This window comes from Lactuca serriola, chromosome 3 (genome assembly GCF_051521515.1).
Source record: "Lactuca serriola cultivar US96UC23 chromosome 3, Lser_US96UC23_V15, whole genome shotgun sequence".
Taxonomy (NCBI): Eukaryota; Viridiplantae; Streptophyta; class Magnoliopsida; order Asterales; family Asteraceae; genus Lactuca; species Lactuca serriola.
This window is the reverse complement of record NC_136410.1, coordinates 301,005,331-301,066,278: the sequence shown is the minus strand read 5'-3', so window position 1 is coordinate 301,066,278 and position 60,948 is coordinate 301,005,331. Positions and strand designations below refer to the sequence as shown.

Sequence of the window (60,948 nt, the reverse complement as noted above, 5' to 3'; positions counted from 1 at the left end):
TTCCGTTCCTTCAGGTAGAGATAGTACAGGAGCGCTACAGAGAGCCTGCTTCAAGGTTCGAAACGCAATCTCTTGTCGGTCTGTCCACTTGAATGGCACGCCCTTTTGCGTAAGCAAGGTAAGCGGCTTGGCGATCTTAGAGAAGTTTTGGATGAATCTCCTATAGTAGCCTGCTAGGCCTAAGAACTGACGAATCTCTGTGGGCGTAGTCGGAGTTGCCCATCCTTCCACAGCTTTGACCTTAGAGGGATCCACATGAATTCCGTATTGGCTAACTACGTGGCCTAGGAAATTCACACTCCGGAACCAGAACTCGCACTCGGAAAGTTTGGCGTAAAGCTTTTCCGATCGCAGAGTTTCTAGGACTCGTCGGAGATGTTGGCCATGCTCCTCTTTGCTTCGAGAATAGACGAGGATGTCATCGATAAACACAATGACGAAGTTGTCAAGGAACGGTCGACAGATTCGGTTCATTAGGTCCATAAATGCGGCAGGTGCATTTGTTAGACCGAAGGGCATTACGACGAATTCATAATGTCCGTAGCGGGTTCGGAAAGCGGTTTTAGGAATATCCTCTTCTCGGACTTTGAGTTGGTGGTATCCGGACCGTAGATCTATTTTAGAAAAATAACTAGCTCCTTGGAGCTGGTCGAATAGATCATCGATTCGTGGGAGTGGGTAGCGGTTTTTAACAGTGAGTTTATTTAACTCTCTGTAATCGATGCACATTCGGAAAGATTCGTCCTTCTTTTTGACAAAGAGCACCGGAGCTCCCCATGACGAGTAGCTAGGTCGGATAAATCCCTTATCCAGAAGCTCACTGAGTTGGCTGGACAGTTCCTGCATTTCAGCAGGAGCCAACCGATAGGGTGATTTAGCGAGAGGAGTTGCTCCTGGAACGAGGTCGATTCGGAACTCAACCTGTCTCTCTGGGGGTACTCCTGGAAGATCTTCAGGAAACACGTCTGGAAATTCACACGCTACCGGAATATCTTGGATGTTAGTTTCTTCTTTGGTCTTGTCCACTATGTGAGCCAAGAACGCCAAACTGTTCTTTCGCAGATGTTTTTGTGCTTTGATGCACGATATGAGACGAAGATTCGTACCGGGTTTGTCTCCGTAAATTACTAGGGTTTCGTGATTTGGGAGACGAAGGCGAACGACCTTCTCGTGGCACATAATCTCAGCATGGTGGGGGCTTAACCAATCCATGCCGATAATCACATCGAAACTCCTAATTGATACTGACATTAGGTCTATTCGAAAGACGTGTTGGTTAAGGGTTAGGGTACATCCGATGTAGATCTCCCCAGTGGATTCGGTTTTCCCATTGGCCATTTCCACCGTATAGGTTTCATTTAGCTTCTGGGGTTGTTGTTTTAATAAATGTTTGAACTTCTCGCTTACGAAACTTCGCTCCGCTCCGGTGTCAAATAAGATGCATGCATAAGTGTGGTTTAGGAGGAACGTACCGGTCACAACTACGGGGTCCTGAACTGCATCACTCTGACCCATAGTCAACATCCTTCCTGCTCCTCTGTTTCCTGAATTGTTGTTGTTAGGGCAATCTCGGCGGAAATGCCCCGTCCTTCCACACCCGAAGCAGGTGTGGCTAGGCCCTGCATTGTTGTCGCCGGCATTGGTGTTGTTGTTATTGCGGTGGTTGTTGTTGTTGTTCAGGTTGTTTCCCTGACTCTGGTTCTGAGGAGGGTAAGCCCTGCAGAACCTTGCGGTGTGTCCCCTTCGGTTGCAACTGGTGCAATGGAATTCCATGCATTCGCCAAGATGGTGAAACCCGCACTTATTGCATTTGGGAAGATTACCGGAATAGGGTCTTGAAGCATTTGAAGCAGCTGAGGCTGGAGTATGTGGTGTGGCTGGAACCGGTGCGGTGACAGCGTTAACTGCCACTGTTTGCTGCTTTTTAGAGGTCTCGGGGCCCTGACGCCCCTTTCTCTTGTTGTTCTTCCCTTTCCTGCCATCACCCTCCTTTTTCTTCTCAGTCTCCACTGGCTTCTCGCCCTTCTTGTTATTATGATCATATAACCTCTTCGCCAATCTCTTCGCACTGTCAAACGTTTCAGGGTTCGCAGCTATCACATTCCCTTGAATGGGGGATGTCAGTCCCCAGATGAATCGTTCAATCTTCTTTCCTTCTGATGTGATCATACCCGGGCACAACAGAGATAGTTCGCTAAATCTCGATATGTAGGCATCGATGTTCCCATTCTACACAGTGAGATTCCATAGCTCCTGCTCCATCTTCTGTATTTCGCCTCGGGGGCAGTACTCAGCCATTAACATTTCTCTCATCTCTGTCCATGGTATAGAGTTGGCTACAGGGAGCGTCATAGCTTCTACGTGTCCGTTCCACCAAGTGAGTGCTTGGTCCACAAAAGTACAGGCCGCGAACTTCACCTTCATCTGCTCGGGGCAATCGCATATCTCGAATACCGACTCTACCTTCTCGATCGATCGCTTCAGAGTGATCACCCCTCCAGTGTCGTTGAAAGTTCGTGGTTTAGCGTTTGTGAAGTCCTTGTAGGTGCACGTTTTAGTGGGTCCTTGATTCGTCCCGTTGTTCGAACTTCCGGATCCTTGCCCGTTGCCTCCTCCGTTGTTCCCTCGGTGAAGTTGTGCCATAGCTGCTGTGACCGCAGCAGACACGACTGCCTGGAAAACAGTGGTGTCGACTTCGGGCGGGGTTGGTTCGGGATTTCTGCGAGTAGCTCGGCGAGGCATCTTTCTGTCATGAAACGGAAAGATGTTGAGTGTATGTGGTTTCTGTGAGGTTGTGATCCTACTAACTAGGTGTATGGTACGAACTTAGACATTGCTACCATCGGACATACAATCATAACGTCTCAACACATAACAACTTGTAATATCATAGCAAAGCACACAAAAGTTCATTAATATTATCCGCATTTATTACAAGAAAATTTTGCTCGTAAGAGCATACATAAGTGACACTAATTCGACAGCATAACGACTCTATGAGTAGTGTAGTCACTTAAACATAGAGTCGGAGTACATAGCATAGTTCCTAATGACCTACTATGATAAGTCTATCCCTAACCGTGATGGGCTGCGTCTGGAGGTGGTGTCGGGGTCATATGCCGAAATGTTGCGCCAATAACTGCGCCATCTCTACCATGTCTCCAATAACCTCATCCCTCTCATGCTCTGCTCGCACTGCCCGAGCTTCCATAGCATACAACTGTTGTCGCAGTGCGGCGATCTCAGCTTCGAGGGAACGGTTCTCTCTTGGGGGGTTCACTGGTGGAGCGGGGTAATCTGGTTGTGCCTCGTTCTCGCATGGCGGGACGGGGTCCTGATCCCCGACCTGACCTTCCTCGTCGTCGTCGTCGATCTCTCCAAATTCGTAGTCAGTGTCTACGTATTCGTCGGGTCCGACGTGGTGTGCTTCCCCTGGATTCTCTCCCGGTTCGTCCTCAAGCATCCCGTGAGCTACTAGGACCTGATGAAACTGGATACCCTGCTGCTCTTCCTCAGGCTCCTCCTCCTTTAGCCACCCGTTGTTTCCCTGATTAGGGAAATAGGGGTCTCCAGGGTGATGAAAACCAGCCATGCTGTCTGCGCGAGTATGTAAATATGCTAACATTATTCCTAGGGTGCTATGACTATTATACAGACTAAGCGAACATTCTCTTTTTGGTGATAAAGGTATAGTTTTAGGTTCCCTAACTATCCCGATCTCATCAAGACGTGTGTTAGTTTTACTTTGGAGAGAATGTAGTTGATCAGGCTACATTCACTCCTTGGTATCACTAAGAACAGTCCCAAATTAACCGAGATACCAGCATTATTGTGTTTGATTCGACGTTATGTTCTTATTCCTAATGCAAGCAAGCGTGTTTTATTTACTTGTTTTGTTCAGAGTTATGTTAGTCCCTCTTTTTGGTTTATAGTTGCATATCAATGTGTGGCTCGACATGCTAGTTCACTATAAACAAAGCTCTGATACCAACCTGTCACACCCCCGAACCAGGTGGCGGAAACGTTCGGGGGCTGCTGTGACTCAATTGAATACCATAACATTAAATATATATGAAACGTAACAACATTCGTCACCATGCATTAATATAGTACAACCAGTAGAGTTTACATGAAGTACATTGTTTAAACATTACATTCCCAAAAATAAATTGTTCGATTCGTACATAAATAAACTGCAAGCCATCACTGAATATGATTTCCTTTGTTTCACTGGTTCCCTGAGAATACAAGTATTTTGAAAAAACGTCAACATACGAAATGTTGGTGAGTTCATAAGCGGTATTTGAAGAAAAACAATGTTTCGTATCGTTTGAAAACCACCAGAAAATCCGATATTTTCTGAAAAGAAATGCTTTTGAAAACGTTTGTGAAGATCCATAGGTATGCTTGTTTGTTTCTATACTTGTAAAAATTGTTCATTGAAGTTGTATGCATTTCAAATCTGTATGTATTGAAAACCCTAGGAAAACCCGATGTTTTCCTAATTCCTTGAATTCCATGAAGTCACATTGAAACCATTGCATAGCGCGTAGTGTCAGTCCCAGGCGACGTTGGATTATTTTTGAGCATGATTATTTGCTACAAACACGCATTACACAAACGACCAGTTTATAGCTATACTAACGATCCCGTAGGCGTCGTCCGTATTAATCACGTTATCCAATCGCCCTGACTATGTGTAGTCCCACATCCGAAGAGAAAGAGGACACGAAGACCTCGATGACTCCATTAACCGGTTGGGGATAAAAATGTACGAGGGGTCCCAGACCCGCCTCGCATGAAATGTAGACTTTACTAGCAATACCAAAGGACCCTTGGGGACCAGTAGTATACAAGCCATTGAAAGTCCTTTTACGTTGTGTCAGATCGGTAAAACCCAACACTTCGTAAGATAGAGGTCTTCGGGCCTTAAGATCAGGTCATTGGGCTAGCTAGGCCCAACAAACAAGATTTTACACTTTTGGGGCCCAAAGATGGTGCGTAGACGTCTGTGCACACTCGCATGTATATTGAATTCCCAAACGTTACTTGTATGAATCGTAGTGTCGTAGTATCGTCGTGTTAGTATTTTCGGATTTCATTGGTTCGAGACCGAACCAATTCGTTTAACAACGACTTTTGATATTGTAGTGTATTGTATTTCGTCGATAGTCGCGGTGCCATCATTTGATCAAATTGCGTGTATTGAATTAGCCTTGGAAGTTTTCTGTTTTCAGCCCCTCATTGTTTGTAAAATTTACTTTTTCAACCCTTTAATTAAATACTTTCCGGTTTGGTCCTTAAATCAATTTTCTTGACATTTTAACACCAAAAATTATTGAAATTAATATTTTTCAGCATATTTTTCATAGAAAACAGTTTTAGTCCCTGAAATTGCAGTTTTCTCGGTAATAGCCCTTCTTTTTCGCAACTTCGACAATTTTGGCCCAAATTGTAAAATTTTTGCAACTTTGGTCCTTTTTAAATTTAAAAAAACATTTTAAACCTTTGAAAAGGACTTGAAACACTTATAGTCCACTGTTTTACAGAAAAACACAGTTTTGGCCCTCCAAAACAGAAAATCTCGCATAATGGGCCTCATTGGGCCGAAAATGTCATTTTTAGCCCATTAAGCTTGAAATTTATGTTTTTAATCCTCCAAATGAGTATATTTCCAGAAATTGTTTTATTGAAACTATTTTGACACACCTCATCCATCAGAATTCGTGAAATGTCAATTTGGGCCCTTAACTTTGTATTTTTCACATTTTAGGTCCAAAAATTGTGTTTTTAGCCCAAAGAAAATGTTACTAAGCCATTTAGCTATTTTTCTAGGAACACTTTGTATGTAGAAATATATTTGATGCTAGAATCATTTAACATAAAGTATGTCTCGGTTTTGAGGGGTTTTGTGGCTAGATCCAACATTATAACACACAAAAGCACACATATAAGCATGGAAATCATACAAAGCATACAAAACACATATAGATCTACACTTTCACTTGTATTCCCCCCCCCCCCCCACAAAACTCATAAAAACAGAAAATAGGGGGTATGAAGCTCACCTTAGTGTGGTTTCGGTTTTGAAGAGAAAATGGAAGGAAAAATGAAGTGATTTTCGGCCTTAGCACCTTTCCTTGGTAGGTCTCGAGTTTGGTGACTTCTAAGATGCATGATCACAAGTTGGAATAGATTTAGGAGAGATTTTTGATGGAATGAAATAGCTAGATCATGGATATAAGTAAATACTTACCTAAGATGATGATTAGCTTGAAAGATCCTCTTGAAAGCTTCTTAGAATCTCGAAATTATGGAGAGGAAAGGAGAGAGTTTCTTTGAGAGAAGAATGAGTAAATTTTTGTGTGTGTGTTTGAATGTGGCCGAGAGTGAGAGAGAGGAGAGAAGAGAAGTGATCTTTGAAGTGATATGTGCTTGGAAGTATGAGTTCCATGCATAGATACCCTTTGGTTAATAATGAGGTGGCATGCATTAAGTCAACTCTTCCATTTCCTCTTGGGCTTGGGCATTGGGCCGAGAATTTGGAAGGGAAAAGGAAAAATTTGGGCCTTTGTCCCTAAGCCCAATATTAGAGTTAATCTTGGGTATGTTTTAAGTCTAAAAGAATGTGGTAGGATTTTTATATTTTTATTGGACTAGTTTAGGTTATTCATGTGTCAAGGCTTTTAATTCATTTCATTCTAAGCCCAACATGGCCCAAAATGTTGAAATAAATTAGTGTGGGTCCAATTAGAGCCCAATTAGGGTTCTAAGCCCATGATAGTCTAATTGGAAGCTTATTGGTCCATTTGGATCCAATAGGGAAGTCCTAGTCCAAAATGGACTTAAACAAGGACTTCTAAGGTCTCCAATTGTTTGATGACTATTTGTAGTACTTTGTATGATGTATTTGATTGAAGTTTTTGATGTCATAATCATAGGTGTTACACATGTTCTTAAGCTTTTGATTCACATTAGCTTGAGTGTATAGATTACATGACACAAAATTTCCAGTTGTGACAAACTGTATGTTGCAGTTCTTTACTCGGTGATGCATAAAGTTGTTTTATTACAGGATTAGAAGATGAGAATGTTTATCCAACAAGCAAGCTAATCTCATGAAACAAAACCATTCGAAAACATCTACTACCAGAAAAAACTTTAACCCACGGCTTTTAGTAGGAGAGACCAATATCGAAAGCTATAGACAAATGGGATTTAACACACAAATAGGATTTGGTTAGGTCGCTCCAACATTTTGTAATATATACATGAGGTTAAGAACTAATTTGAAGAAAGAATAAACATAGCAAAAGTGAGTAACTGCAGGTAACTATAATATCAAATGAAAACACAATTAGTCCCAAAATCTTGTAATCCATGTTTACTAACTAACAGATGAATGTTATTATTATTATTATTTGGTAGTTGCAGTTTGCCTGCCATCTGGAATAGCAAAGAGAACAATGGGGTTTAAAGGTGTTATGAAAGGAACATCGCATCTGAAGTAGCCTTTCCTCTCCAATTGCAATATGTCTCCACCTTTCAGTCTTCTCATATTCGAATCCCCAACACCCCCAATCTCTTTCTTTGTATCCCTGTTCAACACTGGAATAAAATCCTCTCCTTTTTTCATCTGCATCAAAAACACACAATTAATTAATTAATTATAAGTAAGTTCCACATTTTTAGTCATGATAATGATAAGGGGCATTTATGTCTTTTCACACACACATACACACAAGATATGGATATGGTACAATTTATCACTTATCATACCTTCTTTTTCGTGATTAGGTATCCGAACTCCACAAGAGTTAATGGAACAAGCTCGTTAGTGTCAGGCAACCATGTGAGTTTCAGTTTCGTGGTCTTAAACGATCCCTCAAGATGCAAAACCCCGGTTAACTCGGTCACATTTCCGTTTTTGTCCTTGTTGATTTCTCTAACAATCGCATTTCCCCAGTCCATCAACGTAATTTCCTCGTTAGGGGATATGGCCTTAGCATCAGCTTGTTCTATCCAAATATTTTTGGTAAAAGTGGTGGTTTTATCCCCTGCAGCAGCGTATTTCTTGTGCTTTGGTATGACACGCACAAATGGCCTGTGGGGCCCATCTAATAATGTCAACAAGACCCGGTTCTCTTCAAGGATTGCAGTGTGTCTGGGGCAAATAGGGTCGATCATTTTTTTGTTAATGTTCCAGAGTTTGTCCCATTCCATGAGATTCAGATTCATTGATGCTCCCTGTGAAAAAAGAATATTAAGATGTTGTTATTTTTAGAAAATGAAAACGTAAGTTAACTGAAATCATCAAATTTTGTTAAAAAAAATTGTATTGCAAATTTCCATTCCATTCAATGATTAAGGGGTGAAAAATTAACAAAACAAAAGGAAACTTTGTTTAGGATTGGTCCATTCCATTCCAACACGAAACAAACATTCCATTCCATTCCTTCTCAATTTCATCATTAAAAAAAAAAAAAAAAAAAAAAAAAAACCTACCGAAACTAAGTTGGTAATTTAGATTGTTATCGGTTATGTCCAATTTTCCTCTTAAACAACATTGAACTCCCTTTTCTGTCCCAATAATCATCTCATTCCATAGTTTGAGGTTTTCATCGACACTCTGATTCCGACACTTTGATTCTATTTTCTTGTCTCGCTCGTATTTCATCTGTTCTTTGGGGGTGTCGTCGACGTATGCTTTCCCTTCTTTAATCAACTTTTCAGCCATTTCCATGAGATTCGGAAAGTAATCTGAAGTATACGTGATTTTTTCATAGTTGATTCCCAATGTCGCGATATCTATTAAAATATTATCAACAAATTCGTTGCTTTCTTTTGCAGGATTTGTGTCATCAAACCGTAGGAATATTTCTGAGTAAAATATTGGTTCAATAAAGCCGCTTTTGCATGGCCTATGTGGAGATAGCCACTTGGTTCAGGTGCAAATCTCAAACAAACTTTTCCCATTTCAGCATATGGAAGATCCACTTCAGGGCGATTGGAATTAACAAGCTCCATCATTACCTTGTTCACCGAGATAAAAGAAAACAGAAGAACAGGAGTGTAGAAGAAGGGACGAACACAGAGGAATAACAGAAAACAGAGGAGAGAATTTTTTTTTTATTTGCGAAATCTTATTAAAACTTGATTCGATCAATGAATTAAAAAGACAACGATTACATCTTATATATACTAATTAGAAGGAAACTTAGGCAACAAGATTTCTTAGACAACAAGGCAATAAGTTGGATTTCCTTATATAGGTTTTAGTATTCTAGTCTAATATAGTAATTTCTAAACTGCCCTTAATATAAAAAATCGTTGACTCATTAAAATATCCAACCATAATTAAATTCAAATCCCTTTAAAATCGGCCTCTAATATCAATATTTTTTGTTAATTTTTCAAAATTTCAACTTACTCTAATACAATTATACGAATTTAGGGATTACACAGATGTTTATACCATTTAATTTTTGAATTTCTTAATCATTACTGTTGTATTTTTTTTTATATATTTCTGTTAATGTTTTTGAATTTCTTAATCATTACTGTTGTATTTTTTTTTTATATATTTCTGTTAATGTTTTTAAACATTGACCAGTTATTGCTATCCTTTTATATAAAGGGCCTTTCTTAAATCTTTTTAAACACGCACCAGTTATGTTATTTTTGTTCAAACAATGTCCATTATATATTTATATCAGTTTTATAAACTGTTTCCAGACTTCTTTTAATCCTTTTAAACACTGACCATTTATTTATATGTTTTATTTAAAGGACCATTTTTTGCTATTTCTCTAATATATAGGGACCACTTATGTTAATATTTTTAAACACTTACCGTTTATTGCTCTTTTTATATTTAAAGGATCATTTTGGTAAATCTATTTATACAGGTACCAGTTATGTTATTTTTGTTCAAACATGGACTATTATATCAGTTTATAAACTGTTTCTATTTCTGTTAATCTTGGATAAACACCGACTATTTATTGCTATTTTTTATTTAAAGGACCATTATTTTTAATGTTTTTATATAGGCACCAAGTTTGTTAATTTTGGTCATAACAGGGATCATAAAATCATTTTTCTATACTGTTTCTATTTATATTAATCTTTTTAAACACTGGCAATTTATTGATCTTTTTATATTTAAAGAACAATTTTTGTAATCTTTTTATACAAGGACCAATTATGTTAATTTTGTTCAACCGAGGATCATTATACCAGATTAAATTTAAAAGCTGTTTATATTTCTGTTAATCATTTTGAACCAGGAACCTTTTTTCTATAACAATATACTTCCTTTTTTCAACAGTTATAACATCATTGTTTTCATTTTTTTTTCCTATTTTTGATTTTTTTTTTATTTTTTATTTCTAACTTATTTCTTAGGGACCTTATATGTAAAATTTTACGTTATAATGACCTTATATTTCAAATCTTTAAGTTATAACACCCCACTTTCATTTTAACATGTAATGCCAATGTACTTTTATTTGTCTCCCACTTAAACAAAAAAAAAAAAAAAAAAAAAAAAAAAAAAAAAAAAAAAAGACAAAATGAAATTCTTCTCATGATTAACAAACGTCAAAGATTCTGTACTGCTATTGTTTGTTCCTGTTGTGATGATTCCAATCAATGTTTATATTTGAAAACTAAAAACTCTGCTTATAAATATTTCTTTACATATGAGTAACTCCTTACGCTATTTCCCATTCATATGGTCCAAAAAGTTGCATAATCTTTAACTACATATTCATAAACAGAGCATAAGTATTTAAACCTAATCAACTTCAAAACCTAAAAACCTTAATCAACTAGGTGTGAGACCCATATATTACATGAGTTTATTTAAAAAAATTATATATAAAATTTTAATAATTTGAAAATTTTGAATTTATAAGAAAAATAGGAAATCTTTTGAATTATTAAAATTAATGAGACTTTAATGTATTGAATACATTACATATATAAACATTTTCTAATAAATACCTTACATATATATTACCTTACATATTAAATGTGAAATTTTAATTTAATAAAATGAAAAATACAATAAAATGACAAGTATAAAATAGAAAATTTAAAAATGTTAGAAAATGTCATGTGTCCAAATGAAGGAAAAGAGGACATGTGACAAAAAAAAACCTTCATTTATTATAGTAGACTAGGTGTGAGACCCGTGTATTACACGAGTTGATTTAAAAAAAAAATAAACATTAAATTAAAATGTAAATAGAAAATATTTTTAATGTACAACTTTAAAATAAGAAATGAATAAACGTATTTATTGCAATTTAATATCATATATATGATATTTAATACGTTACATGTATAGTATATAACTTTAATTTTAAAAATTGAAACAAATTAAAAATTGACAAGTAAATAATATTTATTTCAAAAATACCACAAAATGACAAGTCTCAAAAACATTGACATATAAGGAGGATTTAATTCATCAAATTCAACATATCAATCATGCCAACACAAATTCAAACATACAGGGGATTACCCATGAAATGTATAACACAAAATTTCTTGAACATATTTTGAATTTGAATATGGATGCCGATGATTTAGAAGCTAATGTGATTAACATAAAAAATTGTTTCATATTATATATAACAACAAAAAACTACTAAAATAGAAGTAAAAGTGCAAAACCCAAGAAATCAAAACTTACACAAACTCTCTGGGTCAACAGAAGATATCCCGTATCCGCCTTCCCCAACCTCCGTCCTCCGCCCACCGCCGGTAATTCCACATGCGTCGCAGCCGACTCCGTCGATTTCCACTCATCCTTTATGGTCATCAGTTAGTTCAATGGTTGTGTACCCATCTCCAATGGTTCCAATCTCATTTATGCCGACTGCCATCTTTTCAATTTCTCCGGTGTCTAGTAATTTTTTCTCTAATTTCTCCGTTGGACGATTTTTGATTTCTAGGGTATATGAAGGGCGAACAGTAACATTTTTTTTGGACACATGTAGAGTTGTAAAAATCTGAATAAAAAATATAAATTTTATTTCTATTTCCAACAACAAAATCATGTACGACATAAGGCTTCATCTTCATTTTGGCATCGGGTTGAGCTTCTTATAAATAAGGCATCCATATCATTTTAAAAAGAAAATTACTTGAAAGCAAAGTACTTCAATGTCGAATTCACTTATTGTTGTCCATTAGAGAGTCAAGAACGAAGACAAATCGAGCGTTAAAACTAAGTCTAGGGGTTGTTTGGATTAGCTTTTTAGCTTATTGCTTATAGCTTATTTGTGGTGGAAATAAGCAATAAGCAATAAGCATGGGGAGAGATGCTTATTAAAATTAGCTTATTTAGCCTAATAAGCTGGATTTTATCCAAACACTTAAATTAGCTTATTGTGGGAATAAGCAATAAACATCTTTTTTTTCCTATCCAAACACCCCCTAAGTATAAGTCAGAGGTAAAAGTTGGTCAAGGACATAGTCAAGAATATACTAGTAGTGATCTAAAAAACCCGTAGTAATGTTTGTACTAATATAAAACTTCTTAAACTTAAAGAAATATCTTTTTCCATAAGTTGTTTATATTACACCACCAAAACAAAATTGTTTACAACATACTTAAAACCAACACACCGAAATATAAATCACCGGTGTCTATCCATGACCAATTATCAACCCACCACAAAGCACTTTGCTCATGGTCCATCGGTTGTAAGGTCTTGATTGGGGGATTCTGCATAAAATAATAAATAAAGGTTAATGATATCATATTCCCGTATTTCATGTTAAAGAAAAAGAAAATTGGTAATTAAAACGCCTACCACACTAAAATTAAGTGCGTGTACACATTTGGCCGACTCTAAACGCCTAAAGTACGCGCACACATTTGACATGAAACCACTCGCAGGATCACACCCCCTATGGTTAAGATGTTAACTAATTAGCAAACATAATTATCTTCATATAATAGTTTTGCCTAAAACTATAATATTTTCACCTTAAAGGGATGCATAAATCCATGCATGGTATGGAAGGTCTGACTGGTTCTTGGGCAGGTAGGTTCAGATGCTCCTTGATTTTATAATAGACAATGAACAATTGTATGTATGTGTAATCCCAACTTACTTGTATCCAATGATATCTGTTTCACCAATTTCCATTTTATAAATATTATATCAAATGTGAAATCATAATTTTAATGTTAGTTAATTGTTACCTGGGCCAGAATCTGATACGAGTGTAAGGTATTCGTCTTATACCGATTGCCAATGGTATCTACAACAAAATCACCGCTCTAACATATACACCATGGACACTCAGATATCGTCTTCATTGGATAAGTCATTACATGAGTTATTGAAGAAATGTTGTAATTCGGTAACTTGCAAAAGGAAACACGTGATGCCTGAACTGTGCAGACGACAAATGAGCAGGAAAATACTCCCCGAACTACAAGTCGGTAACAATACAGAAAACTCTAAAAAAGAGTTGATAGTCGTCTATTGAAGTAGAAACTTGTTAACATTAGGTCTAGATAGGTCACTACCTCCTTGCATAACAAGTAATGACATAGTAATGGGTGACATTTTACACCCATCGACACATCGAACTACCGTTTAAAATAGGACGCCCTGAAAAGCGTCACCCTTATTGGTGTAGGGTTAAACCTAGCCTTTATTTCCCGACCCAATTCAGGTTTGTAGTTTGTAGTGCCAACCGCTTCATATGTACCGCAATGTTGCAAAAATATTAAATTAGCATATTGTTGTGGACTTGTTCTACGAACTTCAGATTAGTTCTACGTATTCCGAAATGTTCCAAAATTGGTTTTCTAGGTTTTTACTTATACCAATTGTTCCTAATACATATATTAATCACACAAAAAACCTAAATACCACCTACATCTACTTTAAACGAAATATTTCCTCTAAAAGAGTACTAACAACACTTTCTCTGGCTCTTCACTATCAGAAGACATCCTTCATAAAATCGTAATTCCGAAATATGGTTTCGTATAACTCTGTAACATCCGATGAAGAATCATGTTTGTCCGAAATGAAACATCCGATGAAGAATCATGTTAGTCCGAAATGCGGTTATGGAGTGATTATATGTAACAAATATAGCTGGAAGTTAATTTCCCACAAAAAACGAACCATTGCAACTTTTGGAAACAATTGCTTTTTCCCTCCAAAAATAACAAAATATAATTTTTTGGTGCCTTTATAAGATAGATATTTTTGGTGATTGCATATGTTATTCTTTTATAACATTACGCTGCAAAAATATGGTCTCAAAGAACAAAAAACGAAAGCAAGGTGTTTCTGTAGTTTGATCTTGGATTTTGCATGAAATCCATTTTTTTTTCTCGGATTATCCAAAGATGTGTGTAACCCCATGCAACATGACCGAACTATATATTTCGGAAAGTGGTTATAACGCGATCCTAAATTATCCAAGTTGTGTATTGATATTATGTCCAAAAATCGAACACATCGGTGCATAAGTGTCCGAAAAAAATGATTTTCTTTAAATATAAAATATGATTTTCACCGACTATTGAAAACATGGAAATTGGAATATTTTAATATCCATAGATGTAATATTCATAGCTTGGAAACGATATATATAACATGTCCAAATCAGAGTTAAATAAGTGGGAAAACAAACTTTTAGTGGATTTATATATTAAGGAGTTCCGAACCATCTAGTTGAATGATAGGAATCCAATACGCACACCCATGGACACAGTTCACAAGTGGGACACGTGTAAACGGATTAATTAGCCATTTAATTTCCAATTATTTTGTTGTGGTTTCAAGTTGAAATTCCACTACTATTAATTGAGAGCATGCAAGGTTAATCAGATACGTTAGTTGAGTAGTTGTTGTACCCTGGAAAACATTCCCAGATGCATAGATGCATGTAAACAAATTTGTTTCAAGGGAAGCATGTCAAACACGAGTCTCAACTACCTTTCATTCTAACCAGTTAAATGATGCATGTTACATGTTTTATATATTTGAAAATATAATTACCTGATTCTTTATTATACATTTAATTAAATATCTATAATAAAATAGGCTGCAGGAGATGATATAATAATAATACTTATTATACTTATACATCTCTCCTTTAGAAGAATAGCCCAACTCCAAAATGCCTTATTTCTCATGAACTAAAGGACTGTAAATGGGATACCACATGTTGCTTGTTACATATTCAACAGTCTCTTCCTGCATTCATAAATAGCAATGTACTTATATTAATTTACCGATAACAACAAATTATTTTATTTTATTTTTTACACGTAATAAAATGTACTTATATATATATATTTTTAATTTGATACCAATATGGGCAATGTATTTTATTTGTTACATATTGTTATTTTTTTTTTGTTGCAAGGAAATGTAAAAAAAAAAAAAGAGGTTAAAAAATGATACCTTTGACATGTGTGCAAGCTCTCTGGGTCCCACCTCACCATGCCCTTCCGCCAGTTCCTCAGCAACAGCTGCCCGAACCACGGCTGCCCCAACTTCAGCAGTAATATGTCGAATACTGCAAATATAAACCACTAATATGTCTAAAATACCCTTCCTTCCTTCCTTCAGTCAACTCAAAAACAAAGAAATCTCTACCCTTTAGAAAAATGTTTTGACTATTTATTAAATGTCTACAATACCCTTCAGCAAAGACAAAGTAGAGAAATTATACTTGTAACAACCTTTAACTAACAAAAAAATCATGTCTACCCTTCAATAAAGACAAAATATATATATAGAACCCATGTGTTACCCTTCAAAAAATTCGTTAAATGTCTAAAATACCCTTCCTTACAAAAATAGAGAGAGACATCATGATTGTACCTATCGATAGATGGATAAAGTCTGCCCATCTGAATTTCTTCTTCTGTCATATAAGAAGCAAGACTGTAAAGAAAGAAGAAAATTATATTATAATATAACAAATATTATGCTACCATTACTTTTAATTCCAGAAAATTCATAAAAGATGAAATATAAACCTATATTATTTATTTTTAATTTTTAAATTACCATTCAGAAGCGGCTTGTAACATTCCATCGGATATAATATGAGCACCGGATAACAGAGATCCCAAACCAACCCTGTATGTATAGGCAAAAGATATTGAACAAATATAATATAATAAATTAAATATAGAACATATTTTTATAACAACATTATTAAAATAACTAAATGAGCACTCACCCGGGGAAGAGGTACATGTTATTTGCTTGATTCACATGACCTATTTTCCCATTTCCTGCAAGTGTTATAATTTATAATAATAATGCTGTAAGAAACAATTAAGCAAAAAAAAAGGTGGAATACTTTCAAATTATATTGATAGATAAAATATGAAAATAATGAAAGTTTAAGAAATAATAATACCAAGATCAACATGCTCAAAAGGGCTTCCACTTCCAAAAACTATATTTTCACCCGCATACTTGAAAGCATCGACAGCAGTGCATTCAGCTGTTTCATGAGTTATAAATCATTATTAGAAAATCTGTTGGTTGATTAGAGGATGAATCTAAGGGACCTGTTTGGTTCATGGAATTTAACGCAACTGGAATTAGAGATTCCATTCCATGGTTGCCAAATCCTTCAAATTCAGGGTTTTAACGGTCTCCACCATTCGTAGAGGAATTTGAACTCTTCCTTTATTTTTATTTTTTTTGTTAAAAGACCGAAATAGCCTCGCAGTATATGTTGAAATTTTATTAAAAATAGAAAATTCACTAAGGGCGTGTTTGCTTCACAGATTCAAAGGGAATCTGACAGAATTGGAATTCATGATTCCTTTCCATGGTTTGTTTGGTTGACAAAAGGAAAGAATTCAGTTCCATCAAATTCCTTCAATGTTTGATGGATTTCACCATTCCTAGGCTGGGTGGAAGGAATTCAATTTCATTCTTAATTTTTATTTTTCCAAATGACCAAAATACCCTCATTGTCCTTCAAAAACATTATGCGAAAAATGGATTCAGAAAGACAAACCATTCAAAGTTGGATTCGACATGGCGAAAATAGCAGGTTTAGTGGAATCCGAGTCTCGCATGGCTCTAAGCACCTTTTTTTATATACAACAACAAAAAGATAAAAGGCTCATGAGTGAATGCAACCAAAAAAAAAAACTAATTTGCAATAAAATTATCTCATATTCTGGTAATTAGATATCTCAGGACAATGTGTAGAAATATTTTATAAAGTTAAGGGCAAATCACAGAAAAACAATTATATTTTAAGCAATTTTGAGGTTTAATCACTTAATACTTTATTTTTTCCAATGAAACCATAAAAGCTTAAGATATTTTTCAAATTAATTATTTTAACCTGATATAACATAACATGCTAAAATGGTTAATTTGGAAAACTACCAGTGAAATCTGATATATGTCAAAATGGTTAATATGGAAAAATGTCTTTTTATTTATGGTTTGATTGGAAAAAAATACCGGATACTAGTTGTTAAACCGCAAAAATTTACCAAAATATGATAAGTATTTTGTGTAATCTAGCCTACAATTAATGAAAAATTATACTTATTAAACCAAAAGAAGAATACATACATGCTCATTGAAAACACCTCCAACTCCAGATAAACCAAGAAGAACATGAGGTTTGACCTTTTTGACCTGCAAAACACCATAAAATTGGCATCCCCATTTGCAAAGTATATAACTTTTTTTTTTCTTTTCAAAAAAGTTTTTCATATAATTAACTAAAAAAAACACAATTATTCCAAAAATAGATGTAACGTACCACTTCAAGAAGATCAGATCCCTCATGGAGACCTAAACTTTCAACCTCTCCAATATCTTTGGCAAATGGTGCAGCTGCTGAGTCAATACAACCTCTCTCCTTTGTGATCAAACCCTGCATCCAAAAAAAATTTAAAACTTTATATTCATAATAGCAACGCACTTACGTTTCCCCTTTTTATTTTCTATTCAAACTATTAGTTCACTGAAAAATAATAGAAACAGAATAAGATGGTAAGTTGGACGAGGGCATTTTCGTAAAATCATACGTCTTTATCAAGTAGGAAAAATTGAGGTTTTGCTTCTGATCCTGCCATCCTTGCAGCCGCCTGATAGGCCACTTTAAGAACACCAAGCCCTGCACTGAAAACCATACAGAATGTAAGTTAAAGTTCATAATATATATATATATATATATATATATATATATATATATATATATATATATATATATATATATATAAGGAGAAATGAGGGTGTGAAGTACCTTCCAGCACCAACAACGACAATTTTTTGGTTTGCAAAGTCTGATAAAGGGCGACCTTGTGCCCTAACAGTTCCAAGTAATCCAGCCAATGCAACACCAGCAGTTCCCTGCAAAGAAGAACAAGTGGAGGAATCACCCATTCCATTCCATCATTCCATCAGGCAAAACAAACATGAATTTTTTTTTTCGTTCCGGTGGAATGAACCATTCCATTCCTTCCTTGACTCCATCATACCAAACAATAACTTGATGTTTCAAATCAAGGAGCATAAGCATTAGACAGATTCTAACCTGTATGTCATCATTGAACATGCAGATCTTCTTCCGGTATCTTTCAAGAGTTTCAAAAGCCCACTTGAATTGAAAGTCTTCAAACTAATTTAACATGGACAATCATAAAAGATTTCATATAAATTCAACATACATAAATAACCAAACACTTGAAAGTTTTTTTTTTTTTTTTTTTTTTTTTTTTTTTTTAAATAAACCTGGACAATAGCCTTTGGCCAACGTGCATGAAGAGCTTCCATTAATTCATCCACTACTGATATATATTCATCCCCTTCTAATCTAGGTTGTCGTAGTCCTATATCTGTCAAAGTAAATATAGTTAAAAAAGAAATCATTTAATTAAAATAATATTAACTTGTGGGTAAAGTTAAAGATGCTATACAATGAGTTTGTGTACACTTATCCACTTACAAAGGGGATTATCTAGTAGCTGTTGATTGTTAGTTCCAACATCAAGCATGATAGGAAGGATCTGCAATGCAGACCAAATGTATTAGTGAGAATGTACACCACGTTTTCGTTTGGTTCATAGAATATTATTTGAGGGGATGAATCCATTAAAAGGAATTGTAATTTGTCACATGTTTAGTTGACAAAAACTGGAATGGAATGGAATTCAATTTCATTCTTTTGCTTGGTTCATATATAAATGAAACTTTTTTTTTTTAATGTTTACTTACTGAAATATATATCAAATGAAAGAAATGGGATTGAATTCCATCCATTTGGCAACCAAAAAGGTCTCATAATGGAATCTTATATTCCTATTCTGTCCAATTTCATTCACAAACCAAACACTCCATTAAACATCTTATAATTTCTTTTCACACGGGAGTGTCGAAGGGAATGTGTTTGATCAAGTAGTATAGCATATAAATTGAAGTTGTGATTTAAAAAAAAAAAAAAAAGAAGCATACTCTTTGAGGATTGATACCAGCAGCAGCAACATACATATCGAGCTTTCCAATAGGTATGGCCATTCCCTGAACCCCAAGATCACCAAGCCCAAGAATACGGCTGCCATCTGTAAGAACTACCATGTCTACCTGAAATTTTTACAATAATTTACTTATATCTAAATTGGTTTATGAATAAAAATAATTAGAATGAAAATGCTTGATGTAACAAGTTATGACAGTTTAGCACATTCTTTGTATACGGAGAGCATATTGTGAAAAAACTTTATGTTTTAATTAATAACATAATAAGAGCCAATACCTACAAAATTCACACAAAAGGTTTTTGATTAATTCACAGAATTTGTTACAAGTTTGAATTATACAGTATACACCAACTCATTAAATAAACATAAACTTAATTAGAGTAGTTGGGTAGGAATGGAAAATAAAAGATCAAAGGAAGTGGTTGAATGCAAGAAAGAGTAACGTACTTTTGTTAATTTGTTAATTATAGCATCCTATTTTCACTTCTTCCTATTACAACATTAATTTTGAAAAATCTACCTAATTCTAGCAATGTCATCCAAATACAAAGCAAAGTTGAATGCTATAAATGGGTAGATTTTGCAAAGTAGAATGTCTTCATAAGAAGAAATTTAAAAGTACCATGCTATAACTAGGTATATTTGTTAAAGTAAAATGACTTAATACGAAAAAACAGAAATTACAATGTTGTAATAGAAAGAAATGAAAGTACATTGCTATTTATTTCTTTTAAAAAAATTGGGAATATTATGAAACCTGCTTAGATGGCCAGTTATAGATCATGGACATCATCTCTCCCTTATCTTTTGCACTGAAGTACATGCCACGTGGGCGTCTAAACAATCCTGAATAGTTTTGACACACCAAACCAACTGTTGGAGTGTATATTATAGGAGCAAAATCTTTGATGTTATCAATAAGTACCTGTAAAGTACACAATTAGATTACTTTAAATTATTATGATGTTCAATAGCGTAAGTTATTTATTAAAATACTTACTCGGTAATATAATGTCTCGTTTCTGTCATGTAGTCTATTTAAGATTCTCCATTTTGCCAATGATACAACACTCTGAGGTTGACCTTTTGTATTATGCTCCAATGAATGATATGATTCCACTAACAACAAAATTTGGGAAAAAGAATGAGTTAATAGCTTTAGTAACATTTCCATAACTGATAGATTTTGGAAAAACTGACACCACAAAATAGGAAAAAAGAAGTCATAAAATCCTGTGTATAAACAATAGAAGTGTAGAACTCACTAAAACGATCATATTGCTGATCAAATGATATGACGCGAGGTGGGAGAAGACCACGGAGTCCAAGTCTATCTCTTTCTGTCATGGGAAATCCAGTATCCTGCTCTTGGAGAATAAGAATGAGTAAAACACAATTGAAACTAATCAGTTATCATGTTTGAACACTTAATTTTGAAAAACTTCAGATGGAATGATCAATTGGTGATAAACAGATGTCAGTTCAATGTCATAAGTTCACCACATTCAGAACTAAAATACTTCAAAACGTAGAGCTCTCATAAATTACAGACTACTGTAACTTAAGCCTACTAGGATTGAAAATAGCATGGTTTTTGAGCAAGTTTAACGAATCTAAATCAACTATAAAGTTAAAATCACTTTTAACTTAAGAAACAAGCTAGAAAAACACGATCCTCCAAACATATGTTCAGTTCAATATCACAAGTTCACCACATTTAGAACTAAAATACTTCATTAAAGCTCTAATATATTACAAACTACTTGCGATTTAAACCTACTAGTACTTTGAATCAAAAACAAAAATATGTTTTTTTCACTTTCAATCCGTTTATAACAGCAACTAACCTTGTTAAACCACGGATCATGGAGAATATCGGATCCACGCTTGTGAACAATACTAGGAGCAGGGATCGGAGTTGACGACGCGCAAATCGATAACCTCCGTGATTGCCGGATATTCAACGCCGCCGCAGCAGCAGATCGAGCCACCGTTCTCCTCCACATTTCCCTGAATTTAACAATACCACTTCTCACAGAGTATAGCGTGGTTTGTATGCATATAGATACAGATAATCTGTATGTATTGTAATAGGTTGATCGTCTGAAACAAGAGTTGCAGTTGAAAGTTAAAAGTTGAAACTGTGCAAGAGTTGAGAACGGAGGGAGTGAGACTGACCGAGATTTACGGGCAGGGGAATAAGAGGACGTTTGTGCAAGAATTTCTGAATTCAGATTCGGGCAAGATGTATTATTGATTTAAACTGCCCGAAGAATGATGACGTGGTGTTTTGGCGGCCAAGGGCTTTCTTGGGATTTCACGTTCTCGATTTGTTTCGCCACATTAAGCTTTTTCTTTACAAGTCAACTTTGGTTTTTAGAGAAAATTTAGTTGTAAAGGATAATGAAAATTGATGTTTTGATTGATTTATTTTATTTTTGGACAAGTTTTATTATGTATGTGATAAATATATTCTAAATCAATTTTTATTCTAAGGACTTGGGGCATATTTTAACAATAATCTTTTAAGAGTTTACATTATAACTTTTTTTTTTTCAAATAAAAAGATCCAATTAATAAATAAGATATTCATTACTGATTGATTGAAAATAAAGTTATAACATATCTATATCGAATTTATGGTTCATTCTATGAATTATGAATCAATCTTCCCACCATGAAAGCACCTCCAAGAGGGTATTGGTCTAAAGAAAATAGGTAACATATTTATAATACAAAGACTTGTCAACAACTCATCATTTTTATGCTAATAGTTATATAAGATAAAAGGAATATATATTTTCTAATATGAACTTTTAAGTTATCATCAATAGTCAAAGGGGCAGATTATCATCAATAGTCAAAAGGGCAAATTACATGTAAATTTAATGTATTTTAGTTCATTTTATTCAAATTATAGATATTTTCAAAGTTAATATTTAAAACACATTATCTACTGACAATAGAATAAGAAGGCTAATAATATAAAATGATGTTTTTACAATGAAATGTAATTAGAATGTTAGAAAATTGGGTAGAAGAACAAAAATTGATAAACAAGATTTTGGATTGTAGGAAACATAATATTAATAAACAAGAATTGGTATCGTCCTTCATACGAATATGAGAAAAAAGGTAGGAAATTTGGTGGGGATAATATTTTCTACAAGGATGTGTGGGTAAGGAATGTTCCTCATAAGACAATGTTTCATAGATTGTATAATTTGAAAAAAAAAAAATCGTTATATTCCAGATTGGTGGCATAATAATGTGTGGGTATGGAAGTGGATGAGAAATGAGAACGGTGAGGCTGAAAACAATCAATGTATAGAACTTGAATTGGTAGTTCATCAAAGTTCAACTTTCGGTTAAGAAGGGAGAGCATAGTTGGGAGATGGACAATACAAGTTTTTTGTGAGGGTGACATTATTATTATTATTATTATTATTATTATTATTATTATTCTAACCCGTGAGAACCATGATTATAAAATTAATTAAATTTTCATATTAAAAAATCAAAATTATTAATCAATTTTTTTAAATAAATTATTACTTAAGAGATTTTTTTTAGTTATATAAAATTATAATCCTTGATTTAAATAAATACTTGAAATTATATCGCATTCTAATATGTATTAATTTTATTCTATTATTTAATCTAATGTTATTAAATTAATATAATTAGAGTGAGAAAATTTAAAATGGAGAATCAATCATTAATTTAATGTAATTAGAATGAGAAATTTAAAATTTGAAATTTGAAATGGATAATTAATAGATTGATATGTGACATGATAAATGAGATATAATATTAATAAGGAGTTCTAATAGTATAACATTTGTCAATAGGATAATAGCAATATTCTTTTATTAGAATATGGATGGAGTTGGAGAAGTTTATAACCCGTGAGAATTACGGTTATAAAATTAATTAAACTTTCATAGTAAAAACTCAAAATTATTAATATGTTATTTCAAATAAATTATTGATTAAGAGATATTTTTAAGTTATATAAAATTATAATCGTTGATTTAAATAAACACGTGAAATTATATCACCTTATGATATATATATATATATATATATATATATATATATTACTTTTATTTTATTTTTTATCTTTTATTTTAATGTTATTAATTTAATGTAATTAGAATTTGACTTTTAAATTTTGAAATTTGAGATGAAGAATCAATTATTAATTTAATGTAATTAGAGTGAGAATTTTAAATTTTAAATTTTAAATTTTAAATAGAGAATTAATAGGTTGACATGTGCATGATAGGTGACATATAATATTAATGAAAATTTCTAATATTATGACACTTGTCAATAGGAAAATAAACTTATTCATTTATTAGAATAGGAAGATGATGATGATTATTATTATTATTATTATTATTATTATTATTATTATTATTATTATTATTATTAAACAGATAGAAACGCAACTCAGAAAGGTTGTTCGTAATATAAGGAGCGATAATGGCCTGGAATTCAAAAACAAAGGTTTTGAATGTTTTCTTGCTGAAAAGGGGACGACTCACAATTTCTCAGCCCCCTATACTCCACAACAAAACGGTATTGTTGAAAGGAGAAATCGATCCCTGTGTGAAGCTTCTCGCACTATGTTATGCTTCGCATCCTTGCCATTATACTTCTGGGCTGATGCAATTGCAGCTGCTTGTTATACTTAGAATCATTCTTTCTTGAATAAACGGTTCTCCATTACTCCTTACGAGATCCTGAACAATCGAAAACCAAACGTGAAATTCTTTCATGTATTCGGTTCTAGATGCTTCATTTTTAACTCCAAAGAGAATCGAAACAAGTTTGATGCTAAGGCGGATGAAGGAATTTTCTTAGGCTACTCCCTGAACTCCAAGGCATATAGAGTTCTCAATAAACGCTCGAAGAAAATTGAAGAAACATACTATGTCACTTTTGACGATAGTTATGTTAAGAAGTTAAAAACAACCGAAGCTGCATCACAAGACATATTTCCAAAGAATGGTCAGGTTATGATCTCCATCTCGAATCTTTTCGACCAATTCATGCTCTTGTTTGATGAGCCTCAAAAGGAAATTGACTCAGAATCAACCGCAAAAGACAACAAAGTTGATAATATGAAACAAGTTATAGATGATGCTGCTAGAAAAATGGCAGATGATCAATCCAAAGGAACCGAAAGTGAAGACGCAAGCGAACCTTCTGGTAACCGTCCTACTGTCGAGGGGGAGAGTTCTTCTCCTCATCATAATCAAGGTTCTTCTTTCCAGGGGGAGAACTCATCGCCAAATACAACAAGCTCTACTGAAATTCCGACCAATGCAGGAGGTACAAATGCTGATCCTGAACAGGAATCATTCTTCGAGGGGGAGAAAACAGTTAGTGAAGATGACAATTTGTCTGAACTAGAAGAAGAAATCAACGCTGAATTAGATCCTATATATGATCCAAAGTTTCCTCCACTTGTCAAATGGACCAAAGATCATCCCCAGACTCAAATTATTGGGGAATCCTCAGAAAAGGTGTTGACTCGCTCTCAAATCAAAGCGAAAACAGGCTGCTCTATTTTCAAAAGGCGAGTTTTGTATGTTCAATTCATTCGTGTCCAAAATTGAGCCAAAGACTGTTAATTCAGCTCTTGATCATTCAGACTGGGTTCAAGCCATGCAGGATGAGCTAAATGAGTTTGAACGAAACAAGGTATGGCGTCTTATTCCAACACCAAAGAATGATTCGGTTGTCGGTCTCAAATGGGTATTCAGAAACAAGATGGACAAAGAAGGAAATGTCATTCCTAATAAAGCAAGGCTGGTGGTCAAAGAATATTGTCAGGAAGAGGGAATTGATTATGAAGAAACCTTCGCTCCAGTAGCTAGATTGGAATCTGTTCATATCTTTCTTGCGTACGCTGCTCACAAGAACTTTGAAGTCTATCAGATGGACGTCAAATGTGCCTTCCTCAACGGTGAACTTGAAGAAACCGTATATGTTGAGCAACCGCCAGGATTCGTGAACGAGAAGTATCTGGATCATTGCTATATCCTCGACAAAGCTGTCTATGGCCTGAAACAAGCTCCCAGAGCATGGTATGAAACTCTCACTCGTTTCTTAAAAATGTCTAAATTCAAACAAGGTTCGGTTGAACCAAACTTCTTTCGTAAGCGAGAAGGTAACCACCTTATGATAGTCCAAATTTATGTTGATGACATCATCTTTGGCTCCACGAATCCTAGCTTAACAGCTGAATTCCGGAAGTTGATGGAAACTAAATTTGAGATGAGCTCAATGGGTCAAATTAATTTCTTTCTTGGATTGAACATTAGACAGGGACCCGAAGGCATTTTTATTAACCAGGAAGCATATACCAAGGCTTTGCTCACCAAGTTTGGAATGACGGGAGACTCCAAAGTAAAAGTGCTGATGGCTTTTGGAACGAAACTCACACCATCATTGGAGAAACCAGCTGCTGATACAATGCTTTATCAACAGATGATCGGGTCTCTGATGTATCTTACCGCCAGTAGACCTGATATCATGTTCTCTGTCTGTTACTGTGCTCGCTTTCAAGCCAACCCACGAGAACCTCATCTTCAAGCAGTGAAGAACATCTTTCGCTATCTAAAGCGAACCTCCTCTCTCGGTCTATGGTATCCAGCCAACTCTGGATTCTTCGTGCAAGCGTTTTCAGATGCCGATCTGGGTGGCTGTGGATTGGATCGTAAAAGCACCACAGGAGGATGTCAATTTCTGGATAGAAAATTAGTCAGTTGGCAATCCAAAAACAAACATGTGTTTCGTTATCCACTGCAGAAGCCGAATATATTGTTGCAGCATCCTGTACATCTCAAGTCGTATGGATACAGAGTCAACTCCGGGATTATGGGTTAAATATGAAGAAAATCCCATTATATTGTGACTCTGAAAGCGCAATCAGAATTTGTCACAACCCAGTGCAACACTCGAAGACAAAGCATATCGCACTGAGGTACCATTTCATCAAGGATCACGTCGAAGACGGCAACGTCGAAATTCACTTCGTCAGAACAACTGATCAACTGGCAGACATATTCACAAAAAGCCTTACCTGAAGCAAGCTTCAATAAGATTTTACAAGGCCTAGGAATGATGCAAGCCGAGTCAGTACCGAAATCGTCTTCACTTCCATAAAGGTAACAAGCGAAATAGAGCGAACCTACATGAACCGAAATGAACCAAGCATTCGGTCTATTTCGGGTTCGGTCTATTTCGGGTGCAGTTCGACCATGAACCGAAATGAATCGAGCGTTCGGTCTATTTCGGGTTCGGTCCCTCTGAGCTTATTGTTTTTTTAAAGGCATTTCAGATGTATTCTTTTGTATGTTTTTTCCCTTCTTTTCTACTTATAAAATCCCAAAAATATTTTTTGTTTTTAGTTCAAATTGGTAAATTCTCACAAAAAAAAATTCAATTTTTTTTTATCTATATATATATATATATCCATATTTTTAACGTTTTTTTGTTTGTCTAAGTGTGATTCTCAATGGCACAACTAAGTGATGAGTTTTGGTCTTAAGAACATCCTATGTGCTCATACAAACCCTAATGCTTGGATCTAGGTTTCTCTATTGTACATGCAAGTTATCCAAGACTATAAACCCTAATTCTAGCATACAAGTAATCATATTAACATGAGAATAGGTTTAAGATGTTACCTTGATTGTTATGTAGCAATAACAATCCCAAATCTCCTTGTATTGACTTTAGAAAGCATAGAGTCACAATTTTCACTCCTCTAATGGTTCACAAACACCATAAGCAAGATGATGAAGAGGAGAGAGGATGGAGGCTGTCCAAAAACATCTACAAACCCTAGAGGAGTCTTAGCCCCGTTTTTGGTCATAAGGGATCTCTTTATATAGGAGGCAATTAGGGTTATCTAACAAGGAAACCCTAATTTGGATGCTTAAGCCCTAAGCAACCCATGGAGCCCTTTCCTCAAGGCCTTGGACGATTTCATATGGGCTTCCCCCACAAAATTCGTCCACCTTATAATATAAGGCAATCCATGGCCCAAATTGCAATTATCTTATAATTACAATTCCAGTCCCTTAAGTTTAATTAATCTCTTTTAGTCACAAAACTAATTACCAATTAATTATCGACTAATATTAATTAAACAATATGATTTCTCCTTTAATATATTATTCCCATAATATATTAATAAATCATATTTAATCATTTCTCTCCATAATTCATCCTATCAAGTTGCTTTGGTGAAGGCAACCCAAAATGACCATGCACCATCGGGTCAAGTACATACCAGAATAGTTATGGAGTTAGACACTACTCCAACAGTCTCCCACTTGGATAAGTCTAATAACTATTCTGCATATGACTTCAGATCCTGATATGGAATCGTAGCTTTCCAAAGCCGCTGTCAACTCTGATCCTATCAGATACGCGTGTCCTTAAGATAAGGGATCATATATTCCTCCATTCTAGATATCGTATGAGAAATGATTTCAAATCATTCTCTTTGTACTATATCTTGATTTCCGATTTATGACGACTGACTAATTGAACAAATCAAATTAGCCCTAGCCCGGCCGAGCATTTACGTTTGTCATCACTAAACCTTCGAGGGGCCCAAAGATATCGCTTTTATCCTACCTTGGATAAAAGGAACGGATAAACTTTGATACAATGCTTGCTTGCACTTACTCACCGAATCACACGCAACAATATGTGTTATAACACCAAGTTACTAGTGCGTTTACATATTATCAATGTGCAACCGATTTGCAAGATACAACTCACACATCTCGGTTTCAAGAATATAAGATGTTATCGTCTCACCAATCACTCGTGATACAATTCATGGAATGATCCAAGTGAGCGTGGGTTTAATCCAATGCTCAAATTCATATTCATAAGCACTCATGAACGTTGCAACAAACATTTGCTTATGTCTAATACTCTTTTAGACAATCCACACACTAATTCACGACAGTCTTCATTCATATCTACTTCCAACATATGAACGACTGTGGCCCGTTCGAATAATTTGACTGTTCTTAACCAATTAAATTATCCAGGAAGTCAAAACATGCAAAGTGAAACACAAGAATAATACTAATCCCATATGGCCTCAACCCTTTGAGCATAAATAAAACACCTTTTATTTATCACCATATCGATTACTCATTATTTGTTGTTTCGGTTAATCAACTTCTTACTTGAATTACAACACTTGTCCCATGCTCCTAGCATGCACACAATGTTTACCTATGGTTCTTACTTTGTGAAATAGATCGCATTGAACACATTTACAACCATACTCATTTCACAACTCCAAATCCTTTTTCATAAGTGAGAGAATATCAAATTCTTGTTACTTATAAAATATGCTAGATTCTAACATTCTATGCAATGATCCTTTCGTAATGTCACTGCACCAAAGTCACAAAGACTATTGCCAATGATATTACAAAGTCCCCTATCGGACATTGTTACAAGACAATTCCTTAGATATGATGTCTCTCACTCAAAGTACATTCCTTTGAACATCCTTTTGCATAAAAGTTTTTAATCTAGACATAGATTTTCAATATTCAATTCCCAATATGGACACGCTTCCATATTTTCCATATGACAACTCATTCTTAATAGAATCTTATCTATTCGTAATGATGTCGATATGGTCCATCCAATATGGAAACATTTCCATAATTTCCATACAATAACTCATTCTTAATAGAATCTTTTCTATTCATAATGATGTCAATATGGTCCATCCAATACCATGCTTCCAACTACTCACAAGCGACCAATCCTCGTCAAACTTTGGATTGTCCTTTGATAGTTTTTTAATTATTTCAGTCAAAACCAATTATAGTCCCTTTTCCCTCTAAATGCGCTCGACATTTGGAAAATTTTAGAATGGTCAAACATTAAAGCATTTGCAATCGATCCTATACCCGAAGCGTATGGGATACGACGCATAATGTTTTATTAGCTATGTTTTCAAAATTCGAATTATGAAGAGGAATGTCGTAATCATAATCGAAATTTTAAGAACACACTATGTACCTTTGACTAAATTTATTAACATTTCTCAACCTAATCCTTTAGATTTGAAATGAAGCATAATATTCTCTCCCTTAATTATAGCAAAACAACTTTACAACTCTTACGACTTTGCAAGGTATAACTCTTGTTTTCTATAATTAATATTGCCACCTTGCAATACTTTCCATAATAATCATACAATCATAACTTTTATGCTCCCACTATAATAATGATTACTATAAAACATAACACTTATGCTCCCACTAGCTTCGACATGTATTCATAAACATCTTAACTTTCAGAAAAACAATACCTATTGAATTTCTTAAGTTCATGTTTCTAATACTTAGTGCTTTGATAATCTTTTATCAATGCTTCTTGAACTTATACACCTTTACCTTAGATAGTTCATATGTGTGTGTAAACAATTTCCAAACCTCACAATTCAAATTATGGAAAGGGATACCGTAACCAAAATCGAATTTGAGAATGCAATTTTACAATCACTATGTTCTTAAAATATTTCTTAGTGAAAGTATTTCCTCACAATCATTTTCATGAAGGAGGAAATCTTATGACACTTAGATTTAAACGGTGTATTTGTTCCTATCCATGTGAATTTGTCAAAACCAATGTTTACGACAAATTCAAACTCATATGGATCGAACTTTCTTAATCTTGATTTCTTGCCTTATGGTAGCACAGCTGCCCACCATGTCTTCCAAGTAGTTAAGCAGCTCACCCTTTCCTATCAATTTACCTTTCATTGATTAAGGTGCCTTGCCTTTTATGTGTTCAAAATGAGAACTCATAGGACTCACATGCATAATTAACTCAATTGGAACGGCACAGAAACAAAATAATGTCAACACGATATGTTGTAAACCTCAACTCGTGTGCTAGTGATGATCGATAAGGTTTATTTGATTTGTTCTTGAAACCTTTCAAGATCATTAAGACTCATACTGACTCCTTGACATATAAGATTCTCTTGTCAACAACCATTTCTTGACAAACAAATATTCAAGAGTTAGTGTAGCTTTTATCAAAACATTTCATGAATTGGTCCTAGTTGGTCTTTGTCTTATCCAAGACATCACAACTTTCCACATTTGATGAATGTTATAAACCTTCTTAACACTTATCACTCAATGTCACAATCTTAACTTTAAGACTTGTTTTGGAACGAAGTATGATTGATCTCTTGATTTAACCATTTCTTCAATTCTTGATTCCTCTTCTTAAACATACAATTGTACCAAGACTCACTTAGAGGATCAATTGAGATATGGTTCTTAATCATTAAGACCTATTATAAAGCATAAAGGTACTCTCCCTTCTTCTTAGAATGGAGAAACTTTTATCTTTCTGCCTACTTGATTCTTCTTATTCGTTCTGCTATTGATTTAAACTTTTTCAATCAATTCAGAATTACACTTAATCTTATAAGTATAATCATATTTACTAAACCTTTAGTAAATCATGACGAATATCTTTGTTACTCTTATGGTGGACTTTGACCAACACATAACTTTGTGTACTCGATCTACTAGTCCTTCACTTGACACTTTGTCAATGAATTAGTCTAATTTCCAAATATGAAATTTCTCATTCATCGTGCAACCAAGTTGCATGATTCCAAGTTTCTGTCCAATTGAAACTTGGGTGATGAGAAACTTTCCTTATTCGGTAAATTCTTCGACATTTCCACAAATAACATAATAAGAACCAAATCCATTATTGCTAATAATAGAAACATTCAAACATCAATTTCTCATATACGCCATTGCAAGGATAAATAAATAATATAAAATCAAAATTTATTTTATTGCGGAATTTTTTTTCCTTACATTGCAATTCATTGAAAAACTATGCTAATACATCTTTCTTAGCAATCTAACTCTAACTCTTCGAGAAATGCGATCGAAATCCATTCCTTCACGGTTAGATTCTGCTCACTTCTTCCCTTAAGCTTTCTTTCTTTTCTTCGATCCTACAAAACATCAATTGCAATCTTATCACATTATGTATTAAGAATCTAGAATTGAAGCTTAAAAGAGTTAGTTAATGGATTTTACCTATATTAGAGCCATACGTTTCGACTCTCCCATCTCTTAGATCTCTTAGGTAAATGGGGCAGCTTCGTCTCCAATGCCCTTTCTCTTGGCAATAAAAGCAAATTGACTCTTTTGGAACATGAAATGGAACTACTTCAGACGTTGCCTTTCTCTTATGATCAAACTTTTCGATCATAGCATGTCTTACGTTGCCATTGTTTATATCCATAGAGGTCTCAAAGGCAGATTCACCAATCAACTTTGCTTTTCTATTGCGCCAAACCATTGCTGATTCAGCAGCAATAAGCATATAGGTGAGATCTATAAGGGTCACGTCACGGTTCATCATATAGTACTCTTCTTACAAACTCACTATATGAGTTAGGAAGTGACTGAAGAACCCAATCAACAGCCATTTTCTCACAGACAACGAATCCCAACATTCTTAACCTATCAATGTGTGACTTCATCCCTAGGACGTGTGCACACACCGACTTTCCTTCTTTATGTTTACTTGCCAAAAGGGCTTGAGTGATCTTGAACTTTTCAAGCCTTTGAACTTGTGGGTTAGGGAGAATAATTGGAGGAGGAGGAGGAAGTGAAGTATGATCTCTTGTTCCTTGATCGAATCGTGGAATATCATCTTCATGTGGAATGCTTGTTCCACGGGATTTGAGAAGACCATAGTTGTCGAACTTTGACATCTACAAAACGGGAGAGAACGAATTCAAGTTAGTTGATTGATTTAGTCCTTAGTAAATCACCCAAATGAGATACTAAGGCTAGGACCCAACACAATATTCTACAACTCGGGAGAGGGATGCCGTAACCCAAATTGCAGAACATTTGAAGGTAAGTGAATGACGATTCACTAATTTCCACCATGAAAAACGAAAAAGAAATTTAAGTTTTAAATCTATGAAAACTCCTAGATCCTATGAGATTCATTGAACATTTCAATGGCATGTTTAAATCTCGATATGCCCCTCTTGTTTGTGACTGGGATGCCGAGGATCACAAAGCGGGTGTGAATAACCATGCAAACTTACATGGTGCCCTCACATGTTACAGTCACCTATTCGATGTGCCGGTAAACCACACACGCTCCACCGAACTATGACAAACATTGAGTCACCCTTTGCTACCTTTGCTTAGAACCATTTAGTGTGCCGGTAAACCACACACGCTCTACTAACGTCTTCGCAAGGGCACAAAGTGTAATTTCATGGAATTGCATCAATTCACTTTTGCCTAAGTAACTAAGATTGGGAATTTTATGAAACATTTAGTTACTTTAGTAATTCATTATACTTATAATGGAAGGTTTCGTCTTATCCTACCCGTTCGGCTAACGACCCTCCACTAGTCAATAGTGCGGTGGGTAAGAGTGGATACCCATTCAATCGCCATTTTACAGGTAATTTCCTTAAACACCCCTTATAGACCAGCTTCGTGAATGAGGCCTACTAACGGTAAGACTGAATTTTACTCATACATATATATAATGTTAGACTTTTAATGTTATATATATATATATATATATATATATATATATATATATATATATATAGTATAGGGTGTATTTTACACTTTTAAAATATTAGGTGGTCAAATTTAACAATTATACTTTTAATTCAATTAAATTGTAAACCAAAACTTTTATGGATTTATTAAACTTCTTTTAATTATACACCTTAATTAATTAATAAAACCATAAGGGTGTGATTTGAACCTTTTCAAAACAATACTAGAGTTTTAGAATTTAACATTCCTAATTAAACTTTTAATCAACTTTTAAATTCCAAAACTTGAGGGCAAGTTTTGAAACATTTCAAAACATTAGGGTTTAGAATTTAAATATACATCAAAATTAAACTATTAATCAAAATTTAAATTCCAAAACTTGAGGGCAAGTTTTTTTGAAACCTTTTTCAAAACATTAGGGTTTCAACTATTTAAATTTCAAAACAACAAAACTTTTGAGGTCAAATTTAAACTATAAAACCTAAAGGGGAAAATGTGAAACTTTTCATAACACAAGGATCAAATAACAAATAATCTCAATTAACAATTAACCACATAATTATCCATATTTGATTTATATAATGATTTCTTGCAAAACAATTTATCAATTTAAAAATAATTAATCAATTATCACATAAGGAAATAAATATTTTATTAATGATAAATATCTTCAATTAGATCCAGAATATAGTCATATGTATCAAAAAATCGGATTTATATTGATCTAATATGATAAGGCAAATATCTTCAAGCAAAAATAGCAAGAAATCCCGGTTTTCCCTCTCACTGACCAGCCGACTCGTCGAGTCAGACATGGACTCGTCGAGTTCATCATGAACTCGGCGAGTTCATCTAAAAAACTCGACTATAAACCCTAATTCTAGCATACAAGTAATCATATTAACATGATAATAGGTTTAAGATGTTACCTTGATTGTTATGTAGCAATAACAATCCCAAATCTCCTTGTATTGACTTTAGAAAGCATAGAGTCACAATTGTCACTCCTCTAATGGTTCACAAACACCATAAGCAAGAGGATGAAGAGGAGAGAGGATGGAGGCTGCCCAAAAACGTCTACAAACCCTAGAGGAGTCTTAGCCCCATTTTTGTTCATAAGGGATCTCTTTATATATGAGGCAATTAAGGTTATCTAACAAGGAAACCCTAATTTGGATGCTTAAGCCCTAAGCAACCCATGGAGCCCTTTCCTCAAGGCCTTAGACGATTTCATATGGGCTTCCCCCATAGAATTCGTCCACCTTATAATATAAGGCAATCCATGGCCCAAATTGCAATTATCTTATAATTACAATTCCAGTCCCTTAAGTTTAATTAATCTCTTTTAGTCACAAAACTAATTACCAATTAATTATTGACTAATATTAATTAAACAATATGATTTCTCCTTTAATATATTATTCCCAAAATATATTAATAAATCATATTTAATCCTTTCTCTCCATAATTAATCCTATCAAGTTGCTTTGGTGAAGGCAACCCAAAAGGACCATGCACCATCGGGTCAAGTACATACCAGAATAGTTATGGACTTAGACACTAATCCAACACTAAGGCAGGTAAAAGTTTTTTTTGTTAGTTAGGCGTCCCTAGAAGCATGTTGCTGTATGTAGACTCAAGCCTCAACTGATTATGAGTGAAGCCTTTAATAACATGATCAACACCAATCATGTTTTCCCAATCCAGGCTATCAAGTTCACTCTAATCATGAGCTACCTTACTCTACTCAAACTGAGTTTAGAGTTTTCTTCTTGGTCCATCTTTTCTTTAAAAAACAGAGGTACATTCGCTTCTTATACCATCTCCATCATCTTTCTCCACTATAATTCGTTTCATCAATATAACCCCTGAGACTCTCAGTCTTAACCACTGAGGTTTATGGTTATACAACATCTGCGTTCATGATCTTAGTTTCATGCCACTATGTACTAAGTGAAACCCAAAATTCAACACCACTAATGAATTGACGGTGAATTCAAAAATTCAAGCTATTACTTGTTACCCAATGAAATCTCTTTTTCTTTTTGAGTGATCTTTATGAGAATGCCTTTCACCAAGGCTTCTCTAACCCTAAATGATCCAGTTTATTTTTTTTGAGATTTCTTTAACTCTCTCGTCACTATAAAGAAGTTCACACCTACTTGTTCAACAGATCACAATGATCTCACAAGTACTTCATTCACTTTTGGTCTTATGTTAAGTATTGAAATTATGAATTGAAGCGAAAGCCACCCACTTTAACCTTTAAAAGAAGCCTTTCAAAACTTCTCAACAAGTTATTGATCATTATTTCATGGGAAACCAAGCAAGCACTTCAATGTCTCTCTTGACTTTGAAGGAAGTGATTTTTGCCCAGAATCAATCGTTTCATGTCTAAATACGACATCACATATAATCCCAAAAATACTCGTTTTATTTCTTTATCTTTTACACCCTTTGCACGAAAATTTTTAATTTTCCAAATTCTAAGTTTCACATAGATTAATGATTCAAATGCTCAAGGCACAAACTCTCAAGCGTCATAAGGGGAAACGATTGGGATAAAGTGGTAGCTGACTCAGCAGAAATCCAAATGGTTTGGCGATTTGAAAAAGGTGAGTTTTATGAAAAGGCGTGAAAAAGGGAAACATTTTTCTTTCTCCTGCGTCATCTTCGGCATGCCAACTGTTCACACATCAACTCAAGCGCTATTTTTGAGATAATCCAAGATTACATCCGGATTCTTCTCTCTCTTCCTTGTACGTATAAAAGGAATTGGAACGGTACTCTCTCAACCTTTATCACTTCCAAAAAGCTCTTAAAGAAACCCGACGATTTTCTTCAAGCTCCTAAAATGGCAGAATCTTCATCTGTTCACGATACCTTTGTTCGTCAACCCCTACTCACTATCAAACCCCAACAGAACCTAATCATTGATCTCACTCCTTTCGTATACGAGCCCTACATGTTGTATGTGGTTGAGTGTCTCAAATACTCACCACTCGTCGACGCACTGACAAAGGTTGAAGTTGTTCCTATGTCGTTCTTGTCACTTGTCTACTCTACGACATTCTACGACAAAGCTAATGAACGGATCCACTTTAAACTTCACGATGAGAAGGTCTCTATCTCCAAGAGTCGATTATGTGCCCTAATTGGTCTTTCTCAAGATCCGTATCTGATAAACCCTGATTCCATTACATCTGGTCAACTGTTCATAATGTTTTATCAGATGGGGTATACTGAAACCCTAACAACCGTCACTAAGTTCAAGAAGTCCTGCCTCCTCCTCAATGGAATGGCCTATTCACACTCTTATTCAAGGGATTGTATGAACGGAGCGCTGGTTCTGACGGTGCTAGCAAGGCATTCATGACGGTGCTATATGGGTTGTACAGTGGGCTTAATCTTGACTATGGGTCCATTATTTGGCAGCAGTTGGTTCAAAGCCTAGTTTCTTTGTCCAGGCACTCGGAGATTTCATGTGGGCGTTTCTGGACTGTCATCACCAAATGGGAAATGGATCGTAATCGTGTTCCAATTATGGCAGATTCCTTGCTCTCCTCTATTGCCACTTTTCACACGACGAAAATCATCGTCACTGATCCGACCAAATTCTCATACATCGGACCCATTCCTGCTGCTATACTTGATCGTATTTCCGCGACAAGCAACGTTCTTCAACAATACAGAAAACGTCCTTCTGTGGGTCCATGTGATCTTACACCCACAATGCTTCGCTCCATTGAAGAGGCTGACAAACCAGCCAAGAGGGGCAATAAGCCTGAATCGCAAAAGGAGGGACCGGTAACAAAACCAACCAAAGGGCAAACCCCCAAGAAGAGAAAAAGTGATAAAGCTGCTCCCTCTCAACCTCAACCCAAAAAGCTGAAGAAGCCTGCTAGGAAACTTATTCTTCAATCCTCAAGCAATTCGGATTCAGAATATGTTCCTCCTAAGCAGAAGAATGCTCCATCCTCAGACTCTGAGAACGAAAGTTCTGATGAAGAAGCTTCGGACCGAGGGGACACTCCGCCTCGCTCCCCTACTCCAGAAATTACGGTTCGTTCTTTGCCTCCTTCACCTCCACTTGTTACCATTCCTCTTTCTATCCCTCCTATTTCTCAAACAACCACCTCTCAACCATTCACTACTATTCCTATTCCCACTCCCATTTTCACAGATACAACCTCCACCACTACTACTAAACCTACCTTTACCGCTCCCAATCCACCTATAACCGAATCTCCTCTTACAACCAAACCTCCTGTAACAACCAAACCTCCACCTTCTTCAAAACCCTTATCTCCAACACCTTCTACAGAAACAACCCTGATTTTGGGCGGTGAGGACTTGGAATTCGACTCCACATATTTCAGTCCTTATCGAGTACAAAGTGAGGATGATGACGATGAGCCTATCACCAAACGTCATCTCAAAGCGGTAAACGACAAGCTTGATCAACTGCTTTCCTCCTCTTCCTCAGGAGCTTATTCAGACGCTGCATTAAAGACCCTGTTCTCTTCGGTTGTTGCTGAACATTCAGCCACACTATCTGCTGTAGCCAAGGATATTGAAGCCTCCACTTCCCAATGTCAACATGTATCTCGTGCTGTTGATGCCTCTACTAAGGAGTGCAAGGAAGCGACCGCAAAAGTCGATAAACTAGTTTCCCAGGCTCACCTATTTCTAGATTCCTTGCAGGCTGCTGCTGCCAAGAATGCTGCCACTGTCAACACTTCCGTAGAGACTCTTCAATCTGAGTGCTCGAAGGTTGAAACAGCACACCTTGCTATTGAACAGGCCAATGACACGTTCCATGCTAATGTCAACGAATGCTTGACTCAACTACAAGCGGACTTAGCTATGGAAAATGGAATTATGGATGAGCTTGCCAGACGCACAACTCAACTTAAATTGCAAACACACAAGCTGCAAACTGCTAATGCTGAGATTGATGACCTCAAGTCTGAAAGGGAGGTTATACGGAGTTCTGCTGCAGATGTTCACTCCATCCTTCTTCATCTTCTTGAAGGTCATGTTCCACTTATCACTATCACCATCAGAAGGCATTTGGCAGACAAGCTCAGACCGGCACTGGACGTTCTTAGCCATATCGAGGGTGTTCCGGTGACTAGGGTCCAACCGAAACAAGGGGGAGAGAAAGAGTCGAAGCAACCTCCTCCATCTAGCTCCAAGCCAGCTGCTGAACCGAAAGGTAATGAAGCTTCGGTCAGTAACAAGGATAAGAAAAAGAAGAAGATTGGTGAAGACGATACAGACAACGAAGATGATGTCTATGTTGAGATTCCCAAGAAGCCTGTCCCAAAGGTTAACACTTCTGAAAAACAAACTGAAGAAATCTCCATGAAGCAGCGAGCTGAGCTAGAACAGAAGCGAAAGGAGGCGGAGCTCCTAGAGAAGAAAAAAGCCATGTTCCCTGTATGGACAAAAGATTCGCTTCAGAGGTGTGCAATAGACGAGCCAACTGTTCTTTGACTCGAGCCAATTATGTCCTTTGGCCTTGATAACTCCAAAGATGCACAGTTCGACATGCCAATCACTCGAAAGACATTCATCTTCCACTGCTTGACCTCGACTGTTGCTATTCCATCTCCTGACCCGAAGGTAGACAGGGATCTTCTGGAATTTTACTTGGAGTTTTCTCAACCTCAATATCTAACCTGGAGCTCAAAGAAAATAACCACAGTCAAGGTGATGAAGCCCTATTCAGCAGGGAAATTTATCAATGTTAATCTCAGGGTGACTCGAGGAACCGAAGGCTCAGTCCACAATTTTTCCCTTGCTGATCTACCGAACCTCAATCCCCATGACTGGATACTCCTCAACAACATTCTACTGTCGAATCCCTTGGAGTATCAGCCTATCATCGATCATGTCAAGCGTATGCTTGTTTGCTACATTCATGAAGTGGCGAAGATGGACCAGGAGATTGCCTCTGCCATACACAAGCGACCAACGATCAAAACCATGGGCAAAGCTGGCAATGTCAACACCATGATCAAGGGGAAAATCGATTCGAAGTACCATACAGTCATGTTCCTCAGGGGCGAAGGCCAAAAATGCCTGTTCGCTCTTGTCGACAAACACCTTTTCTCGACGACTTGTCTCGAGCATATTTTGGAGATCATTCAAAGGTGTAACCAGAACAGTGCTGCTGATAAGAAGCTTTTTGTTGACATGCTGAGGTGGTACATTCAGTTTAGACAAACTCTTCTTGCCATTATTCCTCGATTATTCAAAGTTATCAAGACGGTGAAGCCTGTTCAGAAGAAATAATCTCTCGCCTCATTTGACGCAAAGGGGGAGATTGTAGAGTCTATTAGATTGCGTCATGGGCTCGGTCCATAGCCTAGTTTGAATGCCGGTATTGGGCCTGTCCAGCCGTGCATTATTTTGTCTTAGGGTTTAGTATATAAGCTGCATGCATGCAGACTTATAAAGTATCGCTTTAATTGTTTTATTTTACATCGCTTGTAACCCTAGCTCGCCTCTACAACGGAAGTTCTTCATCGAGCTCTGCTAAGGCATGACTCAGTTTTGAATCATAAGCATAAGTTTGATTCCGTTTTGTGTTCATACTCGTCTTAATCTTACACTGTTTCATTACTTTTATCGTTCTTGTGAAAGATCTAATCGATCTAAGAGTTTTTGAGCTTATTATTATTATTATTATTATTATTATTATTATTATTGTTATTATTGTAGTTTATTTAACATGCTTTTATTCCGTTTTAGTCAAATCCCATGCAAATTTTCTTTTATTTTATTTAGTAGCTATATCGGATACATGGTTCTAAAAAACGCGCCATGGCACGTTTCAAGGCGTGCCATGACGCAAGGCGTGATGTAGCCTTTACGAAAACGTCCAAGGCGGATTTGTTAAGCGTGGCGCCCAAATAACGTGGCAAGGCATGCGTTATTGCGTTATGGCATGAGTTTTTTTCAAGGTGCGAGTTTTTTCGATATTTTTTTTTGTTTTTTTTTTGTCGGGCCTAAAATAATTGAGTTTTTGTTAACTTTTTTATATTAAATATTAATATAACACTTCTAAAACTTCATATATTTGATACAATTCAATAATTATAATTTATCTCTTTTAATGTATATAAAATAGTCACGCCTTGAAAAACGCCATGGCTCGCCAAGGCTTGGCATAACTTAACTTTGACCTCGCCGCCAAGTCACGTCTTACGTTTTTTAGAACCTTGATCAGATATTTTCAAGTATTTGTAACGTCCCAAAACTCATGGAAATTATTTTTTCATTTTAAAATAATAGAACATACAATGTATTTTTCATAAAAGATCATCATTGTCAACAATGTTTCCAAAAGAACATTATAGTATCAACAAATCATAAATGTAATGTGCAGTGGATGTGATGCAATCATTATGGACCTTTCCCTTTTGAACTGAATTACTTGAAAATGTTAAACCACAAAACCGTAAGTACAAAACTTAGTAAGTTTTCTGCAAAATACCATATATCATATAAAAGCCAACACATAACTAAATAGGCCCAACCCAACATACATAAATGGACCCAACCCAACCTACATCTTAATGAGCCCAACCCAACATGTGTAAACAATTGTTAAAATATATTTACATTTAATTGTATTAGATAATAACCAAAAGTATGAATATGATTTATTTATTTTAAAAGGTATTTAAGTCAATTTGTTAAAATTTAAAAGAGTTTTTTTTTAAACGCTAGTTAAAGTAACTTTTAGATTTGAACTTTTTTATTTAACAAAAAAAATAAGAAGCTCCTAAAAACTACCTAATGCAAGTTTTTTATTTATTTATTTATTTTTTAACTTTTTTCTTAAAAATTAGAAACTTCTAAAAACTACATGCCGAACAAGTCCATAATCAATAAAAGTTAATAATATACAACAAACATAAGAAAATATGAAATTTAGGGAGCAAAATGTAAGTTTTATTGTGGAATAGCGCTCCTTGATATGCACCCCCAACTTCTTTTAAATTAGTGATAATGATATGAAATCGGTTAATTAACACGAAATTGAGACATGTTAGACATCAAGGACCATGTAATTAATTCCATCACAAGGAAGTTGAGAAAAAAAAAACGAAAGTTCAAAGGATCATTCTACTACAAGGAAGTTAAGAAAAACTTCAAGGTAGCAAAGTGATAATTACGCCAAACCGTAAGGAACCATAGATTTAGTTCCAATACGATATAGTTCAAATGTGTACATCACAGCAAAGTGTAGATGGTAACCGATAGTTAGAAGCTTGAAGCTAAATGTTGGAAGTTGGAAGCTAGAAGATGTATTTTTTATTTGGAAACTCTAACGTTTATTTGTGTAAGTGTTTGGAAAAAATAGTTGTAAGCTTTGAAACGTGTAAAATCACATAAAAGAATAGATGAATAACAACATGAGCTTTTTTTTAATGGGCAACCTTGTAATTTTGTTATAATAAGAGAGTTTTTCTTTAAACACTACTTGAAATAGCTTTTGGATTAGAATTTTTGTTTTAAAAAAAGCTTTAATCATGTATTAAAAAGCTTTTAATTTAATTAGACATTTTTGTTGGATATAAAAGTTCAAACTCCTAAAGACTTTCAAGAGTTCAAACACACCAAAAGGATAAGATGTTACTTCAAACATATTAAAAACATATAAAAATGGTAAGACCTTACTTCAATCATATTAAAAACATACCAAAAAACAAGTCTACTAGACCAGTTTAATTGGAGCTAAATTTTTTAATTGACCTATAAAATGTATGATCTAAATAACAAAATTTATATATGATGTGTTTAAATATCAACACTAAGATTATCGATTTGATTCGACTACGTGAACAAAAACAATGGTGATTATCACATTTACCATATTTTCTTGTATGAAACATGAGAAAATGAATGTTCAAATTTGACAATCAAATCTATACAAAATGTAGAAAAAGAGAGAAAATTGAGTTTTTATGTCATCTTTTTGAATAATATCTTTTTCAAGCAAACTATTGTATTTATAAAAATTCAAAAGAGACTAGGTGTGTTCGATAAATTCTGTTAGGTTTTTGGATAAAATCAAAACCAAGCCACACTTTTTTCCCTATATTGTTAGATTTCACTTATTAGAATTGACCAAGACAGAACAAGAATGTATAAACTTTTATGACTACTTTCAATGATATGATAAGGGCACAACGCTTCTACTCAAACAATATATCAACAACGAATCATTGTCCCACCTTTTTAAATGTGTGTGAAAAAAAATTACTTTCTGACGCCAGTGTCTCATTATACATATTTCATTAGTCCAATGCATACGAATTGTTATGTCATATTACACTTCTTTTCATTAGATTGAATTCTTGTATTTCATGATCTTTTACCCTAATTTAACTATCACCATTAATATGCTTAAAACCATGGTTGTAAAAATCATTCGGCGGTAGCTCGGTAGTCGACTGACGATAAGCGATTAATCAGACTCGACGGGGATTAATCGGGGACCCTAAATTATTAATAAAATTATTTAAAAAATCAATATTTCCTAAAAAATTAAGTATTTGGAAATTTATATTTTAAAATTTTGAATTTTAAAAACTTTAGTATAATATTTTAAAATTTGAAAGCTTAAAAATTTAAAATTTTAAAATTTTGGTGTAATATTTGAAATTTTTTTTTTTTTGAATTTTTTAAATATTTCCCGCCTATGACCGCCGAGGACCGTCAAGGCCGCCAAGGACTGCCAAGCCCGAGTTTGACCGATTTTGACCAATTTCCGCCAAGAACCCTAATCGTAACCGGTTTGAGGCCGCCAAACGATTAATCGCCGATTAATCGGCCGCCAATGCCGATTTCTGCAACACTGCTTAAAACCAACGTAGTTTTACTTTTAATCATATCTGATATACAACATTTCATAATCTACAACCACATAATACTAATTTTTTTCCATGTATATAATATATAAAACCAACAACTTCATGTCATGGATTCATTGATTCAATTGTCACTAATTTTTTTCCCATGTATATAATATATAAAACCAACAACTTCATGTCATGGATTCATTGATTCAATTGTCAAATTAACACTATTTTTAAAAGACAATGGTCTAAAATCTAATGTTTGAATTACTTTACTTATATCCATGGATATTGCACTTTGGTGACTTTACTCCACGATCAATCTGAAAGCAAAAATCATAATTTTGAAAATTATAACAAAAAGAAACATGAGTGTGATTCTTAACTAGGGTTAAGCTACATTGACCGATGATATGGACATGAGTTTGATCGTAGCCTCTAACATGAGTCACAGTCTCAACCCTTTGAACCTGCAATAACTTTTCAGACCCATTGACATTTGGACGATATAGTTTTTATTTGCAGCCGGAAAATTTAGCTTTTATTTGTGTACATTGTTTGAAAAATTAGTTATAAGCTTTTGAAATGTGTAAAATTACATAAAAGAACATAAAAATAACATGAGTTTTTCTTTAAGGGAGATCTGATAATTTTATTATAATATGCAAAAGAAAAACACTACTTAATATAACTTTTGGATTGAGTTTTTTGTTCTGAAAAACCTTTAAGTTCGTATTAAAAATGAAGCTTTTACTTTATTAGACATTTTTTTGTTAAATCTAAAGTTCCTAAAAACTCTCAAAAGCTCAAACATGCCTAAAAGGGTCGGTCGGCCGTTACTTCAATCATATTAAAAACATACCAAAAAACAAATCTTAATTATGATCGTATGATGAAAGAAAAGCAAAAATAAGCCTATTAGATCCCTTTAAATTGTAACTAAAATTTGTAATTGACTATTTTTTTGGAACGGAAAACTAAATATGGTTGACTAGAGTTTCATGTAATTGACCATTAAAATGTATGATCCAAATAACAAAATTTATATGTGACATGTTTAAATATCAACACTAAGATTATCGATTCGACTATAGGAGCAAAAACAAGGATCTATCACATTTACCATATTTTCCTCTATGAACATGATAAAATGAATGTTCAAATTTCACAATCACATTTATTACAAATGTAGAAAAAAAAAAGATAATTAAGTTTTCAAGCCATCTTTTCTAACAATATATTTTATTTCAAGCAAACTATCGTTTCTATAAAGTTTCGAAAGAAATTACGAGGTGTGCAATAAATTCGGTTTGGTTTTGGCGTAAAATCAAAACAAGCAACAATTTTTTAGTTATAATGTTAGGCTGCAATTATTAGACTGATCAGGACATAACAATATTGTATAAGCTTTTATGGCTACTTTTAATTATAATGATAAGGGCATACACGTCTTTTACTCAAACAATATATCAATACCAAAATATTTTCCCACCCTTTTGGATGTGATAAAAAATTGTAATTTTCGCTTACCAATGCCAGTCCAATGTAATATATTATCTCCTATTACACATCTTTCACTAGTCATGTTACAATGTCTTTCACTAGATTTAATATACAACATTTCATACACTACTTCAACAACATAATACTATTTTTTTTCCATGTAGAGTCTATAAAACCAACAACTTTATGTCATGGATTCATTGATTCAATTGTCAACTTGACACCATCTTGAAAAGACATTGGTCTAAAATCTAATGTTTGAATTAGCTTGCTTATATCCATGGATATGTCACTTGGTGACTTCACTCCACGATCAATCTGAAGAAAAAAAAAACCATAATTTGAAAATTATAACAAAAAAACATATGAGAGTGTGATTCTTAACTAGGGTTAAGTTAAACTAACCGATGACGTGGACACATGTTTGATCAATGAGGTGTTGTAGCCTCTAACATGAGCCACAGTCTCAGCCATTTGAACCCGAGATAACCTATCGGGCCCACCAACATTTAGAAGCAATCCCATTTTCTTTCCATCTGTAAATTGACCAAAATATCCCAAATTTTAGGTGTTGTTTCTTTCTGACTTAATGCAAAAAATATGACTTAATATGGTAAGCTATATATGGGTATGTGTCTTATTTATTTATTTATTTATTCTAAATTAATGCAAAAAGAACAAGTTAATAGAGAAATTTAGGTAATGAGGCTTTCCTTATTAAATTGTAACTTTTTACAAATTTGACTCCATTTATTTATGGGCTAAAGGAAAGAAATGTACTTTCATTTATATGTATATTATAACATCTTACTTTCAATAATGGAGAAAAAGAAAAGAAACTAGGTAGTGTATTTGATCAAAATAGGAATATAATATAAAAGAGGCACAATTTGACTTTTGTAGTCAAATATATAACCTTTTATATTCAAATTTAAGATAAATTTTAGTATAAATTTAACACCATCTTTTTTAGGTGTAGTACTTGTTACTAAATATGATATGATCACGAAAACCACATTCATTATGAAGTTGCAAAATTAGACGTGTTTGACCTTAGAAATCAATCATAACTACAAACAGAATTTCATTAAAAAAAATGAGAAATTTGTAACCTGAAATCCATTTGTTGGTTAATATTTGTATAATATTTACAACATCCTTCACATAAACCGGGCAACGAAATTCATCATGAAAGAAGTCTGTTTCTTGCCCTTTGCCAAGAACACTATCCATCCACTGCATTTCATATGTTGAAGTTGAACATTCATAAAAAGAGATTTTCAATATTTCTTGGGGCTATTTCTATGATGAGGGCATTTACGTCTTTTGCACAGACGAGAGACTGAGAATTAGTCCCTCACTCCCAGTCCTAACTTTTTTTTTTGTTTGGGACAAAAGATAAGAAGTCACAGTCACAGTCACAGTCTGTATTTTCGGGCCCTATGTGAGAAATGGGGCATGTATGTGTGTAAATGATATAACTTAATGTTATAAAAAGAATATATATATATATATATATATATATATATATATATATATATATATACCTGAACTGGAAGTGATTTTGAGACAGGTGAGATAGTTTGTGGTCCAAAAATAATGCTGCTTCTTAAAATCACAAAGTTTGAACATTTTGCAATAATATATTCTTCAGCTTCCACTTTCGACTTCCCATATACATTCACTGGAAGTGTCTCATTGTCTTCTTTATAAAAAGACTTTGTCCCTTCATAAACTGGTAAAAAAATTATTATCAACATAAACAAATTAAAATGACAAAATTATGAATTTTTCTGACTTAATGGGGGACATAACTAGTTTCTTTTTCTTTTTCTTTTTTCTAGTTAAGTCAAGTATTGGTAAAGTGACTAAATGGGCAATAAAGTTTTGTAGTCACAGAATCTATTTCTTTTCCAGACTGACTGAATGAGACTAAATGACCATTTTAACCTTACATTCCAAAATTCAAATTTCACAATCTTGATAAATTTTAGTTGGGAGGAAAAAAAAAAAGCAAAGGTCATAGGGTTCAATTGTATTACCTTGATCGGTGGATAGATGAATGAGAAGAGTATTGCTTTCAGTGAAACTTGATAACCATTTTACAAGTGAGGAAGGAATATTAACGGACATGGCAAGTGTAGGATTTGTCTCACAAGCACGAGGTATAGAAATTGCAGCACAATTGACTACAACATCAGGCTGCATTGCAAGTTAACTTCCATTAAATTAATTTGAAGGATAAAGATTCCACAATGATCAGATTAAATTCATCAAAATAATGCACAGAAATCATCATAGAAATAGGCATTTCCAGAATCTCAAAAGAACATAACATGACAATCAAACGAGAACTGAATTGGGTGCATTGGAACCGAAATTTGGAATTGAAATAAGCTCATTTTTGTTAAAATTTGAACAGAATTTTCACCAATTCTCCAATCCATGAAATCGAAATCCCTAAGTCTTAGAAAACATTCAACAATGAGCTGCATTATTACATATCTACAGTTGGATGCGGTATGTCTGACGAAATTAAAACCAAAACATGAACAATAAACGATAAGATTCAATGAATTAGTGGTAGAGAATGAGAACCTGGCCAAATGTGTGAGAGATGGAGTCAAACCCCTGACCCGTTTGTAAGTCAACTTGAAAGGGGGTAGCATGAGGAAGGGATTGAAGTAAGAGGTTAGGCGGAGAAGACGAATGATGTGTGAACGCTATTGATAGATCGAATGATTTCTGGGATTCTGAAAAGGATTGTAATAGATGCTGACCCAAGTAACCAGTGCCTCCGATTATCAATAATTTCTTGTTGTTGCTCATTTTTTTTTTCGTTCTCAGTCTGATCTTTCTGATTATCTGAATGCTGTTGTAGTGTAAACGGTTGTCTAGATCTTTGAAGGGAAATCCATAGGGTCAGCAGGAAAAGTGTCCAGAGCAACTACACCCTGTTTCACGTTTTTATTTATTTTTTTACGAGCCCGTGTATTACACAAATACTGTGTAATACATTATTTAAAAAAAATTAAACATTGAAAAATAAACAGTAAGTATATTTTTAAATGTAAAATTTTAAAATAAAAAATGAAGGTATTTATAGCAAGTTAATATCATATATATTATATTTAATATTTATATATATATATATATATATATATATATATATATATATATATATATATATAGTTAGGTTATTTTGTTTTTACTATCTATTGTGTGCATGTATGATTGATTCTGGACCAATCATTTTGGTTATTTTAAGAAAGTAATCAATGCATATTACATGTTGAAGATATAATGGGTATTAATTACATCTTCAATATTTAATATGCATTAATTAGTTTCTTAAAATAATTAAAATAATTGGTCCAGAATCAATCATACAAGCACACAATAGATAGTGAAAACATTTGAATTTAACTCTCTCTCTCTCTCTATATATATATATATATATATATATATATATATATATATATATATATATATATATATATATATATATATATGGCTGTCATGCATGTAATATTAGATATAGAACTTCTAAAACTACGTTGTTTTGCTTCTAAACTACGTAGTTTCAATATAAATCCTAAAGTTAAATAAATATAGTTTCTTACTTTCCGTTTAAACCAAATCATTTCCTAATTTCCCTTTTCGATTTCAACAAAGTAACCACCTGATTCGAATTTGACACCATCTTTTTTCTTCTACCTTTCTCTTTGACCTGCATCTATTTCCAAATTCACGTGCATTGGGTTCGGTTTGGGCATTTACTGATAAGGAAAATTAGAGAATATTTGAAGCCTCTTGGTTCTTTTTTGGATTCGAAGATATTGAGTAGGAAAGTTGGGAAATTTAAGTCTAATATATTAGCAAACATTTTCACAGGGAATTTCCATTATTTGCTTTCAGTATCTTTAGAAAACATGATGATCTACCGAGTGCACTAGAGGTGCTCGATGATATGTCAAAGAGACAAGTCTTGGTTAGAGATTAAACACTCATGTGTATCTTTACATAACCTCATGTATATCTAAAATGAGACATACTATTGATTCTTTTTCTTCCTCTTCCTTTTTGGTACTAGTTAGTGATTGAATGTATCAATCTGGAGTCCTTGGCATCCTCTACATAAAGAGTGAATAAGCACTGATGAATTGGAGATTATTATACCAATTAGTAGATGGGCTTAAGATAAAAAATTTCTTACAGGTATAACACGGTCTCTATAACGAAAAAACCCACATACACATCAAGGTTCTTCGAAAGAGAAAACAGAAGATCAAAAGTTCCATCTAAGTTGTGATTTTAGCAGGACATCTATTGCATTCCTAGAAATGCTTATAGTGTTTAGCGAATTCATACATTCACTATTGTAATTTGTTTTAATACTTCAATAAAACCTGGTTCATTATTTCCACTTTTTTTTTTTGTCTCTGGCTGTTTGTAAGTCTGGAATAGCAAACAAGTGACATCATGTTCAAAAACGAAATCGAATTTTGATCTCTCATTGACAATACTATGAGGATATTTGACGTCTTGAAAGTACATTGTTATCTCGATATATTTTTTATAATTGTAGAAGTACATAAGTATTCAACATTAATTCACTGAAAGTTAATTGCTTCTAACCCTCGATGTTGGTAATTTTGGAACTTAGTCCATCCATTTTATGTTTGATAAGCTATGTGTTTAGTTTTTTTTGGCATTTAGTCTATCCTAAGGTCAAAGGGCTAGTGGCTGGAATTATAGGTTCAATATAACCAGAACATCCATGGTTCTTAAGTAAAGATAGTAATCAAATTAAAAATGTCATTTCATTATCCTTTATGGTAAATCACTGATTCAAATAACAATAAGCTCCAGGCCTCAAATATGAAGTACATAGCTACTGCAGTAAAATCAAAGTCTCAAATAACCAATTTAAGTATTTTAAAGGAACAAATAGCAACTTTAAGTCTCATATGTTGAATTTCATCAGTTTAGTAGGAATTCAAATTATCTTTTTCTTTTCCACCTCTATAATAACTTCAAAAAACAACATCGTTAGTGATGTCCGATGGAGCTTTCATTGCATTAACAACCTTTTTGATTTGAGAAGACTTTAACCCTGATTGACCAAGTTCTACCATAAGAGATTTACACGCCAATAAACGATGTAACTTTCCATGCGATCGATGCTTCATTACTTTTGTCGGTGTAATACTTAACGCATGATTGTGTTTATCATTAAACACATCCACAAACCATTTCCCATCTTTCCGTTTTGAAATATGAACCATTGCTTTACACCCGGTCCTTAAATTTCTACGTCGTTTTTTTGCATCTCCATGTGAACTATTAGCCTTCAATCTTTTGAAACCTTCTTTGTTGCAAACATACATCTTACGATAAACCTCATTTGTCGTCTTATTTTTATAACCCCAATGAATTCGTATACAAAATCCATGTAAAAAAGCATATCGATTATAAAATGCATACGCATCATGAGGTGTATCAAAAATCTTTCCCATGATACTTTCATCATTTCTTTCATATACATCACTACCAAGGTTCATATTCTCATCGACATCTTTGGTTGTATCTGTTTGTAATGGATCATCAACAACTTGAGCTTCTAAACTCATGTGGTTTTGCATGTCCTGTACCAGATACACAAGGCGTCACCCATTAGTAAAAACTCATACTGTATAAACATTGATAAATTGACAATTATAGAGGGTTAATTCTGTTTCTGTCTTTCTTTCATTGAAAAAAATGTTACAGATTCATCATATTCAAGCTTTCATTAATTTATTCAAATTTAACAACAAAATAACATAACAGGGGATTGGTATTTTAGTTTTTCTCTAATTTTGGTGTTTGAAATTATTTCTCTTGAACACGAAATTAATATTATGGCCCATATTATTATAATCGATACTTTCTTCCATCTTTGTCTCACAAAGCTCTAATTTTATTATTTGAATGAAATGTTTTTCATTGAGCCGCTAAAGATTTAAAACTTAATGGTTTTATGAAGCTTTGACTCATAAAGCACTTTCAAGAAGCTTTTGGAATTATTGGCTCTACATGTGTTGTGTATGTATTGCAAAATTCATAAAACGTGATGATAATGATAAAAAACTAATTATTATTATTATTATTATTATTATTATTATTATTATTATTATTATTATTATTATTATATGATGATTGCATTTGAGGCCGAATGAACGAAACCAAAACAAAAAATAAATATATGTATTTCTAAATATCATACTAACGAACAGTTGGGAAACAAAAGTTTTTACCTTAAATCAATTTGATTGTACACAGTGAGCTATTTGCCGATTCGACTTGGAGAATTGGTATTGCAGACGATGGGAGTTACGATTACAAGTGGGTTTAGGGTTTAGGATGAGCAATTAATAGAGAAGATTGTTAGCAGAGTTAGAGATGGAAACAAAGGATATGCATGGAAAAAAACCCGTATAAGCTGGGAACGTGATTTGGTGGGTTTTTTCGACAAAACGGTGTAGTTTTGAAGGGTTCTATACCCAAGCATACATACATCACAACCGTATATTCCCTTTTCCTATATATATATATATATATATATATATATATATATATATATATATATATATATATATAAGTATATCATTTTAATTTTAAAAATGGAAACAAGTCAGAAATTAACAAGTAGATAATATTTATTTCAAAAATAGTATAAAATAACAAGTGTCAAAACCCATAAGAAATCAACAAGAGGCAAAATAATTTTTATTTATTAGGAAAGATTATTTATGTATTTATTTATTTCCTAAGACCGGTAGATATGGGTAAAAAAACAAAAAACCTTAGAGAGTTGATGTTGTATGGCCTCAACAGGGCTAAGACCAACGAACACCACCCTTCCCATTGTGTTATCCCTGGTTGTCTGCTCAAAGTGTCTTATTGTCATGTTTTTCGTTCTTTTTCTTTTTTCCTTTGTTTTTCTTGCCTCACCACATTGTGTTGAAGGCAGGCTTGAACACCATCCCCACAACAGCGTTGAGAGCTCGATGTTGATGTAGCAACTTGGTACCAGGATGTCATACCAACAGTCTAAAAAAATTATAGAAACATTTGTCAAAAGATTATGCTTTGGTCCAAAAAAAAAAGAATTGTTGTACAAATTTGGATAATGATTTTGGTGTATATGGTTGTCAATTTTTTTATTGTTTTGATCCGCACCTAATATTCGAATAAGTGCATCATCGAGTGAAACATCCCCAAAAATTATGATTAAAAATTTCATTTTTGATTATTAAATAAAACCATAGTTATCAAAATAATCTCATCAAAACATTAGTCATAGTATCTCGAAACATCATGAACGATATATTAATCGAAAACATCTGTCAAATATATCAGAGTAAACATCCCATGCTAAAGCATCATGGTGTGTGCAATAATCATCCCGAGCTCTTTCCTTTGCTACTGGAAGTACCTGAAACCAAAACTGAAAACTGTAAGCACGAAGCTTAGTGAGTCTCCCCAAACTACCACATACCATACACATAATCACATAATCACATATAAACATATAGTAGGCCCCGCCCGTTCATCGATCCTCGTCCGGCATCGGACAGTGTCCAGCATCAAGCTCCGCCCGACATCGGTTCCAGCCCGGCATCGAGCAAAGCTCGATATACATATAAACATATAAAAAATACACATAAATAATCACATAACAAAAAAAATAAACATTCCTCGGGCCCGCCCGACATCAGACCGAAATCCAGAAGCATACAAACATTCCTCGGGCTTTGCTCGGCATTGGACCGTAATCTGGAAACATACAAACATTCCTCGGGCATTGCCCAGCATTAAACCGTAATCCGGAAACATACAATACATACACATGCAAGAATCACAAAGACATCAAGCATACAAACATTCCTCGAGCACCGCCCGATGTCGGATCGAAATTCGGAAAACATATAAACCTACATTGGGCACTGCCCGATATCGGACCTTAGTCTGGAACATACTAACATAATATACGGGCCGACATTAATGCCTTCGACCTGTTCACATAGGAGGAAAACTCACCTCGCAAAGTTGAATGCAAAATCTCATGGTAAGAAATCTCTAGCGGTTGCTCTGACGACTCCCGGAGCTATTAGAATAAGATAACACTTAGTCCAAACTCAATAATCCTTCTTAGGGTAAAATGACCTTTTTACCCCTGATCTAATCCAGTCCATGACCTAGGCCCCAAATCCATAACATGAAAGGCCCAATTCTAGATAGTCTTTCCAAGCCCACTAGTGGCCCACCAATGACCCAATTTTCTAAATTGGTGTCACAACTAGCATTCTAGCTAGGAAATTTTGTGCTCCTATAAACATTATATATTGTAATACCTGTAACTCTAATTTGATACTATGCACTATGCTTATTCAATGACAACAAACTTAATCAAGGATCACAAGTGAAGCTCAAAACTCTATACAAAGCATTTCAAATAGGCAATCATGAGTTGAAAACCCTAAAAATCCTGGTTCAAGATTTATATGAGCCAGGATTCTCTTAGTGCCCTAATGGACCAATAAACCTTCAACTTGACTATCTTGGGCCTAGGATGTAACATCCCGAGTTCAGGAGTGCAAGTTCAGGGTTCAAAGTGAAAATGTGAATGGTCAACTCGACGAGTCCATGGTTGGACTCGGCGAGTAGGGTCGCGATTCTGGTCGCGTGTTAAGTGGCCAACTCGGCGAGTCGGTGGATGGACTCGGCGAGTTGGTGCTGTGTAGAGAAAACCCTAATTCCGGGGGATGAGCCCTATATAAAGGACATAATGCCCTCTCCCCAGCCTCTTTATTCTCCCTTGAAGTCCAGAAACCCTAATATTCGTTGTGAGTGAATTAGAGAGCATTTGGGCCTTGAAGGAGTGTTTGTGGAAGATATCTTTGAAGGCTAAGAGGCTTCGAGCAAGGGGCTTTGCAAGGATTTGGATTACTCTTCTGTTGGAGCTTTCTTTTGAGGTATTATTTCGTTGCTTGGGATGTTATTCATCTAGATTCATCATTTTGGAGTTTTTGGAAAGCATATCTTGTGATATTTTGAGTTTGGAGTTTAGATCTGAGGTTGCTACCTCAGATCTGGAATGGAGAAGGTCTAGAGTGCATAAAAGTCCCTATTCTTGAGTGATTGGTGAAGCCATCTTGTCCCAAACCCTAACCCTAGCGTGTTATATGCTTAGATCTCTTTGGATTCATGTAAAGTTTGCCACTTTTCGTGATGGATGGTTTGTAGAAGGGTGGATCTATTGTTTGGATCATCTGAATGGCCTGTAAAGCCTCTGTATGGATTAAGACCTAGGGGTACTCGGCGAGTCACAAGGGTGTACTCGGCGAGTTGCATGAAGATAGGCAGGAACTCGGCAAGTTGGAAGAACAAATCGGCGAGTTGGTTGAAGATGGCCTTGGACTCGGCGAGTCTATTCTCGGACTCGGCGAGTCTGGTCGTGAGGTCCTAACATATTCTGGTTAAGCCGTGAATCGGTGAGTCAAGGGATGACTTGGTGAGTTGAGTGCGAGGGGACTCAGAGTTGTGGAACTCGGCGAGTCTCGGGGTGACTCGGCGAGTTGAGTCGTGATTTGGGAGTTTCAGAGCAAGGGAACTTGACGAGTCAGCGGGGTGACTCGACGAGTAGAGTCAGGCAGGAGAGTTGACGTTGAATTTGACCAAGAGTTGACCAGTTGACTTCTAGGGGCATTTTGGTAATTGTTGGCATTTATTTTGAGTTCAGTGTTTTGGTGTTGGCTAGTGGTGGAGATCGTGTCAGTGGTCGGAGCAGCTTGGTCTTATCTTTTCAGTCAACAGTTGCAGGTGAGTTATCCTCACTATATCGACAGGGTCTAAGGCACCAAGGCCGACCCTTTATCGGATTGTAATCCGGGTATCCTTGTTATGTTGTTTCTTTGTTATGTTTGCATCCTGGTAGTTAGGATGGTATATGCTAGTGAATGGTTAGGTTGGCATCCTGGTTAGGATGATGTTATGTTATGTGATCTGCTAGATCGGTTGATTGGTGATTAATTGTTATATGATTATATGTTTATGTGCACATGGTTGGTTGACGGGGGTTGGGTTGAGGCGTGTCACACCCCAAAACCGAGAACGGCGGAAACGTTCTGGGGTGGAGGACGTCATGTAATGTATCACAACACAATAGTAGTAAACAAGCAAACAACATCATCCATTGCATTAAATATATAATTTTAATACAAGCATGTTCTGTACAGTTTTAGACACCAAAAATATAATGTAAATCAAAATAATAAGATGAGTCTTGGATGCGCTCCATCTTCTCAAAAGCTAGTCTCGGTACCTGTCTACTGATGACCTGATAATACAAGTTATTTTGAAAGCGAGTATCAGCATTAAGCTGGTGAGTTCATAAGTATTTTAGTGTCGGTGTTTGTTATCAAAACGTTTGAACATGTCTCAAGTGTAAGTTTGTAAAATGTTTGTAAAAGTTTGAATCTCTCAGAAAAACCTATATTTTCTATTAAAGTAGCCTTCTACCAAGGCTTAACTGGTTTGTATGCTCGTTTGTTGTAAAAGTGTGTAATTTCCCAAGTGTAACTATCATTCACAAAATATAGTTTGTACATTAATGTTTAAGTGAAATAATCACTAAATGTATGTAATGGGTAAATTAATGTAGTACTGTAGTGTTGTATTATAGGAACTACTACTGTACTAACTACCTTAAACCGGATTTATATTAAGGTATTATGTGATTAATTGTACCATACTATCGACTGAGTAACAACGACAAATGTAGGTCGTAAAAAGGTATGACGTTTGGCACCCGCAGACCTGCAGGTCCGGCTGTAGCTAGCAGCAAGGTGTAGGATAGTCAATCCAGTATAGATCTATACGCAAACTCACGCTCTCCCTCCAAGAGATTCTGGTTACAACTCGGGCTATGACATTTAAGGCATGCCCGATACAGTGGATCACAATTGTAAACGTATTTATGTATAGGTAATGTAATGTTACTTGTTCTAGTATTGTTGTATATGTTCTCGTACTAGTATAGTTGTGTATGTTCCCTTTCTAGTATAGGTTGTAAATGTTCTCATAGTAAAGCAATGTATATGTTCTCATAGTTAATAAGTATTGACTCATGAATGAACTGACTCATTGATCTAGAATTTGTAGACGTATGATCCTGTGTTACCCCGATGGTAACTTACTGATGATGTAACTGATACACATGAATATAGAAGTACTTTTATGTCTATATACGCACATGTGATATATAATTAATATTGAAATGACCCTCGGACGGCTACCCGACATCCCACCAGACCATATCCAAATCGAGGAAAAGGAAATAGGGTGGATGACCTTCCTAAGCCTTTTAAACATTTCTTATATATCTATGCATATATGGACACGCAATTTATAAGAAGTATAATAAAGTTTAAATAAAATTATTTGATAAGTAAAGGAGTTTGTAAAACATTTTGAAGTAAAACAGATTGATAAACATTTTGAAACAGTGATGAAATCATTGGTTTTGTAGTTATTAATCACATGTGATTGATGTAATAACTATAAGTATTCAACTTGTATTCCCCCCCATAAAAGCATTTAAAACATTTAAAAGTATTTCAAAGGTTAATTAAAGGGGTATAAACTCACCTGTAGTGAGTGGTTCTGATGACAATGTTGGATTAGACGCTAGGTGCCAAGTGGTGACTTGAGTACACGCGCGAATCCTATTTAGCATATATTGGTACATATATGGATTTAATTAGTGTTATGAACAACTTATTGATGATTTTGGGACCACCTTAGGGACTAGTAAACACTTATAATGAAGTGTTATAATCATATATGATTGTATGAGGGTTTATAAGGCTATACAAGAGGGTGTATGGCCAAAATACACACTATGTGTGTGTGTGCGGCCAGGTGTGCGGCCTAGTGTGCTGCCAACACATGTGTGCGGCCCTGTGTGCGGCCATGTGTGCTGCCAGGTGGTGTGTGCTGCCATGTGTGCGGCCAGATGAAGATCTTGGTGTTCTTGGTGTTCTTGGTACCTTTTATGAAGATCTTCAAGGAGAATGGATGATACTTGAGAGGATTTTCGTGTTCTATGCTTGAAGAAGTGAAGGAAGGGTTCAAGAATGATCTAAGTGTGGCATATATAGGTGGAGTGTGCGGTTGGGAGGGTGTGAGGCCGCAAACAAGAGGGTGTGGCCGCACACTCAAGTGTGTAGCCGCACACTCCATGTGTTGGAGTGTTTGGCCCAGTTTTTGATTCCTACACTTCGAGTTAACCCTTTTTAACACTCCTACCTTGATTATATCACATTTAGAACGCTTCATTAGACTCTAAAGGGTACTACTATATAGTAAAATAAGTCTAATATTGGAAAGAATTGAAGAATGCATGCGAGGAGTTTTTCGGGTTGTCACAAGGCGGGTCCTGCTTTGTGCTGTAGGCCAACATACCCAGGGTGGGCCGGATATTCCGAAGGCCCAGCAAGTGGTCCGGTTGTGCTGTAGGCCCCGCGAGGGCGGACCAGACGTGCCGAGGCTCAGAGAGTGGACCAGGCCGACTGAAAAGGCCCAGTGCGGGCGGACCAGTCATACTGTAGACTCAGAGAGTGGACCAGGTGGGTTGAAGGCCCGGTGCGGGTGGACCAACCACATTGTAGACTCAATGTATATGGCTAGACTTGGAGGGTGGACCAGGTGGACTGAAGGCCCGGTAGGGCGGACCAGTCACACAGTAGACCCGAAGTGCATGGCTGTTCTGTGTTCTGTTATGATATGGCATGTTATGTGTATGGTATATGTGGTTAGTATCTTGGGGTATCTTACTAAGCTTTCGGGCTTACAGTTGTGGTTTAAATGTTTCCAGGTTCTTCAGGAAACCGTGGCAAGGCAAAGGCGTGATCGTACCGCTCCTCATGACTATGTTTTATGATATGGTTCTGGGAAGACTCTGATAAATAATTTTATTGAAAACCTTTTTGTAATAACCTTATGAAATTGGGTTGTTTTTGAAAAGTTTAAATTGGTTGAAATTTTTAGAGTGTTACATAGGAACCCTAATTGGGCTCTAAATGGACCCACACTCATAAAACTTAACATTTTTGGGCCATGTGGGCCTAAAATGGTTCATTTTGTTCCTAGTGGGCCAAGTTGGGCCATAACAATTCCAATAGCCCTAGTGGGCCTTAAACCCTTTAAAGTGGACTTCATTGGGCCGTCAACCCTCCTAAGGGCCCAATGGGCCGAAAGTTTATTTTTGGGCTTCATAAATTCGAAAAAGGCAAGGGAAGCCCCAAATTTCTTCAATCCCATTTCTCTTAGCCAAATTCTCAGCCCAAACTTCAAATAAAAAAAATAATAATAAAAAATAAAAATTTGAATGAAACTAAATCACCTCATTTTTATTTATTTGATAACCAAGCTAATTGCATATCATACATCTAAGCAAAATATTAGCCATGGTGTATTAACCACTAACCTCTTTCCTCCATCCTCCTTATCTTCGACTGAGAGCTCCACAATCACACAAACATTTGACTTTCAAACTCACTCATAATTCCTCTCAAGCTCAAAGAAAACTCTCACATTCCTATTCCATTTTCGCGACCTTGGTGTGTGATCCCAAGTGTTCTTCAACAATTATCATCTACTTGGACCATCAAAGCTTCAAAACTTCTTCTAAGGAAGCATTCAAAGCCGAAAACAACCTCATCTCCTTCCATATCTTCTTCAAAATCGAAGGCAACAACCGAAAGTGAGTTCATACCCCTTTGTTTTCGAACTTTACTTGGTTTTGGGGGAGAATACAAGTTGCTTTGTGTAGATCCATCTGTATATGCATGACCATGTGTGTGTTTTCATGAATTATTTGGTGATTATGTGTTGCTTACTTCATTAATCTAAAAATATGTTAAGAACACGAAGTTTATCACTTGGATCTTCATAAAAACCTTGATAAAAGTATGTAACGTCAAAAATTTCAAACCAGTTTAAACTTTTTAAAACATATCAAGTTCATCAAAACATTACAACTTGTTTTCAAAATATTGATTATCAGAGTTTTTCCCAGAAACATAAACACAATAGGAGGAGCTGTACGATTACGCCTTGGCCTTGCCTCGATCCCCTGAAGTACCTGAAACAATAAACTGAAACTATAAGCCCGAAAGCTTAGTCAGTTACCCCCAAAATACCGATACACATACAATCCACATAGCAACATCAACGTTAACATATCATATCAATCAAAATAGACAACATGTACTAGGTCCATAGCTTTACAAGCTGGACTACCTCTGGGCCCTCAGTACGAGTCTGGAATGCCTACCGGGCCCTCAACTCATATCTAGAATGCCATCGAGCCCTCAGTACGAGTCTGTAATACCTACCGGGCCCTCAGCTCGTATCTGGAATGCTCCCGAGTCCTCAGTATGAGTCTGGAATGCCTACCGGGCCCTCAGCTCATATCTGGAATACTCTCGGGTTTGTTGGCTACCGCACGGAGCAGTACAACCTCAACCCACCCCACATAACATGTCGACATGTAACATATAAATGCACATACATATAATCAATCAGTATCATAGGCAGTCTTACAGATCTACCCGACTAGCATATCGACTGACATACATTACTAGCTCAACTCAACATATCAATAACCTACTAGGATATCAAATCCAATGGGCCGGCCTTGGTGCCTTAGACCCCTTAGTATAAAGAGAATAACTCACCTCGCAACTGACGTCAGAAAACTAGAAAGCTTCAACTCCTGGATCACCAACACGAACTTCACTACCTATAATTACCATACAACCATTTTTTTCATAAGTTCCCAAATTATCAGAATACCCTCAGAAGTCATCTGGTCAACTCTTGGTCAAAGTCAACGCCCACAGTCAAAGTCAACAGTCCATGTTGACTCGACTCATCGAGTGCAGTTCACCGACTCGTCGAGTCCCTTCTGGACTTGAGAAGTCGTGAAATCCTTGATTGGCTCGTCGAGTCCTCCTCTAACTTGCCAAGCTCATACGTGTCCAAGAATCGGGGGAACTTAAGTCGACTCACTGAGTTTTCAAACGACTCGTTGAGTTCAAGGCAAACTTCAATGGACTCGTCGAGTTCACAGCCAAACTCATCAGGCTCGCCGAGTTGTTCATCCCACTTGCCGAATCCTTACGGACCTCCATTCATGCAGACGCTTTTTAAGCCATGGCAAGGCTCCAGATTACAGATCCAAGCCTCTAAGGCATGTTTATCACGTAAAGTTGCAAACTTTACGCTCATGCAAGGTTCTAAGGGCTCTAAATGACCAATCGATGCTTCTAATGGAGTTTTACACCTTAGGAGAGTCTCATTCTTGCACAAGCTGGAAACTTTATGTACTAAGAAGCCCAAAGGAGCTCAGTTATGCAGTTACAACTTTAGATCTGAGGTTGCAAAGAAGAGTAGCTTCCAAACACACTATGAAAACCCTAGAAGTTGCCCAATAGAATGAATGAGGTTAGGGTAATGATTTATACCTTCCAGAAGATGCTAACCACAGTAGATCTTAGGTCCTTCAAGCTCCTTGTTTCTGAATGCTTGGTCTCCAAGCTCTTTTCTCTTCAAGAATTCCTCCTTCAAGCTTAAAATGCACAAGATGAGCTCACACACACGATGTGGACTTTAAAGGGACAAGAGGCAGTGAAGGGGAGGCTAGGGGGTGGCCAATGATCCTTTAAATGGGGTGAAATGCCCCAAAATTTAGGGTTTCATCTGCCAGCTCCTACTCGTCGAGTCGCTTTATAGACTCGGCGAGTAGATCAATAAATTCGTGATCCCACCTCGCTGCTACTTGACGAGTAGGGCAGCCTTAACTCGTCGAGTAGGATTTAAAACTAAAGAAATTCTTTATTTAAATCCATACCTGAGAATCGGGGCGTTACAGTTCTCCCCCACTTGAACTAGACTTCGCCCTCGAAGTCCTCTGGAATAAACAACGCCGGGTAGTGCTCGCGCATCTCTGCCTCTGGGTCCCATGTCCACTCGGATCCCCTCCGATGTTCCCACTGCACCTTCACCAAAGGTATTTCCTTGTTTCGCAAAATCTTCTTCTTTCTTTCTAAGATGGCCACATGCCTTTCCACGTAGTTCAGGCGCTCATCGACCTGAATGTCATCCAGCGATACTACCGCCTCATGGTCTGTGATGCACTTCCGTAACTGCGAAACATGGAACATGCTGTGAATCCGGCTAAGCTCCTCTAGAAGCTCAAGCCTATAAGCCACTTTGCCAACCTCGACGATGATCCTGAATGGCCCAATATACCGAGGGCCCAATTTTCCCCTCTTCCTGAAGCGGATCACACCCTTCCAGG

At 35.4% G+C, this 60,948-nt stretch overlaps 3 protein-coding genes across 5 annotated transcripts; all 3 read right to left on the bottom strand.

Moving 5' to 3' along the window:
- Positions 1-7,288: 7,288 nt before the first annotated feature.
- On the bottom strand, positions 7,289-12,084 carry LOC145094945 (glutamate--tRNA ligase, cytoplasmic-like). 2 transcript variants are annotated; one of them, XM_079032910.1, is made up of 3 exons: positions 11,702-12,084; positions 7,780-8,247; positions 7,289-7,636 (listed from the first exon to the last, which is right to left on the bottom strand). In XM_079032910.1, the coding sequence occupies exons 1-3, from the start codon at positions 11,828-11,830 to the stop codon at positions 7,418-7,420; spliced, it is 816 nt and encodes a 271-aa protein (XP_078889036.1). In that variant the 5' UTR covers positions 11,831-12,084; the 3' UTR covers positions 7,289-7,417. The 2 variants fall into 2 exon arrangements, with proteins under 2 accessions (XP_078889036.1, XP_078889037.1); XM_079032911.1 differs by lacking the exon at positions 11,702-12,084 and adding an exon at positions 8,506-8,639.
- Positions 12,085-14,958: 2,874 nt separating this feature from the next.
- Positions 14,959-21,837, bottom strand: NAD-ME2 (NAD-dependent malic enzyme 2). Of its 2 annotated transcripts, XM_079032388.1 has the most exons (20): positions 21,698-21,837; positions 21,367-21,622; positions 20,785-20,881; positions 20,520-20,638; positions 20,277-20,444; positions 19,494-19,622; positions 18,988-19,048; positions 18,774-18,877; positions 18,577-18,660; positions 18,286-18,392; positions 18,068-18,161; positions 17,800-17,913; positions 17,607-17,672; positions 17,035-17,107; positions 16,423-16,509; positions 16,240-16,294; positions 16,065-16,136; positions 15,876-15,938; positions 15,453-15,567; positions 14,959-15,242 (listed from the first exon to the last, which is right to left on the bottom strand). In XM_079032388.1, the coding sequence occupies exons 2-20, from the start codon at positions 21,523-21,525 to the stop codon at positions 15,171-15,173; spliced, it is 1,839 nt and encodes a 612-aa protein (XP_078888514.1). In that variant the 5' UTR covers positions 21,526-21,622; positions 21,698-21,837; the 3' UTR covers positions 14,959-15,170. The 2 variants fall into 2 exon arrangements, with proteins under 2 accessions (XP_078888514.1, XP_078888513.1); XM_079032387.1 differs by lacking the exon at positions 21,698-21,837 and having other exon boundaries at positions 21,367-21,677.
- Positions 21,838-44,501: 22,664 nt separating this feature from the next.
- LOC145094106 (NAD(P)-binding Rossmann-fold superfamily protein) lies at positions 44,502-47,515 on the bottom strand. Its single transcript, XM_079032386.1, has 6 exons — positions 47,136-47,515; positions 46,580-46,739; positions 46,085-46,272; positions 45,650-45,773; positions 44,943-45,073; positions 44,502-44,855 (listed from the first exon to the last, which is right to left on the bottom strand). The coding sequence occupies exons 1-6, from the start codon at positions 47,364-47,366 to the stop codon at positions 44,727-44,729; spliced, it is 963 nt and encodes a 320-aa protein (XP_078888512.1). The 5' UTR covers positions 47,367-47,515; the 3' UTR covers positions 44,502-44,726.
- Positions 47,516-60,948: the final 13,433 nt, after the last annotated feature.

Excerpts from the sequence above, each read along its gene's own strand:
- LOC145094945 (XM_079032910.1), bottom strand. The coding sequence starts at position 11,830 with ATGACCATAAAGGATGAGTGGAAATCGACGGAGTCGGCTGCGACGCAT. Across the intron at positions 8,248-11,701 it reads TGTTGACCCAGAGAGTTTGT|GGAGCATCAATGAATCTGAA; the intron begins GTAAGTTTTGAT and ends CTTTTTTCACAG. Across the intron at positions 7,637-7,779 it reads ACCTAATCACGAAAAAGAAG|ATGAAAAAAGGAGAGGATTT; the intron begins GTATGATAAGTG and ends TTTTTGATGCAG.
- NAD-ME2 (XM_079032388.1), bottom strand. The coding sequence starts at position 21,525 with ATGTGGAGGAGAACGGTGGCTCGATCTGCTGCTGCGGCGGCGTTGAAT. Across the intron at positions 17,914-18,067 it reads TTTTCCTACTTGATAAAGAC|GGTTTGATCACAAAGGAGAG; the intron begins GTATGATTTTAC and ends TTTTGGATGCAG. Across the intron at positions 15,939-16,064 it reads TTACAAGCCGCTTCTGAATG|TCTTGCTTCTTATATGACAG; the intron begins GTAATTTAAAAA and ends CTTTCTTTACAG.
- LOC145094106 (XM_079032386.1), bottom strand. The coding sequence starts at position 47,366 with ATGAGCAACAACAAGAAATTATTGATAATCGGAGGCACTGGTTACTTG. Across the intron at positions 46,740-47,135 it reads TCTCTCACACATTTGGCCAG|CCTGATGTTGTAGTCAATTG; the intron begins GTTCTCATTCTC and ends CTTGCAATGCAG. Across the intron at positions 45,774-46,084 it reads CAAAATCACTTCCAGTTCAG|TGGATGGATAGTGTTCTTGG; the intron begins GTATATATATAT and ends TATGAAATGCAG.